This window comes from Carettochelys insculpta, chromosome 8 (assembly GCF_033958435.1).
Source record: "Carettochelys insculpta isolate YL-2023 chromosome 8, ASM3395843v1, whole genome shotgun sequence".
NCBI lineage: Eukaryota > Metazoa > Chordata > Testudines > Carettochelyidae > Carettochelys > Carettochelys insculpta.
This window is the reverse complement of record NC_134144.1, coordinates 18393764-18465852: the sequence shown is the minus strand read 5'-3', so window position 1 is coordinate 18465852 and position 72089 is coordinate 18393764.

The window sequence follows — 72089 nt, the reverse complement described above, 5'->3', positions numbered from 1 at the left end:
ATAATTCTAGGGTGCATTAACAGGTGTGTTGTGAACAAAACACGAGAAGTCATTCTCCCACTCTACTCTGCGCTGGTTAGGCCTCAGCTGGAGTATTGTGTCCAGTTCTGGGCACTGCAGTTCAGGAAGGATGTGGAGAAATTGGAGAGGGTCCAGAAGAGAGCAACGAGAATGATCAAAGTTCTAGAGAACATGACCTATGAAGAAAGGCTGAAAGAATTGGGCTTGTTTAGTTTGGAAAAGAGAAGATTGAGGGGGGACATGATAGCAGTTTTCAGGAATCTAAAAGGGTGTCATAAGGCAGAGGGAAGGAACTTGTTCTTCCTTGCCTCTGAGGATAGGACAAGAGGCAATGGACTTAAATTGCAGCAGGGGAGGTTTAGGTTGGACATTAGGAAAAAGTTCCTAACTGTCAGGGTGATCAAACACTGGAACAAATTGCCAAGGGAGGTGGTAGAATCTCCATCAATGGAGATATTTAAGAAGAGGTTAGATAGATGGCTTGCAGGGATGGTCTAGAAAGTTCTTGGTCCTGCCATGAGGCCAGGGGGCTGGACTCGATGGCTTCTTGAGGTCCCTTCCAGTCCTACTCTTCTACGATTCTATGATTCTATGGGAGTCTGCTTTGCGGGCTCTGTGCAGGCTGGGGGAAGTGGGTAGTTTCTTCTAAAATAACAGATCTAGCCAAAGAGTCTTGGTTCCAGTGACAAGTGTAGTTCAAGTCTCATGTCTAGAAATATACATATAAGCTGTGTCTACACATGCACGCTACTTTGAAGTAGCGGCACTAACTTCAAAATAGCGCCCGTCACAGCTACATGTGTTGGGCGCTATTTCGATGTTAACATTGACGTTAGGCGGTGAGACGTTGAAGCCACTAACCCCATGAGGGGATGGAAATAGTGCCCTACTTTGAAGTTGAACGTCGAAGTAGGGCACGTGTAGACGATCTGCATCCCGCAACATTGAAATAGCAGGGTCCGCTATGGTGGCCATCAGCTGAGGGGTTGAGAGACGCTCTTTCTCCAGCCCCGGTGGGGCTCTATGGTCACCATGTGCAGCAGCTCTTAGCCCAGGGCTTCTGGCTGCTGCTGCGGCAGCTGGGGATCCATGCTGCATGCACAGGGTCTGCAACCAGTTGTCGGCTCTATGGATCTTGCGTTGTTTAGTGCAACTGTGTCTGGGAGGGGCCCTTTAAGGGAGCTGCTTGCTGTTGAGTCCGCCCTGTGAGCCTGTTTGCAGCTGTGCCTGGCACCCTTATTTCACTGTGTGCTACTTTGGCGTGTAGACGTTCCCTCGCAGCGCCTATTTCGATGTGGTGCTGCACAACGTCGATGTTGAACGTCGATGTTGCCAGCCCTGGAGGATGTGTAGACTTTATTCATTGAAATAGCCTATTTCGATGTCGCTACATTGAAATAAGCTACTTCGATGTAGGCTTCACGTGTAGACGTAGCTATAAAATGCTTGTTATTTCCTACAAAAATACTGGCAGAGTTAGTTTTGAAAGCTTGAAAAAAATGAGAAGCTCCATTTCAAACTAGAACATCTGAAAAAGGTTCAAGACTAATAATCGTTTAAATTTAATAAACCCCCTGATAACTAGACTGTAATAATTATTGTAAAGTTGATAATTGCCCCATAATTGTACTTGGCACTTTTACTGGTAATCAGTTTATCATCTGTAGCCAAATGCTACAAGCTATCCAAGGAAGCAGGAGTTTGCCACCATTGCTACAAACTATATGCTTTGGCAAAAGTGTTGAAGCATGGCCACAGTTCGTAACTAAACCTTCCATCATGCAATCAAATCCACATGCTCCCTGCTTCTGTGTGGAGCCATACTGATTTCAGTAGAAATCTCTTTGGAGTAGCAGTCCACATAAACAGATCAAGGACCAGACTTAAGTATGAAAATGTCAGTTTTTATATGTGAATATGTACAAAAGGGATGTTGAGATTTTACTTCCTTTCAGCATGTCAGGGAAAGAGAAAAGCTGGAAGTTAGTCTCATCCTCTGGCTTCCAAGCATGTCTTCCAATGTATTATAATTTTATCACATATTCAACAATGATTCTAGAAAATATGGTATATTAAAATTCATCAGGAAGGTAAAGTCACTTTGACAAATTCACCACTAATATAATCCCATTAAGCTCAGCTGAGATAAACCAAGTATGGATTTGCCCCATTAGTTCTTAAAAGTCCTTTAAAAACTACATTAGATGGGCTAAATTACTTGTGCGACTCAATATGGATAAATCTACAAAGATGCACACCCTGATCAAGAGGTTAATTAGACAAGGAGGAATATCATGAGTAATGTTTCAGCATTCATTCATGAGCAGAGCGAAGTGTATCTCCTTTCTGATATAAACTCATTTGTGGGCTTATTCCCTTAAAGTTAATGGACTTACACATGGGATGAATTTGGTCCACTGTTTGAGTATAAATACTATTATTATTAGTACATTTAAACCCCTCTGGTTTTAATGAACTAATCAGGGTATTCTACTCATAAGCTTCACAATGATGAGGATCATTACGTATTGTCAAAAGAATCAGCATATAGCATTTATAATACTGAAACTTAGACAAATAACCTTAATATTGGAGGCTGATAAATTAATCAGCTCTAGGATTCACATTAAGTATGTCAAGCGGAACTGCCCTGTTCTGCCTGAGCTAATGGGTTGCTGACCAAAAGCAATGCGCAATTGAACTGAGCTTGTGAAGAATAGTCTTTCTCCTGTACCTGAAGTTTCGTCTAAAAGTGACAGAAGAGGAAAAAAGAAGGAGAAGAATTTGAAGCTGATTGTTGCGTTTTAAAAGGATACAGGCACACAGGGGAAATATCATGAATCTCACAGATCTTCTGTGATAGAGGTGATCCAAGATCCTGTTTTTAACCAAATGCCCAGATGTGAATAGACCTTCCCCACACTGATGAAAACAAGAGGGTGAGGGAGGAGGGGAGGAGGGGGGATTGAGCGATGGGAAAAAAGAAGGATTGCTTTTCTCTGGATGGGTTGAAAATGTTTATCTATAGTGCAGATTGCCTTTGACTTCATGGAACACATCATGTTTTTACTTTCATTTTTTTTTCCATGGCTGGATTTAGCTCACACCCTCCCTCCATTAGGCCTTGTACATTTGAGGCCTATAGATTATTAAACTGATTTTAGCATATATTTTCACAAATTAAAATTAAGCCCTTGTTTAAGAGTTACATTTTGATTTGTACTGTGCAATCCCATGGATGAATTACTTCACTTCACACACATATGCAATTTATTGGGAATTTAGACATAGATGCACAAGATCCTGTGTCTATTTATTTCCCCTCACTCCCAGCTTTGGTTTCAAGTTTCCTACCCCCTAGTCAGTGTACTTTAGACAGCACAAGGAAGGTGGTAGTAATTTGCTGCTGTTAGAGGCCAGCAGTAAATTGCTGGGCACCGATTAAGCAGCATACAGGAATAAATTGTGACCCTAATTGTTGAGCTGCAATTCCTTTCCCACTTTGTCTTTAACAAAAGCAGCTTGGGTGTAGAGACACATCCTAGCCCTAAATTATACTGCTTGCTCCTATGTCTGCCAGGTCGCCAATGGAATCTAAAATAGAATCATACATACACATTTCTGGATATCTTATGGTACAAGATCTAGTTATTGGCTGCACTCACTGTGTCTCAGGCTAACCAACATTACAACCAGTGGCAATTACTTTGTATTGTCTGACATTCTCTGGTTATCTATCCCTGTCAGTTGTCACATGAACAGTTGGATTATTCTTACATGTGACAACACTTAACAACTGTCTCTGGAGCAAGCTAGCCTGTCTCTTTTTGTGCCTTTCCTGATTTTTTTTTTGAAGTGTGATGTGTGAAATGCAGCATTTCAGGATAATTGGGACTGTTTAACTGTTACAGCAGAGACTGTTCCACAGTGGTCTCTTCCCATGAGAACTCCAACAGATTCATTGTTGCTGACGATCCTGACAGTAGTAAAAGTCTAGCACTGGTAAAAGGAAAGAGGAACCCCTGAGATGTCAAGGGCAGGTAAGAGTCAAGATTTCAAGCAGCAAACAATATATATAGAACTTGTCAGAATGTTGGCATCCTGTACTTTGCAGTTGCCAAAATACTGCTCCAGCCTCCCCTCCTTAACAATACTGGTGTGTCTGAGTGTCCATGACCAGATCCGGATTTGAACCGGTTCAGATGGTTAGATCTGAGGTTTGGGGTTAGGCTGTAAACTCATAAGCAACACTGAAGATGAACAGATGAATTCGACCACAGTATCTATTAACTTGCACTCAGTGCAGAAAAGCTGCAGATGGTTGATATACTGTTACCAGGCTCCAGTCAGAGGATCAAATGTTTCTAAGACAGCGAGGTGGTCTCTCTTTCTTTTCTTTGGAGACATGGTCCTGAGGGAGATTGTCTCTGATGAGTTACAACTCTGATTCACCAGGTGCCTTAATACTGGCATAAATTTAGACATCTCCAGGATGATATTTTTATACTCTTTGGCTTTAGTTCTTGGTACATCTTCCCACCCACACACTCTGGAAAAAAGGAGCTGGCTACACCAGATTTTTGTGATTGAAGATTTTCTCCACGCCAGAGAAATTCTCACCTGCAAAGTTGGGACTGGATTTGGATAACATTCCAAAATTCTGGGCATGTGACTTTGCAATCTTAGTGCTCTCTTTGTGTAATTATTAATATTTACATTATGGTGACAGCCAAATGATTCCAGTCTGAAAATGTGCCCCATTCTGCTGGGTACTATAAAACTCATGGGTAGACACAGTCTTTATTCTGGACAGTTTACAGGGTTACGTATATCTAACTTGTAGCAAATGATTGTAACAGGCAATTGGAGAGTAAAGGTGAGGGAGGTTGAGTGGACCATGTGTTTACCCAGACAGTTGTTGAACTTGATAGTTTTGAATCATCAAGCATTTCTTTACATTTAACCTTTTGATAATACAGTATTTTAAATATATTAGTAAAGAATAGCCACTTGTGCTCTACTTTTCCCGCCAATATCCTCTCTGCTATCCTGCAAGAAAAAAAAAATGACTCTGGACTCACTGCTTCTTATTTCAAATTTTTATTGATTTCATTTGATTATGTATTGTGCAGATTATCCCTGACTTCCTCTTTACCTACCCTCACTACTTTTGGATGATTTTAATATAAATTGTCTCAAATGAAAAGTCCCCCCGCCCCACAATATTTTTGTACAGGGATGCCTACTTGCCCTTTCGTCGTTGCTCTTTGTGGTCAGTCTGCAGTCATGTCCAGTGAAAGAAATAATCATCAGTCATCATCATTCATTAATTATTTATTAAATATATTAACACCTTCATATATAAATGGACAGCTGAACAAGTAGCCATGGATATAGAGGTCCTGAGAACCAATAATTCATGATAAAAAAGAAAAAACACAAAGTTAAACTATGGAAAAACATGCATAATATGAATATAATAAAATATGAATATAATAAAATGCTCAGAATGGAGCTCTGGGATCACTCTTTGTCACTGAACAAGGCCATTGTGTCAGTAGTAGCGTACAACATGGGCCTATATAAATTTTCCTTAAAATTTTGTCCTTTGTCAGTTCCAAGGAGCTGTAATAATTCATCTCTACTTTGGCTCCAGTTGCCTCAAGACCCAATTACCAGGCCAAAAAAGTGCACATTTCAACTCCCAGTTAGTTTTTAGTATCCTTCTCCAAATGAGAGTAATAGGTCACCTTTTCTCTGTGGGGCTTCCCCACACTATAGGTTGAACCTCTGCTGTCCAGCCTGTATCAGAATTGTCTTTCCATTGAACGGTAACATCCACTGTCACTGGCTTACGCAAATAGCAATCTTTATTCCTTAAATATGGTCCCTCTTTCATTTTGCATCCTAAATTACTTATTTTCTGTTTTGAACCTTCTCTTTCCTTTTTGCAAATTTCCTCCCCAGGATATTTTTTTAAATGTCAGAAACAAAAAGAAACACCTCTCTTCAGTTTATCTACCTCACAGGGTGGCTGTGAATTGTGGCTACCTTTTGTTCACTGCTTTGAGATGCATAGTAGAAAGGTATAACAGAAATGCAAACCACTGAAGGTAGGTTATTTTCTGAGGAATTTATATATTGCAGTAGGAGATAGATATTCAGCTGTAGTCTATACAGCCTATTCTGCTCATCTGCACAGTAAAATATTTAGGTTACCAAGCACAAGCAGAAAGGCTATTGAGGAAAGATGTGATCAATGAGAGTACCTATCCTATTTGATCTATTTTATTTAAGATTACTATCAGCCTATACTGTAATATTGTAGATTTGATATTCGCTTCAGGGCCAGAAAATCATCGTCACAGGATATTTCCGTCATTACCAGTGAGCCATACTACTTGGCCAGTTTATGTAGTTTTACAATCATAGATACACAGGAAGCTGGTGTCTTTCACCAAGGTGCGTATTTATTCTTTTCTTTACATAATAACACAATACAGTGCAGGTTTCCCTGCAGTCTTCAGCCCAAGATCATCCTCTGAACTGCCTTCTGAGCTCACCTTGCTTCCTGTTTCTTCCACTTACATTCTCACTGTTATCCCAGTGATTGCCACCCTGTTGCTCACAGGTCCCCAGCAGAAAAGGTATAATTGCTTCCAAATGGACTTCTGCAATGTCAGAGATCAGGGTGCTACTGATAGGTCCTGGCTCAGCAAACACTGAGGACTGTTATGGGTGAGTGATTGTGACTGAGCACTAAGTGCTGAACCACAGTTTAAAAAAAAAGGTCTCATAAAATAGCTCCAAGAGAATGAAAAATTTGGAGCAACACTGACCAAGAGTTTGAATAAGTGTTTGTTCCAAGAAATAACCAAACCTCTAATTGTCCTTAGTTTATAGGACAGAAGATGCTTTATTTTCTCTTGGTTCTTCCAGTCCAAATGAATGTTTCCAGCAATGAAAAAATGCGCACCATCTATCCGAGAACAGAATCCAGCCCAAAGTATGTTCTGGAGGAAAATGAAATGTTTGATCAACTATTGCTTCGCATTCTTCATCGGTTATACTGATATGAAGAGACAAACAGACTGCAGAGATGTGGGGGGAAGTATCTGAAGCAGGTACCTGATTTTCACCTGCACACCCTGTTGAAACAGCTAGCAGAGGAGAAGTGAGCTCACAGAAAGCTCAGTAAGGACCTGCCAGACACCCACTACACATGCAACAGATGCAGCAAGGACTGTCACTCTTGTGTGGGCCTTCACAGCCACAGTCGATGCTGCAAATGATGATCCCAAATGGAATTCCGAAGGGTGCAATCCATAGTCTACGTAGACTGAAAGATGCCTACTACCCTGTTGAAAAGGAGCACCCTCCAGCCCACCGGAAATGAATGAATGAGTAAGGGTGAAGGAGATGGGGAAGCGAGCAATAGAGTGTCGGTGATGGAGTGAGAATGGGGAGGCCACAGAGAAGGGCTGGGGAAAAAGTGTTCATTTTTTTAAGAGCTGCCAAATTTCTAACTAAACAAAATTGAAGGCTGACCCAAAATATGTTTTTCTGAAGGATTTTTAAACAGGAAATCATTGTGTATCGGCCACGCCAGAGTGATTATTACTGTTGCTGCATCTGCAGTTCATGCCCCAGATGGCACAAATCAAGATACACTAGTGTAGTCTGAAAGGAAATTCAGAAAAGAATAACATGAAGTTCTATGTAGATATATTTTGCTTAAAAATGCAGAGAAGTTCCTGATGAGCAATCTGAGAGAAAAATCAAGTGATTTCCTCTTCAAGAGAAAATCTCTCTTTCTATATCATGCATATATTTACAATATGCAGATAACTAAACACACCTCTTAATCGCAACCTGAAGGTTCGGTTGGCTGCAAATGCTCCGAAGATTCAGAATAATCTTCATGTGCCATGACAGATAAAAAGATGACAGAGGTAGAACCTCTCTAATCTGGAACTCTCTTGTCTGGCAAACTCTGTAATCTGGCATGATTATAGTTAGCAGGATGACCACTTATCATGGGTGTGGCCAAGTTTCCCATTGTCCCATAAAGTTTATTTAAAGCTATCAGTCCTGGCTCTCAGTGTTCTGTGCTGTTATTTAGTTGTAATTTACCCCTAAATGTCTTCTAAGAGCCCAGTAAGGAGTGGAAGTGTTGGCAATGGTGCTAGAAAATATTGACCTCCCATCATCCAGCAAATTCTATCAGCTGGCACCAGTCAGGCCCCAAGGGTGCTGAATGAGAGAGGTTTAACCTGTACGCCCATGAGAAATTAGGATCTCAATGGAGAAGCTCTGAAAAACGTTTGTGTAACTTAGTGTAGGACTCAACCTAGAGATGGGGAAAAAAGAATCTACTGGATAAAAACAGATACAATGTATGTTATGTGGGGTTGTGCAGACCTCCTGCTTGTCACACCTGGGAGTTCTGTGCCTATATATAATATATACTTCACTTTAATTGGAATAGGCAACGGGCCAGATGCTCTGCTGTCACACATTAGCACAGGCCCATTGACGTCAATGGAAGATGCTCAGAACATTGGCAGATCAGCCCATTTCCATTTGTTTCTCTAATTATAAGCTCCCAATCTTCAAAGTGTTGGCTGAATATGTTTCCAAAGTTGTAGTGTTACATTTAGTCACTTATTAATTCTACAGTGACTTCTAGTACATCCAATATATATCACTATGGCTCTTTTAGAAACAGTATGCAGGCTAATTTTGTCTTCTCTTTCTTCTCCACAATCCAATAGAAGAACACTGCTGTTATAATAAAAGCTGAACTTAACAATGTGTCTACTACTCTATACAAAGCTGTCAATTGTCCTTGCACTTTACATTGCATATGTAATATGACCTCAAAGTTGCTGGTAACCAGCTTCGCAGTCCTCACTTCAGAAAAGTATTGCAAGTATTGAAACACCATTTGGCAACTGATAAGAACCGATTAAAGTTATCCTTGCTTTTGTAGAATGCTATGGAGTTACACTCTGAGGCTGTGTCTACATTGGAAAATTCATCCGGAAGAAGGGAGTGCTCTTCCAGAAGATCCAGGGAGCATCTACACACAAAAGCCATTCTTCCAGAAGAAATCCAAAAGAACATGGTGTCTCTTCCAGAGACCATACTCCACTCCTGTTTCAGGTGCTGTTTCTACACATGCTGCTAATAAACAGCCTGAAATAGGCTAATGAAGTGTGGATGTAAATTTCCAGTGCCTCATTAGCATAGGGTCACATTTTTTGGAGTCCAGAAGAAGCTCTTCCACACTCCAAAACAGCCTGTAGAAACGCAGCCCCTGGGGGATCTTCTGGAAGGAAATCCTCCTTCTGGAGGCCCCTTCTTCCTGAAAATTCTTCTTGTTGCAGCAGGCCCAGCATCTCCATCCATGTCTTCTGCCACTAGGCCAGCTCTGCCTTGTCCAAGCCCAGCTGGTGCTCCACCAGTGTGTTCTAGTGGCAGCAGGCAGCTATATAGGCAGTGGTCTCCTCATACCAGACACAGAGGTGGTGTTGCCGGGCACAGCCTCACTGGGGTTCAGGCAGTAAGGCAGGTCTGGCCCGTGCTCTGGGTTTCGGAGCCCCTCTAGTCTGGGTGGGGCCAGCTGGCCCAGGAGGTGAGCCAGGACTTCCCTACCCTTGGATGCTGCAGCTGTAACAGAGGTCAGGGAAGGGAAAGGGGGAGTCAGTCAACCATAGTAGCCCAGAAGGTTGTGCCCCATGCCCATGTGCCCCACCCATGACCCAAGAGATGTGCAGGGCCCTGGGGTCAGGGCAGGGTTTCCATGCACTGTAGCCCATGCTGTGCTTGTGAAAGGCCACACCCTTGGGATGGTGGTGTCTGTGGAAGGTTCCAGTAGGCCCCACCTGGAGCCACAGCTAGAAGGGGAAGGGGGTGAACAGGCATGGGGGACTCTACAGCTGGATGGCAGATGGTCTGGGTGCACCCATGCTCCCTGTGTCCCCTGGTGCATGAATGTGGCTAGCGGTGCTGCCCAGCGCGGTGGGGGAGGGATGCCACCCGCAGGCACTTCCACTGGCCATGGCCATGACCCAGGGTGGACTGTTTGAGGCAGACCATCGTCTGTATGGCTGGAGGTCACCCCACTCCCCCAGTAAGTCACATGGTGAGCCCCTACTTGAGGGTCCCACAAACAGATCGGGGGATGTCTGGCCTGAGGTGGCATGGCTGTCAGAAGCAGAGGGGACCTCCATCACAAGGGACCGCTCGGACAATTTGTTTGGGGCACTGGCCTGGCTGGAGGGTCTCGCCTCTTCTTCACGGGACCCTGTCTCCTCCTTAATGGCTGACAGGGACTATGGGGTCATTGTATCCATGGGACTGCTGTGTGGGGAGCCCTCCTTGCCAAAGAGGAGCTCCTACAGCTCCCTGTAAAAGGGAGGCCCACGTGTACCCCTGCAGGGTTTCCGCATGAGGAGCGACACCTTCATGGAACTCTGCAGGTGCTTTGCCCTGGGTCTTCATTGCCAGGACACCCACATGCAGCTCACGGTGACTGTGCAGAAGCGGGTGGCCGTTGCCATCTGAAGACTTGCCCCCACACATAGCTACTGGGCCATAGGGCAGCAGTTCAGGGTGAGCAAGGTGACCACAGACATGACCCTTTGCCTGGTAAGACCTGCCTTGCTCACAGGCTGGCTCCTTGTGGCCACTGGTTGCTGTGCTACCTCGGCCTTGCCAGCCTCTCCTCCCCCGACATATCCTCCCCTCAGCCTGGCCCACCATCCCCTGGCACCAGGGACATGGGGATGCTGTCTCCTTTAATGGGGTTTACATATATTGCTGTGATGTCCCTGTCGGGGCTCTGGGTACTGTAGCCAATGTAGATTGCTCTTCATATGCAATGAACGATGATGCTGAAGCAGGCATACCATGGTAAGGCTGTGCCATTCCCTCTCATGCATGCACGTGGGTGCCCTGTCTATGCTGGGGGGATGGCATGGAATGGGGATGGGGATGCAGGTCCATGGTGGAGGGGGTCATGGACAGGGTGCAGTCCATGCTTCTGTGGGGATTGGGAGGGCAGCGATCCCTCCAGCGGTGGGGTGGGTGTACCCCCCGTGGCCCTTGGGTGATATGGCTGGCCAAATAGTGGGAGATGACACATCATTCAGGCAGCTGGGCTTGGGGCACCTTGTCCCGCCCCACCCAGAGAATGGGCATGTGGACAGGGAGTTTGCCTGGACAGAGGGGTCTCCAAGTGGGTGGCATGTGGGCCGTGCATGGCCAGTCCATTCCCAAGGCACTCCCCATGGAGATGCGGCTTGCAATGCTGTCTGTGGATGCGGGTTCTGGCTGTTGCCAGCAGGCTATGGTGGCGCTGCTCCTTGGGATCCCTGGCATCAGGGTGTGGCCAGCCTGCCTTGCGGGGTGGGGTCTGGGGTTTCATGTGAGCCCATGCCTGTCTTCCTGCATGGCCCCTCTGCCTGTTGGGACTGCGACATGCTGTTCATGGGGGGGTGGGATGCAGGTGTCCACCCCACAGGGAGATGTTGGGAGGTGTGGGTGCCTGACCCATGTCCCTGCTGGTGCAGTGCCATTGCCTTGGTGCACTGGGGTCTGTGGGACTTGCTGCTGCTTTAAGGGCAGCTGAGCACCGGGCTATAGAGCTCCATTGGGGGTCTGTAGAGCATCTCTGCGCTCCCTGATGCCAGCACCACGGCAGACCATTCTTTCAGAAGAGGGGCTCATGGAGCATCTACACGTGCTTTCTTCTGGAGGAATCTTCTGGACGAGAACTCTCTTCCTGGCTGTTTCTACACATGCCACTTTCAGAGAAAGTGGCATGCTAATAAAAGGCTCAAAATATGCTAATGAGGCATGGATGTAAATTCCTGGCATCTCATTAGCATAGGGTCCCATGGTTTGGAGTCCAGAAGAAGCTCTTCCGGACTCCAAAACAGCCTGTAGAGGCACAGCCCCAGGGGATCTTCCCAGAGGAAATCCTCCTTCCGGAGGCCCCTTCTCCCTGAAAACTGGGGAAGCTGAGGGTGGTGAACCCTGCAACAGCCACATCCAGGTCCCTGATGTGCACCAGTCTCCCGAGGAGCATGTGGTTGATGGCTCGGACGACCTGCAGGGAATGGAGAGTGTGTGGGCTTGTGGGTGTGATGAAGGGTGCCCCTGCCCCCTCCCTGTGCCCCATGTTTGGGTGGGGCTCTTTAAGGCCCTGCATGGCCAGTGCTTCTGGAATGCTTTCAGTTGCCCATGCAACCCTGTCCAGGGTATTTCCTGGACTGTTCTTTCAGAAGAGATTGCACAACTGTGTGGATGAAGTTCTGAAGCGGAGGCTGGAGGTAGTTCTTTCAGACCACATTTTAGGTATAGATGTGATCTTTCAGAAGACAGCTTCTGGAAGACAGTCTTTCAGAGGATCACTGTACTGTAGATGCAGCTCGAGAGACTAAACCCTTAGTGCTGATGTAAGCACCAAACTTCAGGGCCTGAAGTTTGAATATTTGGATTTTGGGTTTTCATTATAACTTAGAAATGTGAAATCCATTGTGCATTGTTATACTCACAGCATACCCACAGAGAATTTAGATAAAAATAAAGAGTCATGCTGGCAGGTTTCAACATAACACTCCTTTATTTCTTAGACATTAGAACATTAACGCAGTAAACCACAAAATTAGAGTGAGAGAAAACAGGCTGCTCCCTACGGTGGCAAAGCACAACACCTCCTACTGCCTTGCTTTATGCTTTTTCCCCCAGAATGTCAGTCTTCTCTCTGACTCAGATGACTCAAATCACATGGCTTCTCTTCAAGTAGGATCAGAAAATCAACCGCACTTAAAGTAGTAGCCTGTCATTTTTAATCAGTTTCCAACATACCATATACATGAATTAATTTGTGGAATTCTGTATTTGAAGAATTTCCTGAGCTATGCTTTGAATTGAACACCATAGTCTTTGAAATTAAAACTAAAGGAGAATGCACTGAAAGAAATGAACTTGCGAAAGGGAACATTTCTAAATCAAACACATCCAAATAAAAGGATGCAATGCTTGCGTAAAAACAAATGAGTGAAAGTATTAGTATTAAATGAGACTCGTTAGTCACAATTTTGAGAAGCATTTTTCAGGGAAATGATGAGAAAATGAGCTGTGTATGCTGAATTCAGCAGCAACACCAATGGGGAAAGTGAGCATTTTGTCATTGTCCACAACAAGGGTCAGCAACCTTTCTGAGGCAGAGCGCTGGTGATATTTTTTAAGGTCACTAATAGTCCTACTTACAACAGCTCCATTAATAAATAAGATGCCGAGCTTTACCATTTAGGTGGTGGTTGGTAGCATTAGCTGGTCTTTTGTTAATCCATAGTCAGCATGGCTTTGAGTAGGCTCCCAGCTGCATGGGGTAGGAGGAGCAGGGCTCAGCTCCCACCTTGCATGTCAATGAAAATCCCTCGTGGCCCCCATGCCAGGGATTGCTAACCCCTTGTCCACAGGATGAACTCAGACAAGGCAAACCACTAACTGGCAGATATTTCTACTTTCTTGTTTGGAGCTTGTCTGCCACTCCTCTTAATATTCAATTTTTAACACAACAGATTTCATATTGTTTTCTCAAGTAGCCTATACCGCTAAAGTATATTCCACCTAGTTTTTAACTGTGTCCTTAATTATTATATATAACATCACAACATCTTGAATTCAGAGAGATGATAATTTGCAGCTAGAGTTTCCTTAATGAATACACATATATTACAATTAATTAAGTAAAAGTCATTACCACTGGGACTGGAATTAAAGGACGTTGATATAGCACATTGCTATCTGAAATGCTCTGGATTATGGATATTCTGAACTATGAACTTTTTGATCCAAAAATATTCTCTGGATAGAAATATACATCACTGTTCTAATTGCATACAATTGAATATTTCTTTCATACCAAGTGAATGTGTTAGAGAAGTACGTGCGACATATTTGCATAAAATACTAATATTTTACTTGGAATTCTCTGTATCAATAAATAAATAAATAAATAAAAGAACTATAGCATATTAGAAGAGAACCTGCAGAGTCCAATGTGTAATATTATTGACAGTTGTGAGTAGAAAATAGAAATGGGTGGTCATTAGAGATTTTGATCATGTGTAGGGAAAAATGGGTTATGCAAAATGACAGTGCTGAGATAACAATAAGTAATATGGGATGGATCATTGTTCAGTTTCAAAGTAATAGAATGGATTTATATGTTTCTTTGTTACTAACAAAGAAGTGAAGCTAAGCCAATGGATCAACAACAATAATGTACTCAGCACAAGTTCATTGTGTGACATAGGGCATCTGCACATGAAATTGTTTCCTTGGACTCTTTTTCATGACTACCCCTAACTTAAATTCATAAATACAATCTAGAGGGCTACTGTACTACTAGTCGACCCACTGAGTAGATGAAAATTCCGTGATTGGTTCTTCTACACATGATTAGTATTCACTGGGTTTCCTTCTTATGCATAGGTAACACTGTTTCTGAAGTCCTGTTTCCCCCATTATGCCCACTCTTTCCCAACAAATGCTCAATTTAGTGTATGCAGAAAAGTCTCTTTGCGTTGCTGGGGGCATTTCATCACATTGGATGGATGGCTCTCTCAATTTATTTTGTTCAAGTTTCAAATTTATAATTCTGAGCATCTACACTTGAAAGCCAATTCTTATACTAGTATTTTCCAGAGAGATTAAGTTCAGAAGAAATTCACTAGAACATTTAGTTTGACCTGCTATATAACACAAGCAATAGACCTTTGTCCAATGACATCTTTACTGAATTGAATAACTTTGGTTTGGCTCACACATATCTTCTGATAAGGCACCAATCCTGATCTTAAGACCTCTACAGATGACAAGTTTGAGAACTCCCTTGATAGTTTGTTCCACTGATTAATCATCCTGATTGTTAAAAAAAAATCTTTTTCTTTTGTCTTATTCTGTTTATCTTTAATTACACCCATTGTCATGCTTTTACCTGATAGATGAAGGAGCCTTTTAATGACCAGTGTTTTCTCCTCTTAGTCAAATAATCTCTTGATCTTTAGTAAAAATCAAACAGACTGAGCTCCTTAAGTCGTTCACTGTGAGGCATTCCCACATCCCCTTAGCCCAGAGATCATTTTTGTGGTCCTTTGCAACCTCTTTTTGTGATTGTTATTATTTCTGTTTTTATAGCACCCAAAGTCCACAATCAGTATCACAGTTTTGGTGCACTAAGCACTAAAAAACCACCGAGCTAGTCTATACTCTGAAAAGTTTACAGTCTGATCTGAAATGAGACATAACATGTCTGATTAGAAATATGATTTTTATTGTACAACTTGATTGTTCTCAGTAGTTCCTGCTCATCTGAAAGCTGGGTTGTTTTAAATAAACAAACAAATTAAGGTACCCCACTCTGCTGAACCACCTTCTTATGACTGTTCGTCTGATTGCTTGTAGGTACCACACTGGAAGTTATCCTAATTATATTCAACCAATTGGGAACTCAGAAGTTTGAGGTAACCTCTCTGTGCAACTATGACATTATTTTTAGGCTTTGAATCTTTGCAATATGTGAGCAAGTTGTAGAACTAAGATGACAGAAATTATGCTATGACTCACACTCAATAATATATTCATTTGAATAAATTTTGATCCATTCATAGGTGGTTCTTGAGCAGAACATAAGGCAAAAATTGTGGAACAAATTATTCATTATAATCTGTTCATCCAAGCACTAGTTTGCATATTTATAAAGATCCAGATTTTGCAGAAACATATAAACATATGTTTAACTTTACACACATTGTATATAGTCCCATTTACTCCAATGTTTTCTTGGAAGGCTGGAGGTCTAAGTCATTTTACAGCTATGTTCTATCATGTCTGAACCTTGAAGTGGGGTTATATCTGCTGAAAAGGATTTAGTCCTAACGTTTAGCGCATGCAAATGCTGAAATGGCCATACTCAAGCTCTGAGGCACTAGACAGAAAAGTTAAAAATGAAATTAAATTATGAATTAAAAAAAATTCTCCTATCCAGCTAAGTCCCCTCCCTGCTTTGATTAAGGGGTTACAAGAAGTGTCATAGCCAAGATGACTGTGTAAGCACCAGATTTCTCTCTGTGCAAGGTGGTTTTCCTATTAAAACACATTCACTGAAAGCTCAAAAAGCAGAGCCACACAGTCTATTCCCCACGTTCCTTTGTTTAGTGGCTCTGCACAACAGATGGAGCTTTATGTCATGCGGCATTAGGCTACTGTTAAATTTTAATTTCAATTAATGGTCTTTACACTCTTTCTTTATGCACACCAGGGATATTTTAGGCATTCATTTCCCTTCTAATTAGCTTTTATTGCTGAATTCATTCTGGATCTCTGGAAGTCATTAGATTCTCAAACATTCACAGCTGAATTTACTTACTCACTAATAAAATTAATTAGTCCTTTACAAAGAAATAGTCAAAATTTGATCCTGCTTTGCCGATCTAGGAGAATACTTTTTGGTGGGCCTATAGTAAGTCTCTATTTTCGTTGATTTCTATGCTTACCACTAATATTAGTATTTTTAGGTTGATGTCATATCTACTGAATTAAAATTCAATCCATTTCAAACACTTTATCTTCTGTGTTATGACACATCTTCCATTAATTCTGATCTCTATTAATAAGCTAGTGTATTGTGAGTTTCCTAGGAAAACTGTGTTCACCTCATAATCATACAGAGAATAAGATGCCAGGGCACAGGTAACTTGTGGCGGGGATATAATTCAGATCACGTAGGCTAATAAATCATATTCAATATACATACACACAAATAGTTAATTTTAAAAACCAAACCCAAACAATGAGAACTAGGTAATGCAGAGAAGCAAAGAGTTGAAAACAATGTGTTCTGTGTCAATGATTCACTATAAGAAAGCATCCAATTTTGCATGTTAGTTCTGGCAATTAATTTCTTTCCTGGAAATCAAAATTCTAATCTTAGAACTTTGTGTAAACAGAGAAATTTTCTTCTGCCTAAGGGAAGGGAAAACAATGTATTGCACTGTACACCAGAATTACTACTACTGAGATGCCTTTTAATATTTGAGTAACTGCTTTTAAGAAGTACTGGGTGGCTTAGAAGCACAATAGCATTTCTTTAATTTACGGTACTTCTCTGACTAGAATAATCATTAAGATACACCCTAAGTGAAGAAGTAATAAAGTTCCCCCTTTAAATAAGGATTGTGAGACATTGTTTGTGTCACTATAATTTGGGGTCCAGCAGCACTTTAGTTGTAAAAGCCCATTTTCAAAGCATAAAATTGTATGGGGGGAAATAGTCTATAAGGATAAGCAAAAGTAAAAGAGACTCTGACAGGGTAAGATTATGGGCCACAAGGAGTTAACACCAGGCTCTGAGTGGAATTAAGTCCCACCCCTTCAGCTGAACAAAGCATGCGTGAAGTGCTGCCTCATTATAAAAGGAAGCAGCTCTGTTCAGTCTTGGAAGGATGTAGGAGAGGAAGGTTGTATAGTGGAATTGCCTGCTGAGAACCTCTCACATACCGTCTATGAAGGAGCTGAAGACCCAGAGGCTCAGACTCAGCTTCCAACAGCTAACAGAGCCGCTCCACCCTGTTGTGGAGGGTTGCTGTAGTGTCTCTGCCTATTAGGCCCCCAGCAGCACTGGAGCCAGTGCCTTTCTGCTAGACTGTGGACTGCAGGGGCTGTGAGGCCTGGAGGCCACCCCATAGGGGTTACTGCAGTGTCCAGACAATGCCTAGTCATGTCTAAACACAATGGGGTGTGCTTGCATTGTAGCAAGTGGTGGAGAGCATGGCCAATGATAAGAACCTGTTATGAACCCCTTCCAAATATGAACCATGGAACTGGGGAAGCTCCTGAAGTAGTTGCTTGACATCCACAGCCAAAACAGGCTGCACAGCCAAAGCAACAGCAGGCACAGCTGCTCCCACAGCTGGCCATGCAGATGCAGCTTCAGATGACACAGCAACCAGAATAGCTGCAACAAGTCATGCATGAGTTAGCCAGCTGGCCAGATGCAGCAGAAGCATCTGGTCCATTAGATCGCCTCCTTGTTGTGTTCCCCTAAGTGCCCTGCACCAACCCAGATGGGGCGGAGGTTGGGAATGGCCTGAAGGAAATATCCATATTTCTGATGAAGATGGGATCCAGTGACAAGCTGGAGGAATTCCTCATGACCTTTGAGCATGCCGCCACTGTTACCCAGTGGTCCTCTGAGCACTGGGCTACATTCCTTGTGCCTCACCTGTCATTCACCCCTCCAGCGGCTGGACAGCATAAAAGATCCCAAACACTGGGTTATGCAGTAGTACCTCTCCCTAAAACCCTATGACTTCTGTGTGCTCCCTGCCCCAGATAATAACCACAGCAGCACAGATTTCTCTCCCAGGCTGGGTGAAGAGGACACAGGGAGAAAGCTCCAAGGGATGGTCATCAGAAAGTGGAGGTTGTGTGACAGGGAAAGCATACCCCTCACTAGGCTAGAAGGGGTTAACATCACACTTTGGGTGGAGGAAGCCTCAGCCCCTTGACGTGTGGGCTCAGTATAAAAGGAATCAGTACAGTTCAGTCTTGGAGGGGTGTGAGAGAGGAAGGACATGTGGCAGTTGCAGGAGGTGAGGACCCAGGGGCTCAGACTAACTTCCACAGATGAAAGAGCACCAGGGAGCAACATAAGCTGAGGAACTTGGAGGTAGTTAGAGCTCTTGGAACAATGCACCACCAGCTATGGTAGGAAGCAACACAGAGTCGGCAAGTGAGTGGTACCTTCCAGACAAGTGAGCTCATTGTGTTTTGGTGGGATTTCCCACTGAGCCAGTGGTGGTCAGCTTGGCCACTGCCAGGGCCCTTGGTCAGAGACCTCCCTTCCTGAGCCAGCAGTCATAGACTCATAGAATCATAAAACAATAGAGCTGGAAGAGACTTAAAAAAAACATCAAGTCCATCCCCCTGCCCTAGGCAGGACCAAACCCATCAGATCAGCCCAACCAGGGCTTTGTCAAGGTGACACTTAAACACCTACAGGGATGGAGACTCCACTACTTCCCTGGGTAGACCATTCCAATGCTTCACCCCCCTCCTAGTGAAAAAGTTTTTTCTAATGTTCAACCTGGATCTTCCCAACCACAACCTGAGACAATTGTTCTGTGTTCTGCCATCCATGACCACTGTGAACAGCCTTTCTCCAGCCTCTTTGCAACCTCCCTTCAGTAAGTTGAAGGCTGTTATCAAGTCCCGCCTCAGTCTTCTCTTCTGCAGATTAAACAGTACCAATTCCCTCAACCTTTCTTCATAGGTCATATGCTCCAGCCCCCTAATTATTTTGGTTGCCCTCCTCTGAACCCTCTCCAGTGTGTCCACATCCTTCCTATAATTGGGGGCCCAGAACTGGACACAGTACTCCAGATGCGGCTTCACCAAAGCTGAATAAAGAGGAATAACCACTTCTCTGGATCTACTGGCAACACTCCTCTTGCTACTATGGGCTGCTAACAACCTAATATGCCATTAGCCTTCTTGGCTACAATGGCACACTGTTGACTCATGTCCAACTTCTTGTCCACTACAACTCCCAGGTCCTTTTCTGCAGAACTACTACTGAGCCAGTCAGAGTCCAGCCTGTAAGAATGCTTGGGATTCTTCCAGCCCAAGTGCAGAACTCTGCACTTGTCCTTACTGAACCTCATCAGATTCTTTGCAGCCCAGTCTTCCAATCTGTCTAAGAAACTCTGGACCCTATCCCTACCCTCCAGCATATCTACCTCTCCCCCCAGCTTAGTGTCATCCACAAACTTGCTGAAGGTGAAATCCAACCCTTCATCCAGGACATTGATAAATATGTTGAACAGAACAGGACCCAGAACTGAACCTTGGGGCACTCCATTAGAAACAGACCGCCATCCTGACATCAAGCCAACTGACAGCTGGCCCAACATTCTAGACACCTTTCTATCCATCTTACCGTCCTTTTGTCCAATCCACATTCTTTTAACTTGCTGACAAGAATATTGTGGGAGACCATATCAAAAGCTTTGCTAAAGTCAAGATAAATCACATCCATTGATTTTCCCCTATCCACAGAGCCAGTTACCTCTTTGTAGAAACTAATCAGTTTGGTCAGGCATGACTTGCCCTTCATGAATCCATGCTGACTATTCCTGACCACTTTCCCCTCCTCCAAGTGCCTCAAAATGACTTCCTTGAGGAGCCCCTCCATGATTTCTCCGGGGACTGATGTAAGACTGACCGGCCTATAGTTCTTGGGATCATCATTCTTCCCTTTTTTTAAAGATGGGCACTACATTTTCCTTTTTCCAATCATCTGGGATCTCTTCTGATCTCCAAGACTTTTCAAAGATAATGGCCAAGGGCTCGTCAGTGACATATGCCAACTCCCTCAGATGAATTAGGTCCAGGCCCATGGATTTATGTACATTTAGCATTATTAGATAACTCCTAACCTGTTCTTTCCCCACCAAAGGCTGTCCACCTTCATTCCACAGTACATCACTTATCGCATTAGTCCAGGAGCTGTCCTTGTCCATGAAGACAGAGGCAAAAAAAACATTAAATAATTCAGCTTTCCCTACATCATCTGTCACTGAGTTACTTCCATCATACAGCAGGGGTCCCACGCCCTCTCCGATCACCTTCTTCTTGCTCACATGCCTGTAGAAACTTTTCTTGTTATTTTTCACATTCCTCGCGAGTCGCAATTTCAGTTGCAGTTTCACTTTCTTGATAAGTGTCCTACATTCTCGAACTATACATTTATATCCCTCCCTAGACATCTGTCCAAGTTTCCACTTTTTGTAAGTTCCCTTTTTGTGCCTAAGTTTTCCAAGGATTTCCCCAGTAAGCCAGTCTGGTCTCCTACCATATGTATTTCTCTTGCTGCACATTGGGATGGTTTCTTTCTGTGCCTTCAATAGAGTTTCCTTAAAATACCGCCAGTTTTCCTGGACTCCTTTTCCCTTCAGGGTAGCATCCCAGGGGATTCTGCCCATCAGGTTCCTGAAGGAGTCAAAGTCTGCTTTTCTGAAGTCCAAGGTGTGTAATTTACTGCTCTCTTTCCTTCCTTTGGTCAGGATCCTGAAATCTACCATCTCATGATCACTGCTTCCCAGGTTGTCACCCACCTCTACCTTCCCTATTAGTTCCTCCCTGTTTGTAAGCAGCAGGTCGAGCTGTGTCTGGTCGGGTCCTTCACCAATTGTGCCAAGAAGTGATTCCCAACATTCTCCAGAAAGTTCCTGAACTGCTCGTGTACCGCTGTATTGGTCTCCCAACATATGTCAGTGTAATTAAAGTCCCATGTCCCTTTGCTGGAAGTTGTTACTCTGGCTAAAGCGCCATGCTGCCCTGTAGGGAAGGGCTGAATTAATGATTCTGGCTATTAAGCCAATGCCTTTTCCCTGGACCTTGATCTGTGGGGGCTGTGAGGCTTGGAGGCCACCCCATAGGGGTTACTGCAGTGTCCAGGAAACCCTTTGCCATGCCCAAACGCCACAGGTTGAGTATTCATCATGACAGAGACAGAAATTTTGCTAAAACAACAAAATGAAAATGGAAGAGTGCTGTGTGGTCTATCTATTATTTTTGCATGCTTGATTGGCTTGATTAGTGTGTGGAAATCATGAGCAGCTGATTTAAACTGTGAAAGCCATTACAATGGAAAATATTAACTGTTTATGAATGTGTTCTGTCATAAACACAACAATACACATATGAAAAGCAAATGTATATAGCATAGCAGGTGCTATACCTTGTATTATTATCAAGATATATGCAGATACATTATAATAACTTGGGCTACTATTGTTGTACATTAGAAAATTATATATTTGTTACACTGTAATTTATGTAATTTTAGAAAATTATATATTTGTTAAAGAGTAAAAATATAAAACAAACTGAAAGAGATCATTTAAAATTATAACATGCCTGGTGAAATAATAACCATCCAGATTTGTGCAATGCTAACTGAAAAATTGTAGTTTCATACAATAACCCAACTCTCATCCAAATAACCGCCTTGGTCAAAAACCTGTGTAAAATTAATGATCCTTCCATCAGGCCCAGATCATGGGAATCTGCTTCTATTGAGCAGGAAGCAGGAAGAGGAAGTTTTCTAATCAAGGATTCCTCATAGAAAATATCCTGCCACTCCTCCCATTTAAACTCAAGGGCCTTACTGACCTCAAGTGATGTTGTATCACTCAGTGAGAGAGGTATTCTGTAAAGCAGATAGGGCTCGAATCACTTGGAACATTTAGGTCACAAACAATGTCTTAAATTGCTCCTGAAATCAGCTCAGTAGTTGCTGCAGACTACAAGGTATCATGAACATAAGGTATCATGCTGTCTTCCAAGAAAGGTGGTATATTTTATTTATCACTAGGTACTTGAATGGTCCTCATCAGTACAATATAAGAGAGCTGCCAACAGAATCAATCTCTTTCCCTCTCAGCTTCTAGGAACAAATGTGAAATGGACAGACTGTTTTGTTTTTGTTTTGTTAGTGAGTGTTATAGTGTGTGTGCATATGTGTGTGTGTGCGTGTGTGTGTGGAGCTCACTGTGGAAAATCTAGTTTAAGAAAATGGTTTTTGGTTGTGGATCTATATTACCTGGTTTTACTGGTAATTTTTGCTAACTTTTTAGCATGTGAGTTTTATGATAGACTCACCAACCTCCTCCAATGGTCTATAATTCCATTGATGTGTCAAACCCATGTACAACATTAAAGTTGTGTCTAGACTACTCTCCAACTTCGAAGGGGGCATGGTAATTAGGGTGTTGGAAGATTACTAACTAAGTGCTGCAGTGCATATGCAGCACTTCATTAGGCTAAATCTCCACCCGTGGCAACTTCGAAGTGTCAAACTTTGAAGTGCCAGCTTGCATGTAGACACGGGTAGTTCAAAGTAACGCGAGCACTTTGAAGTACCTCTGGCTACACACAAGCCTGTGATTCGAAGTTTCACACTTCAAAGTTGCTGCTGGTGAGATTTAGCCTAATGAAGTGCTGCATATGCACTGCAGCACTTCATTAGTAATCTCCCATCACCCTAATTACCATGGCCCCTTCGAAGTTGGGGGCTAGTCTAGCCACAGCCTAAGTGTGATAGATGCTCTAGACGTACAGGGTGAGGCCTTAGGAAATGTAGGTTCTCTTATTTGCCTCTTTCAATTTTCATTCCTCCCTATTCTCCCCTTTCAATGATCTAAAGCTGTCATTTCAGTCTCATAGTGGTTCAAGCTAACAGGCTTTCCGCACGTGGCATTTTGATGCATAAATAAATTTGTCATCTATCCAAAGCTGGAATAGCAGAGAGACGGAATGAAAATAATTCCACATTTGGTGGAAGAAAGTGAAATCTTGATGAAGAACAACAGCTTTTAAAATGTCTGATTTTCAGTTTTCCGATGAAGAACGCTTACAAGACATATTGAATAGTAACAGAAAGAAAGCTGTGCTAGTCTATATACTATAAAAACAAAAAAGCAGTCAAGTAGCACTTTAAAGACTAACAAAATAATTTATTAGGTGATGAGCTTTCATGGGACAGACCCACTTCTTTAGACCACAGCCATACCCAAACAGACTCAATATTTAAGGCACAGAGAACCAAAAATAGAAAAAAAAAATGATCAAAGTGAGCAAATCATAGAGTAGAGGAGCAGAAGGGGCAGGGAGGTCAAGCATTAGATTATAGGGGCTCTTTTACATACTTGTCTTAATCTAATTCTTGACACCCCCTCCCCGCTTCTGCCCCTCTACTCTGATTTGCTGACCTTGATAATTTTTTTTTCTGATCTGTCAACCTTGATTACTATTTTTGGTTCCCTGTGCCTTAACTATTGAGTCTGTTTGGGTATGACTATGGTCTGAAGAAGTGGGTCGGTCCCATGAAAGCTCACCTAATAAATTATTTTGTTAGTCCTTAAAGTGCTACTTGACTGCTTTTTTGTTTTAAGACATATTGAGTTATTTCTTCATTTGAATGCTGCTCTAAAGTACAGTATGCCCTTGATACATTGAACTGATGGGGGAGAGAAGAGTCTGTTAAAACAGAAGGGGTCCGTTATATCTGAGGGTATACAGGTCAGCAGCCGCCCACACTGGAGCTGCTCAGGCTGACAGCCTCCCATGCTCTGCCCTGAGTGTGGGGGCTGCTCAGGCTGACAGACACCCACTGAGTGCTGCTGCCCCTAGCCTGCCCGTGAGCAGCAGCCTCCAATGCTGGCTGCTGTTCAGCCCCATTACAGGCACCTGCATCCAGGTGCACACAGGTTTCAGGGAGAAGACTGCCCACGCCCCACAGGCACAGCTCCTGGGGTCCCGGGCATATGGCTGCCCTGTAGGGGTGTGCCGCCTAGCAGGGTCACGCGTGACAGGCACTTCACCTCTGTGGCCAGCTACAATGGGAGGAACACAGGGGGCTCAGGAGAGAGAGCTCGCCAGCAGGCTCTTTGCTTACCACCCACCCAAAATGGGAACTCCGGTGGGAACTAAGTTGCCCTGGAGTGGGCGCACCTCTGCCTGGGACTCCAGCTGGCAGGATGCCCACCAGCTGTGTACTCTGGTCACCCCCCCATGCTGGAAGGAGGCTGAGCACTAGCCCTTGGCTGGCAGGCAGCACGCTCTGAAGGACAGCGTTTTCTGCTCACCTGGCCTGGGTGCAGTCATTTGGGGTGACTTGGAGTACGTCAGGGAATAGAGGGGGTTTCCCCAGGTCAACTCCCTGCGCCCACCATTCAGCTGTGGCTGCTTCTGTTGCTGCTGCCAGGGGTCAAGCTGACAGGCAGCAGAGAGCACATGGTTATGGTCAGCCGGTGAGCCTCAGACCCCTGCTTTCAGCACAACTGTGTGCAACAGGACCCAAAACAGTGTCTCCCACTTGCTGACTTGCTCCCGCAGCAGCCACTCACTCGGAGCCCTCCCCACCTACAGCGGGCTGCAGGTACAGCCAAAGCTGTGTGCACGAGCAAGCTGCAGCCAGAGCCACACAGTGTGTGCAACACAGCCATGGGGGCCTCAGGACCCTGCGGCTGCAGCAATCCTACCACAGCAGCTGTGGGCATCCCAGCCATGGGAGGTGGGGTGGGGTGAGTTGGAGGCAATGGCAGCTCTCCCAGCTGCGCCAGGGATCCCTTTACAGTACTGCACAGTACTGTACTGTACAATATGCTCTGTTTTCTTTGTGGGAGGATAGAGGTCCGCTATTATCGATGCCCAGTATAATGAGGGTTTACTGTAATAAGATACAAGAAACATGAGCAGCCTTTTTCCCTGAAAGTACCTGCTTCTATGAGTGCCTCACCCTTATGAACTCTTCCTTATGCAAAGTTGTTCTTTTGTAGGATTTTTTTGTTGTTGTACATGGTTTTTGTACCTAGCATGGCATATGGGTCACTTCCCTTTAAATACAGTAGACAAGTACCTGGGATTCTATCTTTGGCTTCAACTGGCTGATGTTAGCTCTGTCTCCAGTTTTCCTCTCTTGTTAAGTATTCTATACACCCATTGCATTTCTACCTTCTTATTTCTGGAGAAAGAGTACATTTTCACAAGTTCCTTAAAAGTATGTATGGGAGTGTTTGTTGTTTGCTTTCCTAATATATTTTTGAGGCACTTTGAGTTGACCAAAGGGCTACATCTACAATAGAGGGGTTTGTTGTCAAGGAAATTGGCATTTTGTCAACAAAACCCAGGGAGCTTCCACACTAAAAATGCATTCTGTCTACAAACTGTCGACAGAACTCATCACTTTTGTCGACAGCTTTCTGCCTCCCCCGATAACGTCTTTCTCCACAGAATCTGTTGACAAAAAAGCCATGTGGATTCTCCGGGGGGAAGAGGGGGCCCTCTGCCGACAAACAGGGCTTCCAGGTCACCAGGCAGGCTTGTCTGATGAGCTTTTGGTTTGCCATTCTGTTGAGACAGTGGCGGGCAATCCAGCAGCTCTCTGTCAACAGAGCAGATGGACAGAACCATCCGATTTCATGTAAGGCCATGATTTGTCAACAGAAGTTTTGTCAAAAGATATCTTCATACAGTACCTTCTGTCAACAGATCACTGTAGCGTAGACATAGCCAGGAACAATAGTACGACATTTAAATGAGTTCATTTTCCTCCATACCTCCTTTATCACTCTCCTTGCCAGCTGGCTGCCTCTTTGGTTTGTTTGCTTGACAGGAAAGAGCATGAATATCTGCTTCCTTAGAACAGCAAGCCATGGTAATGCAACTACCAACAGGAGGGCAGCTGACTTTGAATGTGCTGCTGATAAACACATAAAGCAAGCAAACTAATGTTTTAAAACATCTCTAATCTTTCTGTTTCATTAACATAATGACTGATCTAGAGAACTGTACAGTGTACAGGGTTGGAACTGATCTTAAGAAGGGGAAAAGAGAAGCAAAGATGGCTTTAAATGGAGCTTATCTTCCAGTGCAGCTTGAGGGCTGTGCCCCTACCATGGCTGCCTATGGATCTTAAAGGCCAATCTGGAAGTTAGAAATGGGAACAGATCAGCCATCTCTCCTTCAGGCACAAACCAGACGTGCTTCCATGAACTTTGGTAGGTGGTTGATTGAAAGAATGCTTACCTTTTCTTCTTCTGCAACAACAGAATGTTCCTTGGGGCAGATCCACTTGGTTTACAAATCTTTTTGCCAGCAGAGCTGCAGTGAAGAAGCCATATTACAGCTGTAGTTGGGTTCTACGTGTCTAAGCAGTTCCATCTAATTATCGACTACTGGGTGAGACTCAGGAAAGCTGGAGTGTAAAAAAACATGAATTATATAGAAGTCTTGATAAATATAAGCTCGAATATCGATGAGGGAGAGGGCTCACACACTTCTAATTACATAAAATAAGTTATATTAGCTCACTGACTGACTAGAGCGTGCCTGACAGAATTGCTGGATCTGTGGGCAGGTGGGTGTGATTCAGTGATCCCAAAAGGAGCAGGACTTCAGGCAGAAGGGGAAGGGATAGGGAATCATGCCTTTGCCTTTGACATCACCTAGACCATGACATGCCTTCAACCCAGTCAGCCCTTAGTGCTGCCCTGGAAGTCTGCCACTTTGCCCTCTCCTGTGGTGGGCCTGCCTGACTCTCTGGTTTAAAACAAGCTGTGGACTTTTGGAATCAATGGGAATTAAAACTGTATGAAACAAAAAAAATGGAATATTTTCCCTTATGAATTTTTCATCTGGAAAAAAATTGCTATTATTTTTGCATATTGGTTAAATTATTTTTTTTTCAATGTAATCATTTCCTCAATGTGTCTGAAGGAAAAAACTGCCAGTTGGAAAAACTGAAAAGCTTTCTTTTTTGATGAAAAGCTATTATAAGCCTTCATCTAGAGTTTTTGTTTTTGTGGGATCTTTGCAGATGCAGCTATAACCAATGGGCACTACAGATTTTTGAATTTGTTAGAGTGGAATTTCAAATAGCTACAAGAAAACCAGCTGGTCAAATGACTTAATAATAAGCCACCTGCTATGATTAATATACGTAATTTCTTTCTATACACACTCTGTATATCTTTTCATCATAATCCCATTTCTAATGAAGAAATTAGCACTGCAAATTTCTTCCTTTGTTCTACTATTTCAGTCAGACCAATTTGTGCATTTCTGACTTCACTCATTCCACCTCAGGTAAAACTCCCAAGAAAGTAAATGGACACCAGAGGCATTCCAGAGGGCTAATAAGTTTGATTTTTTTAAAAAGGTGATTCATTCCTTGCTTTTTTGTTTTAAAGTGTTGAGTGAACTGTTTCTTGAAATTTACAAGCACTTAGGTTTCGACTAATACATGTTTGACAGCAATTCTCTTTCAAGTACTTAAACTGTTTCTCTTAACAGTCCCATGTAGTTTTTATCACAGAAGCTAGTCCGCTGAATGTATGTGGTGTTGTTTTTGGTGGTTCTTTCAAGCCTTTTTGCTTCTGCAGCTTTCATTCAGCATTGTTTTATTGTGTCAGTGAGTAACCAGGCAGACGTGGATTGTCATCTTTTATTGCTTGTTCCTGCCAGCTGCAAAAACATGGGCTTCCTTTTTAAATCATTAAATGAATTGTTACAGGACTAGGGAATGGTATGATTTCCTCCACATAGAATTATCCAGTCAGAAAATTATAATTTCTAGGATGCATTAGCACAATATACTAGGAAACAGCTGCCTAATTTAACTTAATTTTAAGCAATACTTCATTATAGCTCGATGGTAAATTCAGCAAATTCACATTGTGTCTGCTGCTAGTTTTTTTTAAATCTTCTTTTTCCAGTGCTAGCAGTAAGTTCTGTTTTTCATCCTCCTTTCTCCTCTCAAGGTGCTGAAAAGACTTGTTTCCAGCAAAAACACAAATATACCTATCCTTAAGATCCAGCTTTAAACGCTAACACAAAGTGAGGTGGAAGCGTACAATTAAAACTCCATAGGAGAATAAGCTCCTTCACATAACCATGGAAAAACTTATTGCAAACATACTGAACAAGACCAAAACAGAAGCCTGAAAGCTGAGGCGACTTACAGATGGAGAGATTGGGGAATGTGAGTATTCCGCATACCCCCAACAGGGTGGGGCAAAGGGAAAAGTTAACCTGTGCCCTTTAAACCCCTGCCAATATGCTCCAGGCACCGCTCAGGACAGGAGGAGGGTGGGGAGGGGCAGTGTGACATTCTCTGGGCAGTGCTGAGCGCTGGCAGCCCCCACCTCTGCCTGACTCCTTGCTCCTTCCCTGTGGGGAATGAGGTGGGGCTTACAGTGGACTGGGCTTGGAGACAGGAAACTAAGATTAGGTTTAAATAACACATTTGGATTGCTGACACGTTCCTTCCCTACAATTCAGTTTATTGTCTGATACATGTCACAGGGTGATATCACCCTGCCTCAGCTATTGGTTAGTGCCCTCTGAATCACTTCAGACTTTTCCAGTCTGAACTGACCTCAGGCCTGCCAAAGGGGAGGAGGGACAAGGGACAGGGGCACAATTACACAAGGCCCTGGTCCTTCAAAGGAGACTGGAGCCCCCAGCTGCAGCTACTGCAGTGGCTGGAGCCCTGAGCCTCTTTGAACTGCTGCCTGACTGCTTCTTCATGCAGCCTTGAAGTCTGGGGAAAGGGAGAAGTGGGCAGCAGCATGGGCTGTTTCCCCTTGATCCTGTCCTTCCACCTGAGGCCCTGCTCCTTCCAGGGCATGGACCTTGTCCCTCACAACTTGCCCTGGGGCCCACAGTGGCTTTTGGCTCCAATGACTAATCTAAATTCTTTGCCATGGGCAAATTTTATCATCTTAATAGTCATCCTCTTTTCCATTATTTCCACAAGAGGGTCTTGCACGGGCTCCAGTAGGAGGAAGAAGCAGGGCCAGCATTTGCCTTCTCCATACCCTTAGCCCTGCAGCAGAGAGCTGCTAACATTTGGGTTCTGGTGCCAGCGGAAGAGGACAAAGTATGCTTTATTTATTATTTATTTTTTCCACTGAGCAAGCACAGAATTAAAAGCCCTTCATGAAATAAATGGTAGTCCAATGTGGAGTGTGATCTATAGGAAGGCCCTCTAGGTTTGGCCCCAGGACTCTGGCTGGAATATTTTGACGACACACTTAAAAGACAGTAGAAATATTGAATGATGTGTCTTCTTCCCAGCACCTACTACTGAGCCGTGTACATATTTCGATAATTAAAGCTCTTCTGGAATCCCAGTGAAACATGAGAAGAAACTTCACAGGGGAAACTTTTGTAAAAAGGTTGTTATTCCCTGCCCCCCATCAAAAGTTTAGGGTAAAATGACTTTGACACAGAAATTACAGCCCTGGTAATCTGTAAATGCTTGAAGTTAGAACATGTAATTATTGAAAATAATCAATCATTCCTGTAGCTTCTGCTCTGTGTAATTCACTGCCCACTGAGATATGGGTAGCACCTAATAAATGTAATTACAAAAAAGGTAATAAATACAGGGCAGTAGCTTGTTAGCTAATTCTACCAAGTTAGCCTCATTCACATGAAAGTTAAGTACATTTTTGTTTCTGATTGCAGCATGCCTCCATAACTTTAAGGAAGCTGCTATTGTAAACTAATCTTCCTCTCAAACAATAGTGAGTCTAATTAAGACCTCACCAATTCCCATGTAATTCAGGAATAACTCTGCTGAAGTCAGAAGAATGAATTATTGACATGAAACTGTGTATGCTGAGAATCAGACCAATTATGTGACAACACTTGATTGATTATTTCAGATTATGTGTCAGGAGCAGTGTGGACTGAATGCATGAATCCTCCTCCCGTTCTAGGATGGGCAAGTGGGAGCAAATCTGGATGCAAGATCTTTGCATTAAGTTCTTTCTCCTCATGCACAAGCAGATTTTTTTTAACTGAGAACTTGCATGACAGCCATAGCTCAAAAATTCAAAGATCAGAAGCAGGTCAAGGGGCAGCGCAGCTCATGTGGTGCTGGCTTCTAGGAAGATGGAAGAGACCTTCTTCATAAAGATGATCCTGGGTTCTGTGGCTTGATAAAATGGGTAATTATTGGAGATACACATCTCCTAGAACTGGAAGAGACCTTAGGAGGTCATCTAGTCCAGTTCCCTGCTGTCTTGGCAGGACCAAGCACCATCCCTGATGTCTCTTTGCCTCAATCCCTAAATGGCCTCCTGGAGGATTGCACTCACACCCATGGGTTTAGCAGGCCAATGCTCAAAATGCTGACTTATCCCTTCCCCCAACAGTTCAGTGTAAGCTGTATGGTTGTTCAGCAGCTCAGGAGTGTTTCAGATGCTGCTCAGCTGATTAGCTGAGCACCCACAGATAGATTTTGTTTCTGCTGGTGGTGCATGAATCAGTGCACATAAAATTATTCTGCAAATGGATAGAAAAAAAATTGATATGAATAGAAAGGATTAGCAGGAACGTTAATTAACACCCCGCTCTTTCTCTAGAGCAGAAACAACAAGCAGATGAATAGAGCTTTTCCTGTCCTTTTCAGGTTTCTTCCCTCCAGGTAAGAAACAATCTGAGCTTGAGTAAATGCTTCAGGATTTGATTCAGTGTACTTAAAATATTCAATTTTATCACTTCCTCAAAGCAATATACTGTAAAACCAGCCTCTCAAGTGATCACAATTAACTACTTAGTGAATGCCATCCTCTAACAAAGATAAACACAGAATTTTACAGATGATACTTTGGCCTACTTTGGGATGGTCTCTTTAAACCATAGATAGCCTGCTGGTTAGAACAGTTACAGAATGAAATGGACATGAAAAAAAAAGAAAAGTGGGCTTCGTGGTTAGTGGTTGGAAAAGGAGCAATAAAACCATTCTATTTTGCTATAAGGAAAAGGAAGAAAAATCACTACATACAAAGAGTGAGATTTAAATCAATTTTGTAACGTGTGACTTACACAAATATTATTTCTGCTATCTCAGAGACTTGCCTTTTTTTAGAGAACAATTTCACTTGACTCAAGTTTGCATTGTCTGTCCCAGACTGTTGAAATGTTGTTTAGTAAATGCTTCATTCATTTAAGGAAGAGATGGGAAAACAAAAAATTGCGGTCTACAGGCTTACTTTTGATCTGGGCTTCAGTGAGCTCAGGGTTTCCCTTGCAGTATGGCAAGCCAGCACTCCCTATTTAGCCCTGTGGGTTGTCTTTAAGCCTTGGCAACTTTTGTTCCTTCCCCACCATCCCTTTCCCCCGCCACCCACAAGCTTGCAGTACTGGAATGCAAGCCAGTGAGGTTTTTTCCTCAGTCATGTGTGGCCCCTGACTGATTTTTCTCTGGGCAGTGGCTGCTGATAAGAAAAATGGTTCTCTGCCCCGATTTAAAATGATGATGACTCCAACTGGATAATCATTTTCAAAGAGTAGTTATTAATGTTTCACAGTCATGCTGGAAGGGCGTAACAAGTGGGTTCTGTGGGGATCTGTTTTGGGACTGATTCTCTTCAATATCTTCATCAACATTTTAGATATTGGCATAGAGAGTATGCTTATTAAGTTGCAGATGATGCCAAGCTGGGAGGGGTTGCAACTGCTTTGAAGGACACAGTCATAATTCAAAATGATCTGGACAAACTGGAGAAATGGTCTGAGGTAAACAGAATGAAGTTTAATGAGAACAAATGCAAAGTACTCCAGTTAGGAAGGAACAATCAGCCTCATACATATAGAATGGGAAATAACTGTCTAAGAACGTGAAATGCAGAGAGGGATTTAGGGGTCATAGCGGACCACAAGCTAAATATGAGTCAACAGTGTGATGCTGTTGCAAATAAAGCCAACAAGTTTCTGGGATACATTAACAGGAGTGTAGTGAGAAAGACATGAGAGGTGATTTTTCCACCCTACTCTGCGCTGATTAGGCTCCATTTGGAATATTGTGTCCAGTTCTGGGCACCACATTTCAAGAAAGATATGGAGAAATTGGAGAAGATCCAGAGAAGAGCAACAAGAATTATTAAAGATTGAGAGAACATGAGCTACCAGGGAAGACTGAAAAAAACTGGCTTGTTTAATTTAGAAAAGAGAAAACTTAGAGGGGGCGAGATAGCAGTTTTCAAGTACCTTAAAGAGGGTTACAAGAAGGAGGAGGAAAAATTGTTCTCCTTGGGCTCTGAGGATAGGACAAGGAGCAATGGGCTCAAAAAGCAGCATGGGAGGTTTAGATTACAAATGAGAAAAAACTTCTTAACTGTCAGGGTGGGTAAACATTGAAATAAATTACTGGAGACTTTTAAGAGCAGATTAGATAGATACCTATCAGAGATGGTCTAGATGGTGCTTGGTTCTGCTGAGAGGGCAGGAAACTGGACTTGATGACCTCTTGAGGTCCCTTCCAGTTCTAGTATTCTATAATTCTAATAAGATCAGTTTTACCTACAAGGAAAGTAGCACTGCATTGCTGTCAATGTAGCAACTGATTGAGTAACATCTAAAGCAACACCCAAACTAGCTTACAAAGACAAAGAAAATATTTAAACAAGTCTAATTACCTACTGTACTATTGAATACAGTAGAACTGGGCCCACGGATGTGAAATGGGGCAAAGAGGCCTTTTGGGCGAGGTCTGGCAATTCAAAACAGCCCATGGCATCTGGCTGTCCCTACCATAGCAGCAATGGTGTCCATTTAAATCACTGCCAGAGCACCTCGAAGCATCCTCTGGGAGGTTTTGAGAGCTGACAGGGGACTTGTGGGGGAGGGAACATGGAGTGCTCTAGGTGCCATTGAGGGTTGGCTGCCCCCACCCCCACAACTTCCACCTCAGGCCCCACCCTTTCTAGGAGCCAGCCCTCCCCCCACAACCCCCATATTGCCCAGGGGCCCAGCAACTCTATTGACCCCCTGAACAGAACTCTTGGTATATACTATTAGCTTCTGGTTGATGCCCCGCAATACTTTTCTCCAAGAACCAGGCTCGTTGATCTGCATGACTTAATCTTCATCTCTCTCTCTCTCTCTCTCAGAGCTTTTGAATGGCAAACACAATGATGAAGATTAAAATATAGCCTGAAGTCAGATACCCGATGCAATGGATGAATCTTCTATTCCATTTTAAATTACTTAAATAATGTTAAATGCAAACATTTCTGTATGGACAAACATTAATTTATCTAGAAAAAATGCTTCATGCTTAATTCAAAAGTTAACGTTCAAAAGGATATTTAATTTAAGATTTCCTTTGCCATTTTATGACACATCTATCAGGAAGCTGCATTAGCAGGCCACAGTTGAGAAGCACTGAGTTTTTGTTTTTATTCCAGGCAGCTACAATAAAAATAAATTGCATAATTCAAAAGCAGATTCGCATTACAGTAGATTCTTTATAGTTGCAGCAGTTTGTTGACGGCTAGCAAGCCAGCAACGCAGGAAAGCAGTGAAGCACAACAGCCCTGAGTCATTAGCTTGTTAGTAATCTGACACTTGCATAGACTGATACAGTTGTCTGAAAGATAGAGGATTTATTCTTAATGGAAAAGACACTAATCAGATATGGTGTGTACAAAAACACAAGATCTGATTCCTGACTGACATGTTGAAGTTCATTTTAAAAATAACCTTTTTTTTTATTTTTAACCACATTCAATTGCTGAAAATATATGAACTTGTTATGTTTCATAGTAAAAAAAAATGCTTCTCCCAAATATTAATAGTTAACATTAATTCCATAGGCATTTGTAAAACATTAGCTCAGGAGCAAATAAGGACATATGCACAGAAACATATTGGTTTAATAGGCTGATAACCCGAACATATATTCATTTCTCCTTCAAATTCTCCAGCCAATAGTGTGCTCCATAGTGCCCCAGATGATTTCTACCACTTACAGATGATGATATTGTACCTAAAATTTAGCTGATTCAAAAATATTACCTTAGCAAAGGGGTAAAAGTTGAATTTACTATTAGTAGTAGAGAGTTTGTAGAAAGAGATCCCTTTTCATCAAATACACTTAATTTTTAATTCACAAAGTTATTTTAACTATGTTCACGTCCGAAACAAATGTGTTTGGCTCAAATATCCCTACCATAATTCCACTGAACTAAAATGATACCAAGGAAGAATCTGGCTCATTATGTCCGTCATTCCAGAGATGCAGATAAAGGTCAGTGTTAAAATACAATAATGAGCTGGAGACCTGATTCAATTTACATTGAAATCAATGGGAATGTTTCTGAAATAATGTCCAAAATTAATTGTTACTTGTGCCCATTTGATCAGCAGAGCTGATGGTTATTCAGGAATCCTGTGTAGGGTAGTGATATTGGTATGAAAAGAAATTGTGACAATAAATGTGCAAAAATTACCTTGAATTATCTTCTCATATTCTGAAGGCTCATTTATGGATACTTGCTTTATTGCTCAGGAAATGAAAACTGATGTAAAACAGAAATTTGTAGGAATAAAGAAGAAAGAACTAATACCACAGAGGAAGAAAGTAACCATATCTAATTTCTGTTGTTTTTGTATTTTTTCCCCTTATTTCATTTTTCTATCCTTTAGCTTCTTAAATCTCTGTGTGCACAGAGGAAGTGTCAGTCTTTGACTCCAATAACCTGTAGCTATAGAAGTGGTGAAAAGGTCAGCAAGGACCTCAACTAAAAGACATTTGTGTTGCTTGATGGAAGTTTATTCCAATTCTTTTGGTTAGAAAACATGGAAACTTCTGCAGTGGAAGATTTTTTTTTTCAAATGCAGTTTGAAGAAATAAAAATGATCAAAACCCTTTACCTAGCTCCCTGTCACCCCATAAAAATTTCAGTCTGATATTTCAAAGCTTAGAAAAGTTACTGCAAATATATTTCAGCATAAAAGAGTGAATTCAAACCTTTACATACTACACAAATAACCTGTAATCCTATAGCACCTTAGACTACACTTATACTGTGCCCTAAACTTGAAATAAGATACACATCTTGCAGTATGTAAATTGTGTTTCCTAAATTTGAGTTAATTGCTGAATAGGCTATTTTGGGATTTGACATGTTGAAATACTGTGATATTTTGAGGCATTGCTTACTTCTTCTGCAACAGAATATAGAGGTATATTTCAAAACAATGGGCACAATTCATAGATGCACTGTAGACATAGCCTTAATGCTCTGTCTACACTACAGCAAGCTTTCCAAAGGCAATCTTCCAGAAGGCATATTTTGGAAGACTGGGTTTCTAAAGAGCACTCATACACCCAAAAGTGGATCAACTTTCTGATCTGTCCTTTCAAAAGAGCGAGGCACTCTTTAGAAAGGGAGTGTCCACAGAAGCATAGGAGCCCTTTCGAAAGAACAAGCCAGGAAATGCTGCAGATGGGGTCCCGCCACCAGACACTCCCTTTAAGGGTGCCTCCCAAACACTCTCACCCTGCACACACCGAGGGCTGCTCTGCAAACACAGCACTGAAGATTCTGTGCCCAGAGCTAAGCCAGGATCCTGCAGACCTCTATGGATCCCATCCAGCTGCCCTACTGGGACACCACTGACGACCTTATTAGACTGCTGGCCATGGTCATAATCACAGTCTTCTGCTTCCTCCACAGGCTGACACCTCCCCTCCTACCCCAGTCCTGCAGGCCCTCCCCATGGGGTACTGTCTGCGTTCCATCCCCCATGCCATCTGGCACTTGTGACTCTACCTCACCAGTGCTGAGTGGTGGGACCAGGTGCTGATGCAAGAGTGGGATGATGAGTGATGGCTCCAGAACCTCCAGATGAGGAAGGTTACATTCCTGGAGCTATGCCACTGGCTGGCCCCCACCCATTAGCACTAGGACACACATATCCAGACTTTGCTGCCTCGGGAGAAAAGATTAGCGATCACCATATGGAAGATGGCCACCTAGACAGCCACCGCTCAGTTGACCACCAGTTTGGGGTGGGCAAGCCACTGTCGGGGCCATACTCTTGGAGGTAAGTGATGGTGAGGTCACACACTCACCATGGTGGGGGGAAGGGGGCTTCCAGGCAAGGGTGACCATCAGGGCCAAGGGCCCTGGAGAGGACAGGGGAGGGGACAGGGATGGGCCTGAGGGCAAGCGCTAGAGATAAGGGGCTTCCTGACACACACTCTCAGTGTGCATGCCCTGCATTCCATGCAGGTCCCCCAAGCAATCAATATCATCCTCCTGTGGAGGGACATCCAAGCTGGGGATCTCAATGCTGCCACGGAGGTATTTGCTGGCTTGGGTTTCCTCAACTGCTCTGGGGCGCTGTGTGGGACCAATATCCTGATCTGGGCCCCAGGCCACAGGATGGGGTGGTATATCAATAGAAAGGTATACCACTCCATGGTCCTCTAGGCCCTCATGGCTGCTTCATGGATGTCTTCATGCGATGGTTAGGGCAAGCCCACAACACCTGGAATTTCCGCAACTCCTGGTTGGGCCACAGAATGCAGGAGGAGACCTATGTCTCCCCATGGGACCTCCGCATGGGGGACACCACCATGCCACCCTGCCTTGTGGCCGATGCTGCTTACCCCTTGCACCTGTAGCTCATGCAGCCCTACACGGGACAAACCAATCTCACCCAGAAGGGGTTCAATGAGTGTTTGAACCAGGCCTGGGGCACAGTGGAGTGGGCCTTTGGCTGCTTGAAGGGGCACTTTTGGTGCCTCCTCATGAGACTGGTGGTCAGCCTCTAGAATGTGCCTGTGGTGTGGGTGTGTGCTGCACTCTCCACAATATTGTGGAGAGGAAGCATGAGCGATTCATGCAGGGGTGGGCCACCATGGCTGTGGCCACATATAAGCAGCTGGCTCATGCCCTTTGCTGTCAGGTACCCCAATGACTCTCCCCGAGGCACCCTTCACCAGACCTCTCCACACATGCCCCTTCACTGCCCACGCACATACACCTTCTCCGTCCCCACCTATCACACAGAACATGGCGGTGTTTGTAAATAAAACTGTTAACATTCAAAGTGAACCATCTTTAAACTATGACACAAATGAGGGGGGCTATATGCAGGAGTGAATGGGGGGAACTATGAACAGTGTGGTGGAGGGGGTGGGGGCACCTGAACCTGAAGGTAGGAGAGGCTGGGGGCCTCAGTTTTCTGCAGGGGTGGGGGGCCGTAACCCACGATGGCTGTGGGAGCCCCTACTGCACTGGGTCCGGAGTCCCCGGTGAGGCTGGGTTGGGGCCTGTGGGATGCCTCACTGGTCTCTGTCTGGCCTCACCGAGCAGGTGTGCTGCTGGAGGCTCATGGAGTTCCTGCAGCTCGTGGAGTTCTCAGCTTCCTGTCATGGGGTTTCTGCACCTTTAAACGCAGCTGGACATGCTGACCATAGAACACCAGTTGTGTTGGCGTAGGCATCTCCACATGCCAGCTGGCCGGCACCATGGAGGACTGCTCTTTCAAAAGAGCAGCCTGCAGAGCATCTACTCGACTTCTAAGGGGTTCCTCCTGAAACCGGAAGGGAAGAGCAATTTTGAAAGTCAAGCTGCATTCTTTCAAATTCATTTTTGAAAGGACGCTTTTTGTGTGTAGATGCTCTGTGGGATCTTTTGAAAGGGGCCCTCCTTTTGAAAACTATTTCCAAAGAACTTGCTAATGTAGATGTGGCCTAAGATGCTACCAAACTGCTTGTTATTTGCAAACCCACAGATTAATATGGTAACCCTTCTGAGACTATTTACATATTACAGCAGTCCTGCAATTTCACATTTTGAATTGCTTTTAAATTCTTGAGTTACTAGTATCCAGTCCTGCAGACTTGTTACTCTTTATTTAAAATAAAAAGTTCTTAAAATTCACTCACTAATGCGTCAATCTGGAACAGTTCCTCAAATTTGTCTCCTTAAAAGAATGAATAATAAACTGAATTTATGAATAATAAACTGAATTTCTCCCCTTTAATAGCTTGATACTTAATGCAAAAGGGAAGGACTTAAGAAAAAGAAGGGATGGACACAACAACTATCTCGGTTTTACAAGAAAATCTACACGTTTGGCCATGGACACACATTGAAGGCCTGATGTCAGACTAGAGTAGTTAACTCCTGCTGTGGTAATGTCTTGTTTTAAACTAAACCTAATCTGCTAGCTTGGTTAACATTCTATCCTAGAGAATTTGCTCAATATGCTCTGAAGTGTGATGGACACCATGTAGAAGTTTTCTCTACAAGATTGTCTAAGCTTTGGAAAGCAATTGGCATTGATCAATTCACACTTGTGCACTCAGTATGAAGCAAGAACAGAAACCAGTTCCAAACGTACCAGTAGTTTATTAATTATTATTATTAAGGAACAGTGACACATCCTATAGTACAGGCAATGTGAAGTAAAATGCCTGCAAGTAATCAAAAAGTCATTTCAAAAGAGTTATAAGCATGAGACATCATTAAATGTACACTTGAACCTAGTTTCTATAGCATTTTACAATTTATGCTTTTTTAGAATTACAAATAATATAAGTAACTCCTTTGAAAGAAACACATCTTGACTAGTTTTAATTAGCAGCTGGGATCCACTGATTCTGCTCTTCAAGAATGAGGATTGATTAGTCTTTCATTAGTAGCTCCATGGAGTAAAAAGTACGTCTCAGCTGTGCTTTCTAAAGAGACTTTGGAGAATCTGTTGCACCTCAAAACACTGAAATAGTGAGGAAGACTAACTCTCGGACAGCAAAATCAAGTTATACATACAGTGGTTGATCTTATTAAGAACAGGATGTTTAGGATACTTAACCTGTCTTAACTAAAGGATGGTTATCCGTTCACTTTTGGAGTTTGCATGTGTTTGTGCATGACTGCATGTCCAAATCACATACACAGTCAACCAGACTGAGTTACTAGATCTGCACATGCAGTTGTGACAACTGGTTGCAATTTCAGCAGTTATTCATATTCTTTACACACATAATGGCATGAACATAAGAACGGTCATACTGGGTCAGACCAATGGTCCCTCTAGCTCAGTGTCCTGTCCTCTGACAGTGGCTGCTTCAGAAGGCATGAACATCACAGAGCAATTTACTGAGTGATCTGTCTCCTGTTGTCCAATTCCAGCTCTGTTAGGTTGCATCTACACTACAAGATAAAATTGAATTTCAAGGCATTCACTTGATATTAAAATATCACTGTCTTCAGTTAATACTATTATCTGGATTTATTGAGCCATAATACTTATTATAAAATAGCAATATTAGGGGACAGGTATAGCATCAAATTCAAATTTAAAATCTTGAATCAAGGCTCGTGTGGAAGCACCATATCCTTAATTTTAATTTATTAGTCTCCAGAAGTGTCCAGTATGTATCCAACAAAGCTATGTGGTGACCCTCCCTCCATATACGGCCACTTCATTGTGTGCTGCTCTCCATCCAGGTGTGAAGGAAGAAGGTCACAGGAAGCCCACAAAGTTTTCATTGAATTTGAATTAGAAATTAAACTGGAATTCAACACTAAATATAAAGGGCGCCCTTTATGAAAAAACTTCCTTTGCCCATCACATCACGCCGCATTGGTAGCCATTGCACCACATTGGTAGCAATTATCGTTAGTCCTCTACTGCAATCATGAGCACTCAGGGTAGGATCTGCCTAGCACTTCTCAGGCTCACAAGAGAGCTCCAGCTTGGACCCACTGTGAGATTGTGGATCTTCTTGCGATTCAAGGAGATGAATCAGTGGCAAAGAGACTTCGGGTGGCTAAGAGAAAAGCGGCTATCTATGAGCAGATGTTGTGTGAAATGACCACCCGAGGTTACTCCCAGGACTCTATGCAAAAATTGCACAACAGCCACTGCGGTTGCCAAAATGATGTGTGCTAGGAGTTGGAGCATTTGGAGATCCATGCGTGGGAATGCCACAGCAGGAAATGGTGTGATCTCCAGTTCATTTTTCGTGTGGTTACTGGTGGTCTGAATTCTGGGACAGTGCTTGGAATTCTGGGATTCAAACATGAAACACCCACAAGCAACTGGGGCTAAGGTGCTGTGGGATAGGTACCCACAATGCTGTTATGCTGTCAGCTCATGCTATCAAACTTGCATGGAGCAATGGGGACATGGAGATAACACTTAAAAAAGTAGGTCATATTTTGAGACACTTTGTAGAAACAATTTGAATTCATAATATCAAAAATAATCAAATTTATTAGAAATCAAATTTATCTCATAGTGTAGATGCAGCCTCAGTCAGAAGATTAGGGACGCCCACTGCAAGGGAGTGTGTCCCTGATCCTCTAGGCTAAGGGCCATTAATGAATTATCTCCTACTTTTTTCAAACTCTGTTCATACTTTTGGCCTTCATAACCCCTCCTGACATCATCATGTTGACTGTAGATTGTGTGAGTACCTTCTTTTGTTTGTTTTAAACCTACTGCCTATTTCATTGGGTGTCCCCTGGTTCTCCTGTTATACAAAAGGGGATAATAACACTTCTTACCACTTCTTTGTCTGCACCATTTATAATTTTATTGACATTTAACATATATATACCTCCTTAGTCATTTCTTTTCCAAACTGAGCAGTTCCATGGTTTTTAATCTTTCTTCACATGGAAGCTGTTCCTTACCTGGTCATTTATTTTTCTTCCTCTGCTCTCTTTTTCCAGTTCCATGTCTTTTTTGGTATGGGGTGACCAGAACCACACGTTGTATTCAGGATGAGACGGTACCAGGGATTTAAAAAGCAACATCATGTTTTCTCTCTCATCATCAATGTCATTCTCAAGCATCTCTAACATTCTTTTAGCTTTCTTGACTTCCTCTGCACATTGAGCAAATGCTTGCAGGAAATACCTGTAATTCTTCCAAGATCAGCCTTGATGGTAATAGCCCATTTAGATTCCATAATCTGGATATATAGGAGGGATTGTTTCCTGATGTGCATTAATTTGCATTTATCAACAATGAATTCATATATATTGCTCACTAAACCAGTTTTATGAGATCCCCCCTAACTCACCATCTACTTTGGACATAACTATCTTGAGTAAATGTGAACTATCTACAAACTCTGCCTCCTTATGACCCCACTATTTTCCTCTCTCCACTTAAAATTGACAATTTATTTCTACACCTGATTACCTATTGGTTAGCCAGTTATTGGTCCATGAGAAGATCTTACAGCTCTTTAGTTTGCTTAAGAGCCTTCAGTGAATAACTTTTCTCAAAACCTTCCTGAAGGGCCAAGCACGGCATATGCACTGGATCGCCTTGGTCCACATTTATTTACCTCTTAAAATCGTTCTAACTGGTGGGTGAGGAATGATTTTTTCCCCTCTACAAAAGAGGCAACTTCACCCCCAACATACTGTGTTGATCTATGTGTCTGATATTTCTGTTCCTTACCACCATACAGTGTAGAAAAAGGGACATTTTGTAATTTATTCATGTTGTACTAGTAGCATCACGTAATTCTGTGACCTCTTGCTTGAAGTGAGCATGTTGTGCAAAACTAATAGTAATAGGGGTTAATAGCGAAAGATTTAGAGGCTAAATGCAAATAGGTGCTCTAAAATTCAGCCATCTATCCTAAATATTGCTAAATTATCTCAATCTGCTTTTTAGTCTTCATATTGTAGTACCCAGAGGCACTGAGACCTCATACCAGGATGAGTGAAGTCACTGCGGTGCAGCCTCAGCTGCAAGTGAACTGGCTGTTAGCTCATGTGGTAGAGCACAGGATTCTAGCCCCCTACAATCACAGGTGCAATCCCGTGAGTTGTGTCTATCAGCCTTACAAATGAGGGCTTGTCCAGCATGAACTGGTGGAAGGTCTCAGAAGCTTAGGATGTGTTTCCTCAGCCCAGAGGAGCATGTAGTAGGCAAAGGGATTGAGACCACATACTAGGGTGAATGAAGCCTCTGTTCTACAGCCTTGGCTGAACACCAGCTGGCCTTCAGCACATGTGGTAGAGCACAGTGCTTTAGCCCCTACAATAACAGGTTCAATGCCTGGTGCTCGCAACCCAGGTTTGTTGGTGTTACAACATTTTGCTTGATGACTTAATATTAGAAATTATTGATGATTTAATATTAGAAAGCAAACATGAAGGACTGCTTGCATGAAGTTCTTGAAATCTCTCCTCTACTAATTCTCACCAGATCTTTAGGCTATCTTTCTTGCACCATTTTGGAAGTTCTGCTTCTGATCCCAGTCAGAAAATGTGAAACGTTTTCATTAGCCATTAGCCAGAGCACCTAATTTACCTCCTATTAAGGACAGCAAGACAGAGACTTAAAGGTATTAGCTAGTGTAGTAGAAAAAGAGTCTGAGGTGTAAGCCCTGAGCAACTGAAGTAGTAGTCAGGCCTGTTGATATAAAGAAAAGTTGGAAAAAGTCAGGTCATGAGCAAAAGTCAGATGCTGGTATAAAACATGCTGAGCTCAAGAATTCACAAAACCTGGCAAGCACAAGTTGGTATTGCAAGCACATGCACATTTCTATGAAATCCTAGGCACTCTGATGCAAACTCAGTCCAGAAGGGTGCTACCAGAACACCCTGCTACTGACCTTGGTACATACATACTCCCCAAAGATAAAAGGTCAGGATGACAGTGTAATGGATAGAGATGATTTGATCAAAACAGTGTGTGCAAAGCAAAGAATGATAACTAACTGCATCAGAGGGAAAATACGTGACATGTTTGCATCAGGGAATAGAGTGATTTCAGATGGAGTTTCTTTATTCAGCCAAGGTGGGATTGGAAAATCCTGCCATTCACTGAGCTGAATCCATTGTCACAGGTGCCCAGGTATTAAACACAATTATAGCACAGATAGGGCAGTAATGCCATGCTTCATCGACCATAAACCCGGTACCTTTGCTATAAGCTGAATGAGGTGGTCTTATTGGGCATTTTGATCTGTTTGCTGGGCCATCTATCTGCACAGGACAGAACTGTAAGAAGAATACGCTCCTGCAGCTAAAGACTACAGTTGTCAACCTAAAACTCACATTGTCATAGCTACGAAAGGTCCTGTGGCACCTTATAGACTAACAGAAAAGTTTTGAGCATAAGCTTGTGTGAGCACAGACTCACTTCATCAGATGCACAGGGTTGCATCATCAGATCCATCTGATGAAGTGAGTCTGTGCTCATGAAAGCTCATGCTCAAAACATTTCTGTTAGTCTATAAGGTGCCACAAGACCCTTCATTGCTGTTACAGATCCAGACTAACACGGCTACCCCGCCGATAGTTGTCATAGCTGTTCTTCTAAAAAGATTTAAAACAAGACAAAACAACCCAAACCCTCCTTGGAAAGACCAAGAGATGTGCTACCAGACTATATGTACCTGTTCTCCATGTGGGAATAGAGAGAGTACTTCTTGTCTTTGTAAAAAGTATTAAAGGTTAAGAATTTACATTATTTCACGATCTTGCAAAAGACCAGACAGAGGCTCATTTCTGTATAAGGCTATTACACTGTGGTGCAAAATTGATGTCCATCAAAGGTTCAGCATGTCATACATGTGAGTACTGAATGTACAAGGTGTGACAGTGTGAGATATCTTTGACATCAGCTATCATTTGGTTTTGGCAGGTAGATATCTCTTTATTCTTTGCAGGGTAGAAATATGTCAGCATTTAAGAAGGAAACATATAGTTTAAGGGGGAAAAAATCTTTCTGCATGTCTGCCTAGACTAAAACTGTCACTTCTGAAACGAATTGCCTTACAGGATATGGGTAATGACTTGTCACCTCCATCAGTTTGCTCTTCTGCCCTTTCATTATTTTACTTTTCAGGCTTGCCTTGCAATAGGAATGTAGCACTGTCAGCTCCTGAGTTGCTCAGGTAGAGGCCCCAAAGACTCAAACATAGATTCCCATACCCAGAGAAAATCATGTTGACAAATCTGTATCTCAGACATAATAATTTTGGAATCCCCTGCTTCCTTTCATAAAGAGTTTCTCGTGGCCTCATTCTTCACCACCCCTCCCTGGGATATGTCATGGAAAATTCCCATACTCCCTTTTGGGCAATATCATTAAGACAGTCTTTCTAATTTAGCTATCAAAGCTAAACCTATTTATTTAAACCATTAAAGTATTTCAAACTTATCCACATTCCTGTCTAAAAGACTCAAGTCACTAAATAATCTTTTACACTAAAATAAGATTATAGTTTGGTTTTCTATGATATTTCTTTCTTTAAGGAAGAGGGGAAAGGAGGACTCCCCATGATGCCTGAGTATATCATGCAGTAGTAAGATACATTTTGCAAACTTTGTGGTGTTCCAATAAAGCGGGCACATCCTATTTCCTTTAATTCAAAAAACTGTTCCAACTGGATTTTAAAAACTCTGATCACTTTTCATTGGGCTGCTAGAATATTTGTATAGTTAAAAAACAGTTTTTCATATCTAAATTATTAGGAAAAAAAAGACTGTAAAATCTGCCCATGAGGGGCAGGAGTGAGTATTTCCCAGTAACATAACATAGTTCTTTCACCCCTTCAGGCATCCTCAGTCTGCATTCATTACAAGGAACTTTTGTGTTGCATGTATCTGCTGGTTCTTAATTTAGGAGAACAAGTTCACTTATTCTTGGTTTCATCTCATGACATAACCCATAACAACATCATTACAAAATCAATTGCTTTTCGGGGGGCCCTACAGCCACTGTGCCAATTCTTCTGCTCCAGTAACAAAGAGGAAGCTGTGCTAGTCTATACATTATCAAAACAAAAAGCAGTCAAGCAGCACTTTAAAGACCAGCAAAATAGTTTATTAGGTGAGCTTTCATGGGACAGACCCACTTCTTCAGACCATAGCCAGACCAGAACACACTCAATATTTAAGGCACAGAGAACCAAAAACAGTAAGCAAGGAGGACAAATCAGAAAAAGATAATCAAGGTGAGCAAATCAGAGAGTGGAGGGGTGGGGGGAAGGTCAAGAATTAGATTGAGCCAAGTATGCAGACAAGCCCCTATAATGACTCAGAAAGTTCCCATCACGATTTAAATCATGTGTTAATGTGCCGAATTTGAATATAAAAGCCAGCTCAGATGTTTCTCTTTCCAAAACGGTGCGATAATTCCTTTTCAGTAACACACATACCTTTAGGTCATTGACAGAATGCCCCATTCCATTAAAATGTTGACTAACTGGTTTGTGGATGTGGAGTGTTTTGATGTCTGTTTTGTGCCCATTGACCCTTTGTCTAAGGGAGTTAGAAGTCTGTCCAATATACAAAGCACCTGGGCATTGTTGGCACATGATGGCATATATGATGTTAGTAGAGGAGCATGAGAAAGTGCCCGTGATTGTGTGAGTAACCTGGTTAGGTCCAGTGATGGTATTTCCAGAGAAGATATGTGGACAAAGCTGGCAGCGGGCTTTGTTGCAGGGAAAGGTTCCAGGACTGGTATTCCTGCGGTATAGACTGTGGCTGTTAGTGAGGATCCTCATGAGGTTGGGAGGTTGTCTGTAGGAGAAAACAGGCGGGCCTTCTGGAGTGTAGCATCCTGATTAAGGATGGGTTGTAGGTCTTTAATAATTCATTGCAGTGGTCTGAGTTGGGGGCTGTAGGTGATGACCAGTGGTGTTCTGTTCTTGGCTTTTTTGGGCCTATCTTGGCGTAGCTGGTCTCTGGGTATTCGTCTGGCCCTGTCGATTTGTTTTTTTACTTCTCCTGGTGGGTAATTCAGGTTTACGAATATTTGGTAAAGTTCTTGTAGTTTTTGGTCTCTGCAAGAACTTTACCAAATATTCATAAACCTGAATTACCCACCAGGAGAAGTAAAAAAATAAATCGACAGGGCCAGACAAATACCCAGAGACCAGCTACGCCAAGATAGGCCCAAAAAAGCCAAGAACAGAACACCACTGGTCATCACCTACAGCCCCCAACTCAGACCACTGCAATGAATTATTAAAGACCTACAACCTATCCTTAATCAGAATGCTACACTCCAGAAGGCCCTGGGTGACATGCCTGTTCTCTCCTACAGACAACCTCCCAACCTCATGAGGATCCTCACTAACAGCCACAGTCTATACCGCAGGAATACCAGTCCTGGAACCTTTCCCTGCAACAAAGCCCGCTGCCAGCTTTGTCCACATATCTTCTCTGGAAATACCATCACTGGACCTAACCAGGTTACTCACACAATCACGGGCACTTTCTCATGCTCCTCTACTAACATCATATATGTCATCATGTGCCAACAATGCCCAGGTGCTTTGTATATTGGACAGACTTCTAACTCCCTTAGACAAAGGGTCAATGGGCACAAAACAGACATCAAAACACTCCACATCCACAAACCAGTTAGTCAACATTTTAATGGAATGGGGCATTCTGTCAATGACCTAAAGGTATGTGTGTTACTGAAAAGGAATTATCGCACCGTTTTGGAAAGAGAAACATCTGAGCTGGCTTTTATATTCAAATTCGGCACATTAACACATGATTTAAATCGTGATGGGAACTTTCTGAGTCATTATAGGGGCTTGTCTGCATACTTGGCTCAATCTAATTCTTGTCCTTCCCCCCCACTCCTCCACTCTCTGATTTGCTCACCTTGATTATCTTTTTCTGATTTGTCCTCCTTGCTTACTGTTTTTGGTTCTCTGTGCCTTAAATATTGAGTCTGTTCTGGTCTGGCTATGGTCTGAAGAAGTGGGTCTGTCCCACGGAAGCTCACCTAATAAACTATTTTGCTGGTCTTTAAAGTGCTACTTGACTGCTTTTTGTTCTGCTTCAGGTTCTCCTAGAATTCTTTGCAGCAATTGGATTTTCAAATAGCATCAGGCAACTTCCTTTTTGAAGCTGACTTGACCACTGTGATGTATTCAATGGACTGTACCAGACAATGTACACACAGGTCACCACAAATTCCTTTTGTTTCAAAATGCCAGTTAGGCAACAGAGGTTAACATCAGGACCTCACTCCAGTGCACTACTTTACTCTGGCTGACCATCAAATACTAGATTAGCCTCAAGGTTCTGGTCATAATCTTGAGAAGTCCTCAGTGGTCTGGCTTGCCTTGCTGCAAATATGATGAATCAGTTACCCTTTGTGGGAGTTTTAGAATTTACCATACTTGCAAAATTAGGGACTTTTTAAACAGATGATTTATCACTTTGGAAGACCTTTCAAGGAGAAACTACGACCATAAATGTCATATTCTTCAATGCTAAATAGACCCATCTCATCACTTTTGATAACCAACAATAACAAAAATACTGTCATCATACAATTTTTCCCTCCTTCAGAGTAGAAAAAGGAGGAAACTAAAGACCAGCATGAATTAGACTCCATAACAAACCCCTTTGGTTAAGTAAAATACTCTCAGACAACAGTGATTGGCATGACACAAACGTTGTAGGGTAGTTATTTAATTTGGTGCCATGGTATGTAGCGCTACATGCTTTGGGAATAGCATGGCCATCTGTCCTATTTTGGGAGCCAGGAAGGTGTCCTGACTTATTTTAATCAAAAGGGCTGATTGCCCCATATTCACAGCCCCTGCTGAGCTGGATAGCATGTGTAGCACACAGTCACCAGCCACATGTTCAGACAGTAGCAGGAGAAAGAGCTAAGGCAGAGTATGTGGGGGTGCTCGTGGGTAGAGTATGTCCCCCAGTCCTCTTTCAGATTTTAATAGGACCCGGTGCCCAGAGCAGCCACCTCTCCAGGAAGGAAGACACCACCCTCCTATAGGGCTGCAGCCCCATTCCTGGCTCCCAGAGGTGTGAGGCAGCCACGGAGGTCCCCTGTGGGGTGGCAGCCCTGCTCTGGTGCCCCTTGGCATGGAGCAGCCAGGGATCTGCACTTGCTTGGCAGCCAAAGCTGGGGAGCTGTCTCCCTGCTCCCCCCTAGATGTCCTGTATTTGGCATAGGGAAATATGGCCACCCTACTTTGGAACATCAGAAAAAGTAATGTTTTAATATTTGTGGAATTAAAACAACAACCACTGAAGCTGAAGTAAATTTTATATTTTGAGAAAGAAGGTCTGCAATAGACTGTGAATCAAATTTTTCCTTTTGATTCACCATAAATATTCTCTATAGTGATGAATGACATCCAAAACTCAGACAAATATTCATTTTCACCTTGACAAAAAGAGAATGATTTCTAGCACCATATCTCAATGGAAATTTCTAAATTTTACCTGTTACTGTAGTATGATAATTCTAAATCCAAAGTAATTCAGAGCTTTTGAAGAGTTGGCACTAACAACAGCAGTTTGTCATCAATTTCCCAATTAATCTGTGTGTATAGTTGCTGCACTGTGTGCTTTACTCAATGTCATTCTGGTTGAAACCCGATTTGATGATTCATAGCAAACATTTATAAATTAGACAGCACTATTTAGACTATTTGACAAGCTACTCTTTGAGTCTAATTTGTATCTGTGTAAAGTTAAACTCTTCTGGTTACCTTTTCCTTCCGGCCAAAGAGATCCTGTTCCAAGAATAGCTGTAATTAAAGATTCAAGCAGTACATTTGGAATGATTCACAATGCATCAATTTTGTTATAAACCACTTTTGGTGGGTGAAAGTGATTGTTCTACTCAAAAAATGAAACTATGAAACACGTCAGTTAAAAATGACTAATGATAAATCATGTGTAATTAACAGAGCCTGTATGCTAATAGCAATGAAGTGACATGTAAAAATATTTTATTTCTGTAAAAGAATGCATAATAAAAAGCTTAATTAAATATTATGGTTAAATAAAGGTGAGTGAAGGAAGGCCTTATGCTCATGAATTTTATGGCTAGAAGGATAATAATTATTATCAGCTCTGACAGCTGATACAATTTCCCCAAAATAATTCCTAGAACATCGCTTTTAGGAAAAAAAATATTAATATTGACTTAAAAATCATTAGTGATGGAGAATCCAGCACAGCTCTTGATAAATATTTCCCATGGTTATCCCTTAAATTCAGACTGGATATAAGGTGTATATTTTTGTCTAGTTTCAATGTCCAGCCATGAGGTTGTGTGTTATTGTTCTGTACTAGAGTGAAGAGCTGTTTATTAAAAAAATTGTAGGTATTCAGTCTGTAATCTAGTCATCCTTCACCTTCTCTTGAACCTAAATATACAGATCCTGAAAACCATCGTTATAAACCATGTTTTCTAATGTTTTATTCATTCTTGTAGCTCTTCGCTGAATACCCTACAATTTCTCAACATCTTTCTTGAATTCTGGGCACCAGAACTGACTTCCAGTAGCAGACACCCCAGTGTTAAATACCTCCATAAAATAACATCTCTATTTTTATTCAAGATCTTCCTGTTTATGCACCATTAGCTCTTTGGCCATTATCTCACACCAGGAACACATGTTCAGGTAATTATCAATATGGCACTCAAAACTTTTTCAGAGTTAATGCTTCCTGCATAGTCCACTCCCACCATTCTGTATATATGGCCTACGTTCTTTGTTTCCAGATGTATGAAATTATATTTTTCTGTATTAAAACATTGATTACTTGCACCCAGTTTATTAAGACATCCAGATAACTAAGATGATTGGTCACCAATTTTGTTATTGTACCACAAGTTTTTGTGTTGTCCATATATGCAGTAATTATATGTTTTATTATAGTGCCAATAACCAGTCCTGAGAGAGGTAGCAGAATCTCCTTACCGAGAGATTCTTAATTCTGGGCTTGACATAGTCATGGCTGGGATGATTTAGTTGGGGTTGATCCTGCTTTAGTCAGGGGTCTGGACTCAATGACCTCCTAACATCCCTTCCAGCCCTAGAATTCTATGATTCTGTGACTATTAATGTTGATTTTCAATAGGTGTGGGTCCCCTCCATGATTCTTCCAGGGACTGAGGTAAGGCTGACCATTCTATAGTTCCCTGGATTGTCCTTCTTTCCTTTTCTAAAGATGGGCACTACATTTGCCTTTTTCCAATTATCCAGGATCTCTCCCAAATAAAGGATAGTGTGGAAGTGCCATGTCTTTAATTCACATGTTTTAGCATCCAGAAGTGTCCCTTTGTATTTCACAAAGCCATGCAATGAACCTCCATGTATGGCCACTTCCTTCTCTGCTGCTCTCCATCCAGGTGCACAAGAAGGTGGTCACAGGAAGCCCATGAATTTTTGATTGGATTAGAATTTGAATTCAGCAGTGCCCAGGCCTGCAAATATAAAGGTGCCCCTTATGGAAAAACAAACAAACAAAAAAAAAAACCACCTTTTGCCCATTGCATCACAATGGTAGCTATCACACCACATTGGTAGCTATTGCATCGTTAGCCAACTACTGCAATCACGAGCACACAGGTTACTGACCTCAAAAAGCAGCAGCGGCATTATCTTGAACCATCACTGAACTTTGTGATTGAAGGCAAAATTGCTCTACAGACAGTGTGGTTGCCAAAACTATGTATGCTATAAGTTGAAGCATTTGGGAATCCATGCTTGTACTGGTGGAGAAAACACTGCAAGAAATGGCACGATCTCCAGTTCATTTTTGCATGGTTACTGGGTGATCTGAATTCTGGAACAGTGCTTTGCATTCGGGGATTCAAATATGAAACACCCACAAGCAACCGGTGCTAAAGCAGTGTGGGATAGATACCCACAATGCACTACTCACACTGTCAAACTTGCATTGGGCAATGTGCATGTGGAAACTTCACACAGAAAAATGGTGGGTCAAATGTCAAGAAGCTTTGTGGACACTTAAGTTCCGATTCAAAAATCAAATTTATAATCAAATTTATTAAAAATCAATTTTATCTCATGGTGTAGATGCAGCCTTAGTCTTTCCCATGTCTGATCAAGGTTAAACGAAAGCTACTAAGAGCTGCCCATTTCCAATATCCTCCTGGACCCCTCCAATTTGTTTTTCAGAACAAATTGAATGCTCTTAGGATTAAATTTTGATTCGGCCCAGCTTTCTCAGAGGAGTAACTAAAAGAAGGATGAGAAGGAGGAGAAAATACCAGAGAGGAGGTTGAGGAGAAAACAAAATAAGCAGTGTTCTGTTTTTGCCTTCTAAGAGGCAGAAGGGAAAGAATTCAAGTAGGCTATATATTGGCATATATCTCATTTCAGACACCTTGAGCCCACAGTGATGTGTGATGTAGATAGATAGATACAACACACAATTTATTCAATTATGCTAGTGCCTGAAAAATGTAGAGTTATGAGAGCTTTGTGAGGCTTCAAAGACATGAGGCAGTCCTTAAAAATGAGCAGTTTCTTTATCTCTTAATATTTTGCCTTTGAATTGCTCTAATTTCCCCATAAGTAAGAGTCTCTTTCATGAGTTGCTACCTTGGCATGGTGAGAGAGCTTGTGTGTCCTGATGACCCGATGAGCTATGCTGGCTGGAGTTTATCTCCTGGTATGGCCACCCATGCTGCACAGGTCTGAAGGCAGGGGCCAGAAGAAATGCAACTCAACCTGCTGCCTTGCAGGAAGGTATTGGTTCACCAAAGGCTAATGGAGACAACCAAAGATAACTGATGGAAGGCAAGGGGAAACCACCACTGTATCATTCCCATGTACAGTATGGCCCAAAAATCACTGTTTATCTTCTGAGGAAGAAATTAGGACTTGAACATCTAGTAACGACAGAGAATTTAGATGGTAAACAGGGTAGGGGTAGGCAGTGAAAAAAATTATGGGATAGTATTATTTCCTGGTTATGGTGCAGAAGCACTGTAAAAATGGTAGAAAGCATTCAGAATAGACAGGGTGGAGGGCCATGATCGCCTACGCCAGTTAGCATGACACTTGAAGGAAGGAGGAGTTGGCTAGAGTGAACTAGAATAAGCTACATCTGAGTGAAAAAAAAATTAACATAGTGAAACATAAAAGTTTCAAGTGCTGAAGAAAAACAGTGGTAGAGAGGGAAAAACAAAAGAAAACAAGAAAAAGTTCAGGTACCTTAGATATGTAAATAAGCTCCTGGAACTTTAACTTTCCACTGGTGTTGCAGACTATTTTCTCTGTACAAGTTGGCTTCCAGGGACCCACAATGCCCTTTTCCCACTATAGCAACCCCCAAAATTCTACTTCATGCCACCAGAACAAGGGATAGTCTTAAAGGACCCAAAATTATGACAATCTGATTACAGTAAAACTATCCATGCTTAATGAATTACTTTTGAAAAGGTACAAAGTTGTAGAAATTCAACTGTTACTTATTCTCCACCACACCCCCCAGCGTGGTCCTTAGTTCTTGGAACTCCAATTTTGCATGTCACACCTTGTGGCACCTTGGACTTAAATTTTCAAAACTGTTGAGCTCCCACAATTCCATTTGAAGCCACAGAGTTGTGGGCATTCAGTGTCTCTGAAAACTAGTATGTCAAAAGTTGAGTATCTGAACTTGAGGAAATTCGGATTTTGTCCAAGGGGCCTCTAATATGTCAGTTATTCTCCTTTCCCTACTTTTCCTAACTGCACCACAAGTTTAACTTTCAACCAACTGTTCAAATTGAGTAATTTTCATTAAGGAGCTTAGGGCATGTCTACACAGCAGCCTTATTTTGAAATAAGCTATTCCAGAACAGTTTATTTTGAATTAATGGTACTAGACACAAAGGTCATTTCTACACAGGCCACTTTCTCCAAAAGTGGCATGGTAATACATAGCCCGAAATATGCTAATGAGGCATGAATGCAAATTCCCCACGCCTCATTAGCATACGGTCACATCATTTGGAGTCCGGAAGACCGTTCTTCTGGACTCCAAAACGCCGTGTAGAAGCACGGCCCCGGAGGAGCTTCCAGAAGGAAGTCCTTCTTCTGGACGCCCCTTCTTCCCAAAAATTTTCAGGAAGAGGGGGCATCCGGAAGAAGGACTTCCTTCCAGAAGCTCCCCCGGGGCCGCGCTTCTACACGGTGTTTTGGAGTCCAGAAGAACGGTCTTCCAGACTCCAAATGACATGACTGTATGCTAATGAGGCATGGGGAATTTGCATCCATGCCTCATTAGCATATTTCGGGCCATGTATTACCATGCCACTTTCGGAGAAGTGGCCTGTGTAGAAACGGCCAAAGGCTATATCTTCACTGGCATTCCTCTTTTAGCATGCAAATGAGGTAAATCAAAAATGCAAATGAGGTGCAGATTTACAAACCTGTCACCTAATTCACATATTCTTTTGAAAGAAGAAAAGCAGTGTAGACATGGCTTTTTTGAAAATAAACCGTTTTCAAAATAAAAACAACAATTAGGAATAAGAGTTCCCTCAAAAACAGGGTTTATTTTCAAAATAGCTGTGTCTAAATAGCTTTCATACTTGTGAAAGGAGGATATGCAAATGAGGTGCCAAATATGTAAATCTGTGCCTCATTTGCATTTTTGATTTCCCTCTTTTGCAAGCCTCTTTTGAAAGAGGCATATTAGTGTTGATGTAGCTAAAGTGTACTTAGAAATAGCACTCAGCTATTTTGAAATACAGTATCTACACCCAAAAAGCCTATTTCAAATAGATTTATTAGACATGCTATGGGTTGCTTCCAAATAGGCTCTATTCCCTGTCTACACAGTATGTATTTTGAAATACCCATTTCATAATTAGCACTATTCCTCATAGAATGAGGTATACCAATTTTGAAATAAGCCAAACACTATTTCAAAATTATTTTGAAGTAATGGTTGCATCATGTAGATGCTAGCATAGTTCTTTTGAGAAAAGGGTTATTATTTTGAAAAAAAATTGCTGTGTTGATGTACCCTAAGATGGTCAGGGGTCTGTTTTCCCAGGAAACTAAAGACTTGTGGTATATTTCTAAGTTAAAGGATTGCTCTTTAAAAATATTTTTTATGAGCTAAAGACAAAAATCACACTTGAGCAGGGATAATGTATGTTGAAGTGATGAATATTCACCCTTCTTCCAAACACACATTACTCTGGGAAACTGATTTCTAAAAATTCTAACTTTATGACTTTCCATTTACACCGACGTATTGTCTCTAATAAGAACATGACTGATGCAAGATTTTCTGTTCTTTCCTTAATTTATTGAATTATTCATAGTTCTGAATATTTTCTTTCAAAGCTTCCAGGTGTCTATGGTAGCGGTTAACTCATTTGTACAGTTTACTCAGCTTGTTTATGCAAGTGACTCACATTTTATCTTGCAAGATGCCAGTGGGTTTCAATAGGCCAATATCTATCAACATTTTCACCAGCTTATGTTTTATGCTGCATTTTCTTTCTCGTGCTCCTCTGCAAAGAATACATTTGCAAGATCTTTGGGTTGTCATTCAATATGTCTGGAAAATGTGTCATTTGTCTAATGGCTTTCCTGAGTTTTGTTTGTTTCTAATACCCTTTCCACACCCTATAAGACAATTATAAGTCAATATAAAATTACGAAATAAGCAAGACATTGTAAATTGATAAACTGACAAATTATAAATGTATAAATTCACACGTGTAAAATCTGAATGCCTGAATGGACACCTTAAAATAGCTTGAGTTTTCAGAAACTTGTCACCACTTGCCCTTTGAAAATTAGGCCCCTTTAAGGTGTAGTATGTTGAGTGGCCCAAATCACTCATCACTTTAGAAAACTGTGGTAAAAAAGCCTACACTGTTTGGAATTATAATTATTATAAATGGTCGGATGATGAGGGATCAGTGGTTAGCTGGCAACGAATCCAGCCTGGGTCTAATATTACACAGTATAGTTCAACTAAAATCTGGTGAATAACTGATTATTTAGGCTACATTTACACTAAAGTTAGCTTGACCAAGCTACATTGCTGAGGAGTAGAAAAATCCAAGCCCCTGAGGAATGTAGTTAAGCTGTTCTAACCCCGCTGGAGAGACCACTGTGTCAGCTGAAGAATTCTGTAAACATAGCTACTACTTATCAGAGAAGTGGATTAACTACATTGACAGTAAACTCCTCCCTGTCACTGCAGTCTTTCTAGTCATATTAAGTTAATTTAGCTTTAAACCTGAAGAGTCTGATATACTGGGCACAGCATGTGAAAATGCTAGTTTGTATGGTAGATAAAAATGTTAAATGGCAGCTGAGAGGCTCCATCTTAAATAGAGTCATGACAATGTCAGATACACATTTTAAAAATCTCTACAAACTGAATTTAAATGATCTAACATCTCGCTCCTTCTGATTGTTCAGTGTTTAATGTACAGCTAAGCACATAGCACACTACGCCTGTTGTATTTGTTAAAGGAGGGAGACAAAAGAAAATTGCACAGTATCAGTATATATTTGAAGAGAGGAAAATGCTCTGGCCAAATACTCTGTGTATGTGTGTGCACATATCTGTACACATAACAAATATGTGCTGCTTATAGACAAAGTAACAATGTTACTCCTGCTTTACAGAACTTCAAAACAAGTTTTCATTTGCAGTATGAGTGGTAGCATTGCCATCATTGATTTTTTATTAATTAAATAGTAATTGTTTTGCTCCTAGGATAAAATTTAAATTTTTAAGATTCATATTAATAGTAGATCATGAATGCTTTCCACTCTCTTGCATTGATCTTTGCACTACTTTTTCTTCTTTGGCTTCCTTCCTTTACTCGTTTATTTTTGTAAAAACACACTTAAATATGACGGAAAGTTATGACCATTTATCCAATTTGCAAGTATTGTATAAAATGGTTATACATGTTGGCAACATCTACAAAAGAAGACTGTCAATAGAAATCACGGATGGAAGGGATTTCAGGGCAAAACTTCTGTAGACACACTGCTCCTACACATAAAAGCAGATCAAAAGAGCAAGCTACTCTGTTGACAGAGGACAACCAGACTGCCTGGCCCCTCAGGAAATTTGCAGATGACACTAAGCTAGGGAGTTAGGTAATACATTGGACGGTAGAGACAGGGTACAGAGTGATCTAGGCAAATTGGAGGATTAGGCCCCCTCATATTTGTTTCCCAAGGATCCTGCCCATTATTTATTTCAGGGAGTTGAAGCCTTCTCTTCTGAAACCAAGGGTCTGTATTTTACTGCTCACCTTTCTTCCTTTTGTCAGGATCCTGAAATCCACCATCTCATGGTTGCTGTAGCCCAAGTTGCCACCCACTTCTATTTCTCCTACTAGTTCCTCCCAGTCTGTGAGCAGCAGGTCAAGCTGTGCATGGCCCCTGGGCAGTTTCTTTAGCTCTTATACCAGGAAGTTATCGTCAACGTTCTTCAAAAACGTCTGGATTGTCTGTGTGCTTCTGTATTGTTCTCTCAACAAATAGCTGGGTGATTAAACTCTCCCATGAGAACCAAGGCCTGTGATTTGGAAGCTTCTTAGTTGTCTGAAGAAATCCTCATCTACCTTATCTACCTGATCTAGTGGCCTATGGCAGACACCAACCACAACATCACCTTTGTTGCCTCTGCATGTATGCTTAACCCAAAGGCTTGTCTACACTAGCTCTCTATTTCGAAGGGAGCATGGTAAGCAGGGTGTTGGGAGATTATTAATGAAGTGTCGCACTGCATATGCAGCACTTAATTAAGTTAATTCTGCCCTGCGTCAACTCTCAAATGTTAAGCTTTGAAGTGCCGGCTCGCATGTAGCTGCGGCTAACCCTCCAGTACTTCAAAGTGCCTGGGCAACTTTGAAGTCCATTAACTCCTTAAAATTTTGAGGAGTAAAGGGACTTCTAAGTTGCCCAGGCACTTGGAAGTACTGGCAGGTTAGCCACAGCTACACGCAAGCTGGCACTTCGAAGTTTAACACTTCGGAGTTGCCACGGGAGAGAATTATCTTAATGATGTGCTGCATATGTAGTGCAGCACTTCATTAATAATCTCCCGACACCCTTCTTACCATACTCCCTTCAAAGTAGGGAGCTAGTGTAGACAAGCCCAAAGACTCTCAACCAGATTTTCTTCCTCTATACACTGGAGCTCTGAGTAATCATATTAGTTTCTCACATACAGCGCAACTCCTCCTCCTTTCTTCCCCCTACCTGTCCTTCCTGAACAGTTTATACCCTTCCATGACTGTGCTCCTGTTATGAGAGTCATCCCACCAACTCCCTGTTATTCCAGTCACCTCATACTCCTTTGACTGTGCCAGGGCCTCCAATTCTTCCTGTTTCCCAGGCTTCTTGCATTTGTGTATGAACACCTTTGATAATAAGTTGATTTGCCCACCTTCTCCTTGTGAATCAGGGGAGAGGTATAAGACTGAACAAGGAGAGGTATAACACTGCCAGCGGATGTGCCAAGTTTTGTAGACAAACTGTCAACAAAGCTCATTTTGCGTGTAGGTGCTCCGTGGGTTTTTTTTCTGACAAAAGCCCAGTTTTGCCAGGAAAAGCCTCTTCTGTAGGTGAGATGTACCTTCTGGATTTTCAAGCAGCTGACCTGCTTCTCCTTTTTCCTTCATACTTTCTAGTAATTATGCTAATAGGAACATATGAGTTGTTATCATACTTCTAATATACAGTCTGTCAAGTCTGATATTCTGCTTCCAGTTGTGGCATGCTGTACACCTGCTTCAGAGGAAGTCAAAATCTTGGGGTAATGCACCAGTAGTGTATAAATAGGCATTTGAGAATGACAACATATTCAATAACAGAACATTTAAAAGTTTCGAAGATCAGATTTCCAATATCGTCACATTGTGTAGAATATGTGAGGCCCTCCAGAACTCATTCTACATCCTACACTGACAATGAGTAATGACTAGGAAATATTATGAGTTCATTCTTATGATAATTGCAATGAGAATGGTGAGTGGTTGTAGCCAGACAGAATCCCCCCGCTCGACTCCATCTTGGCCCTCTTACGTGCCTCTGAGCACAAAGCACAAGGAAACAGCACAGTCTTAGAATGTCTAAAAACACAGGTGTGCTGTCTCATCATGACCCTGGACGAAAGAACACAGATAAGAGGGCTAACGGTCCAGCTGATGACCACAGGGCCTCAAACTGCCCTTGGCTGGTACTGATAATTGATACACCCACACTTGGTCCCAGAAGAGGAACCTCCCGCTCGTTTGAAAAGAATGTCCTGTTTTAATGATTTAGTTATCTCTGGCTTACAAGTGTAAATTAAATTGCAACTGCCTTGTAAGAACTGGCACCACAAAGATGAACCAGCACAATTGGTACCTTTAAATAAGGAAGAAAGTGCATAACCCAAGGGGTATAAAGAAGGGTCCTGCAAACCACTCCAACTGAGCTCCAATTACCTACACCAGCTGATCAGGTAAGGCCTTTGCCTCCTGAGGTCCCAGGGGACGACCTCCTAGCACTGTTCTTCCCGAGGGATTCAGTGAACAACGTTGACTACACCAGAGTCAAAGGATGCAGGGGTGAAAATTATACCTGCAATGTATTTTGTGTACATTGAATAGTAAGAGCTCTTTAGGCTGAGGTGTCTGGTCCTCAAATGGGTCACTTTTCACTTGTAATCTAATTGGCATGTCATATGTATCATCCCACTAGTAGTTAAAAAGATAGAGCAATAACCTTGTAACCATTAAGATTCTTGTTTCTGCTTTCAATAAATAGCAACCATTTAAGCTTTCAGCCTGACTCCTTCCAGTTACTGTAACTCACCCAAACACAAACAAACAGCCTCAGCCATTTGGCTGTATCAGCCTGGTCAGTGGTAAGGTGCAGTAAAACCTGAGTGCTGAGTTGTGTCGCCTCCATGGGGACAGACTCCTGGGGCACCCGTCAGCCTCCCTGGCTGCCCACTGCAAAGGAACAGTCTGTCCTAGCAGTTAGATACTCAGGTGAAATAAGCTGTCTGCACCAACCTTTGGGGCACCTGTCAGCCATTCTGGCTGCCTACTGCAAAGGGACTGCTGCTTCTAGCAGTTAAAGATTCAGATATAACTAGGCTCACAGACCACTCATTACCTGGCCATCGGCTAACAGTGGTACAACAAATGTAATCCATCTTCCTTAAAACTGTATTCTGATTATGTTGTGGTACTACTCAAATACCTTAGATATGTAGACAGAGGCCATTATATTAAGAAAGAATAGGTAATAAAAGACTATATGTAAATTGCAATATTTTCCTAGGAAAATAATCCTACAGCGAAAACAAAAATTTCTCTAGTTGGCCCTAAACCTCAAATCCCTGTTTTTCTTCAACCTTGTATGTTCTAATATTATTTAAATTAAAAACTATAAAGGTAAACTATTTTAAATCATGCATTGATGAAAAATAAGATGACAAAGCATGAGTAATACAAATAATTCAGCTGAACTATGTGTGTGATTAAGGTGGAGGGATGTGTTGAATTTAATAAACCAAACAAACCAGTTTAGAAAAGTAAATTCCCCTATATCAAGGTCTCCACAGAGACTGCTATTGGCCATCTGCCTCTCTTAGTACACTCAGATGAGGCATCGATAACACAAATCAAACATTAGCTCTAAAGGAAACAAACTAGGATTCTCTTGAGTTATAGTTTCACCCAGTCTTCATGCTGGACCTCATGCTTCTAGACATCTCTCCTCTGTCTGATTCAAAGAGGGATATGAATCACTGTCAGATGAGTGCTGTAATAATTCATTCTCTCCCTCTTTGACATATGAACATTGAAATATTTCTAGAACAGTTAGAATAGAAAAGATGGAAAACAAACTACACCAGAAGAGCTGTAGCCTAGTTATGATGCTTACAGGGGGAGAGATCTGAGTTCAAATTCCTGTTCTGAAATGGATTCAAACATGAGTCACCCTCTAACGAGAGGACTAAGGTTTACAAAGGCAGACATTCCCAGTCTGTCACCTTTGAAGATAGTCCTGGGAAACCAAACTATTGGTCCAAATTCACTAGTAGTTCTGGCTGAACAAAACAGCTTTTTCAGCAAATAAAATTCATACAGAAATCTTCACCCAGCTCGTCAATGACCTGAAGGCTTCCTTGCTGAAGGCTTCCCCCAAACTCCGGCTACACATTGGCCTTTTCTTGGACCTCTTGCCATCACATCCATTTAGGGGAAGCCACAGAAGACAGCTGCACTCTTGTAGCACTCTTGCCCAAGTGCCCTTTCCTAACCATTTAGAGAAATTGTCTGTGCCCTTCCTAGCTGGTTTTGATAAATAACCTCAGCCATGTGCCCTTTTCAGAAAGGGGGATGAGTCTGAGGCTGTGCCTACACCAAGAGATATATTTGAATTAAAGCCAGTTAGCTCAATATTACCATGTGACTGTCTTCACTGTAAATTGCATTAGCTTGATTTAGGGAGCACTAATATTGATAGAATATCGCCAGTATCTGCTGGGTGTAGCATCAAGCTCGAATTTAAAAGTTCAATGAAAGGCCAATGTGGAAGTGCCATGTGTTAAAATTGAATTTATTAGCCTCCAGAGGTGTTCTGTATGTAACCCACAATGGCCCTCAGTGCTCCGCTCTGGCCACTGCTCTCCTGGTGAACAGGATTTTGGCAACAGGAACACCATGAATTTCAAATCAGGAGCAGGAAGCCTGTGGCTGTGGGTTCGTGTTTGTATGAGAGCCTGAGAAATCTCTTTCTTTCTTTGCTATTTGGGCTGTGAGCACATCTGCCCATTACAAATAGCCACGGCACAGAGTTTGTGGTTCTGTCTTTACCCTTGGTATTTTTTTTTCTGTGCTGCCTGATGCCAGCTGCTGCCCTGATGCAGCACATGGCAGCAAGGCTTTTGCAGGGTCATGCTTGCATAAAAGGCCAAGAAACTTCTTCGCCATGGTTTACATTTGTGTGCAATCTCCCCTCCTCCACAGGTGCTGCGCAGTCAGGGTCTTTCCCACACTCAACCATAACACATGGGTAGCCCCCCACCCAATAAAAGGACATGCCTGTCATTATCTGCGTCTACACGTGCACGCTACTTCGAAGTAACGGCACCAACTTCGACGTTAGGCGGCAAGACGTCGAAGTCGCTAACCTCATGAGGAGATAGGAATAGCGCCCTACTTCGACGTTCAACGTCGAAGTAGGGACCGTGTAGACGATCCGCGTCCCGCAACGTCGAAATTGCTGGGTCCTCCATGGCGGCCATCAGCTGGGGGGTTGAGAGATGCTCTCTCTCCAGCCCCTGCGGGGCTCTATGGTCACCGTGGGCAGCAGCCCTTAGCCCAGGGCTTCTGGCTGCTTCTGCGGCAGCTGGGGATCTATGCTGCAGGCACAGGATCTGCAACCAGTTGTCAGCTCTGTGTATCTTGTGTTGTTTAGTGCAACTGTGTCTGGGAGGGGCCCTTTAAGGGAGCGGCTGGCTGTTGAGTCCGCCCTGTGACCCTGTCTGCAGCTGTGCCTGGCATCCCTATTTCGATGTGTGCTACTTTGACGTGTAGACGTTCCCTCGCTGCGCCTATTTCGATGTTGGGCTGAGCAACGTCGAAGTTGAACATCGACGTTGCCGGCCCTGGAGGACGTGTAGACGTTATTCATCGAAATAGACTATTTCGATGTTGGCTGCACGTGTAGACGTAGCCATTCAGTGCTAACCAGGCTGCAAGGTAGCATCACATCCTGACTTGTGCACGATTAGGACCCCAAGGGCGGGAAAGAAATTTTGGGGTTTACAGCCACTAGCGGGTAGTCTTCTACGGTGGCTAAGATTTTCAGTGGCTTCCTGCTACATGGAGAGACCACCTCACCTGGCCTCCTCACCAAAAATGTGTTTGGGGCCTTTCAGACACCGGGGCATGTAGCCAGACAAAGTCTCCCCCTTACAAGCCAGCTTGCTCGCTGCCCGCCCCCCCACTGAGGAGCACACAGAGCACGGAAACGGCTGCTGACAGCACAGTCTTTGATGCCTCTGATTGAGGCCCAGATGTGTTAGCTTATCGTGACCCTGAGAAACAGAAAGTACAGATAGAAGGCTAACAGGCCAAACTGTCAACAAGAGCTGGGGGGATCCTCAGGAAATTACCCCAGCCGGCACTGATGGATTTGATGCACACACATATACCATCCCAGAAGAGGAAGTCTCCGCCCACAAAAAATAATGTCCTGTACTCCTAAATTGCTTATCTCCTGTCTTACAAGTGCAAATTAAGTAAGAATTGCCCTTGTAACAAACTGGCGCCACAAAAGACAGACCAGTACGATCTGGCACCATAGATAAGAAAGAGAATACGTAACCTAAAAGGGGTATAAAAGGTGGGCCCAGCAGAACTCTAACTCTGAGTGCATTCCACCAGCTACCTGCTGGTCGGGTCAGGTGGTTGCCTCCCGAGGTCCGCAACTGGGGACGCCCAACCTCGTATTTGTCTTTCCGCGGACTTGAGTGACCGATCCGGCTTGACTACGCTGGTATCGAGAGACACAGAGAGGGTAAGATATACCCATGCTAGGTCTCCTTTCTTTTTGTGCACAGCTAAAGAATTAGAGCTCTGTAACTAGATGTTGTTGTATCAAGATATCATTGTGTTAGATGGTAACAGATATCTTTGCATTGGATTGTAACATAACTTGTTAACACCTGTACTTTGCTAGCATATAAGAAGTAGACAATAGCCTTTTGTAACCACACACTTATAACTGTAGCTTAAATAAACTTGTAACTAGTTAAGATTTAAGCCTGACTGCTGTTAACCCTTTTGTCACTCCAACACAGCCGGCACAACAAAAAGAACCTTAACAGTTTGGTTACCACAGCCTGGCTGTAGGTGAGAGTGCTAGGAGCTCCCCAATCTAACAGTAAAAAACTGGGTTGTTTAGGACCCAGGGGAATACCTCACCGCAAATTACCTGGCCACCGGCTAATAGGGTGGTGGGGGAAGTCTCTCCCAGCAGCTAAGCTATTCGGGGGGTACTACTTCAACTGCCCCTGCTGCCCTAACTATACATGCGGGGGGAAGTCTCCTAGGTGGCTAACATTCGGGGGGACAACTTCAACTGCCCCCCCCAGTGAAACCTCCTCACACTCCAACAATGATCCAGGAGACTTGCTGCCACCAGCAGGGGAGCAGGGGGAGTCTTCCCATGAGGCTAAGATTATCAGTGGCAGGGGAATATTTCAACCGGCTCTACAGCCACAGACGACTGCTCAACTCTGCCAAAAATATTTTTGGGGACTTGCTGCCCATTGAAGACACCTGCTGCTTTCTGCAAAATCTTTGATATTTCATTTATATAATCATTTTCCTATCCTCTTTCTTCATGCTTTGAGCCCCCCAAAACACAGGTGGAGGGCCAGTTGAGATTCCTGTTTCCGTGATGAGTTCAGTGTATGCGATTTCACTGCCATCCCCCATATTAGCAATTTCTGTGTAGTGAAGAGGGAAGACAAAAATCTTGTTTCCTAGCTTTTTCTATCCTTTCTTCTAACTTTCCACCTCTTATGCAAGGAAGAGTGGGTGGAGGGTCAAATGAGAACACAGACTGTTCACAGAAGCTGTATAATGAACTGGGAAGTCAAATACCCTCCCCTTAGCAGCTCCCTTATTTCAAAAACTTTACTATCAAATCTTTCTTCAAACTTTTCATTGTCCCTGTGTTATTTGCAGGGATCAGATGCAATCACATATGGAGAAAACAGACAGTGGATGGCCAGTTGAGAAGACACACAGTTGCTGATTTTTAAGTAATCCTTGATAATTCAGTTACAGATGAAAGATTTCCATTAACTTTGCCATCTTTGTTGATGCACTACTTTTCCTTCTGCCTGAGTGGAAAAACGGATGCTTGCTTACTATGGGAGGGGAATGAAGACAATGCAACGTAGGAAGATGATGCTGTAGCCTAGCTTATAGAAGTAGTAATTGTAGTGAGATTAGGGTAGTTTGTTTAAGGCTTTGCACTCATACATCCACATGTCAAGAACCTATTATAGAAGCTAACCAAGGCCCAGGGAAGGCCTACCTTGCCTCCTCTCAGCAGTAATGCAAGCAGCCGACCGGTAAGCCCTGGCACCAGTGGCTTTTTGCAGAATTTTTATTTTTTCCTATTACTCATGTATTGTCATCTTATTTTTCCATCAATGCATGATTTAAAATAGATCAAACTAGTAATGTTGAGTTATTTGTGTCAGTCTTCACGACCTGCATCATTTTCCACTATCAGCTGGTGTTCAAACTTTCCCCATCTACCTGTGACTGAAAAGGTGTGATAGTCTTTCCCTAATTTGAGTAAAGGTCATGTAACGGTGTTTTCCCTGATCTTCACCAGAATCTGCCCCAAAAGACTGATACATAGGGCACAGTCAGAGGGAACAACCCCAATTTAAGGTCACCCAGTAACTTAGGGTATTTTGAGGAATTGGAGCTTTATTTAGCATCCGTGTTTAAGCATTGTGGGATAAAATGGGTATAAGAACCCCTTGCTGCATGTTGGTAGTGCAGAATCATACCTATCACCTTGCCAGAGCTCCACTCTATTATCTCGACTATCTCTATTATCTTCTGCTACCACTATGTTTAGAACAGCCTTTGTATTCCACCCACTGCAATAACACCTCCCTCACTGATCAAAAGGAGCAGGCCTTGGCTTTTGGCAGTTGTGAGTAGTCAGGAAATATTGTACTCTGCTTATGTAGCTTGAGTTTGGACCATAAATGCAGTTAATTCAATGCATTGTATTAGTTGTTATAAGATTGTTACCTAAAATCTGTCTATAGTCAAATCCTAACAGTATTTGACATCTTTCAGTTTGTATCTGCCAATTGCTGCTTTAATACCATCATGCTGCTAAAATAAACAAACCATAAGTGCTGCTAAAAGCACTGCCTGTGTAAACACTAGCATTCCTGAAAAATCACCTCAAGCCTGAAACCAGGGAAAGGTGTGAACCTTTAATCTTTAAATTTTAAGTCAGATTGGCAAACCTTCCCAAATCCCTAATTCCCATAAAAATTCCCAGAGGGTAACACTGTCAAAGACCAGTGAACATACCCAGAATGCTATGGGGATAAGGGAACTGTGAGACAGGTTCCCACAATGCACTACTGCAACATTCCATGTTTGTCTATTGAGTATGGCAGGAATAAGTTGACTGGAATAAGTTGACTTTGTGAGGAGCATGTGGGAAACAGAGGATAGTCAACATCAAATTTATAAATTCCAGAGATACAAAATCAATATTAATAAGTTTTACTTTATCTCATAGTGTCAATACAGTTTGTGTGGAGAACATTTGGAGCTACCCATCAGGGTGGCCACAAGTGGGCATGTAGGGAAGAAAGAATCCATGTTAGCAGAAAATAGCTGCCTTCCCTGTCCTATCCAGGGCACAAACATGAACAGATATTTTAGTTTGGTGCTTGGGCTGGAAAAAAAAAGAGTTCATGTTTCTGATTTTTTTTCCTTGCAGAATGTATTTTCCACAGTTGACGTGAAGCTTTGTTATTTTTTTAAAACATATTTCACAAGTATTTTGCTTCTACCCTATAAAAACACATGCATCTCTGTGTAATGTGTTTCCTAAACCACAATTGAAAACATATATGGTGTAAAACAGTTCATTTAACTGATTATGTTTTGCAGAATTTACCCGTTTTGTGTATGGATTGCAGTCCTGTGTCTACGTATCTTATTTTGTATTTGATTACTTTATAGATATGCTGCTGTAGAAACTACAATTGTTTCTGCTTAAGGTTTACCTTGTATTTGTTTTGTTATAAATTTGTATTCTCTGAAGGCTTGCTTCCAGTAAATGCAAAATCCATCTTCTGAAAGGTTTATACAAAAGGAAACAAAGTTTGTAATATTTACAGATGGATTTTTAATATGAGTGCTCTTGCAATCAGCAATGATTTGTGTTCAATTGTAAAATAAAACTACTTAATACATTGAATGGAAAGAAGTTCATAAAGCACTGACTTGTATTGAATTAGTCACCTCCATAAATCATGGGTGTTGATTATTGAATTTTTAAAAAGAGTTTTATTGATTGTTAAGAAGAAAATGTATTTAAAAAGGTGCCCCAGCAGTGTAATTCTGCTTATTATGAAACACCAAATAGCTAAAGGACATTAAAATCGTATTTGAACAAAGATCTCTTTTTAAACAAATTAGCCTTAGGACTCTCTAGTAGGTCCGTGTATCTGGAAGGTAATTGAAAACCAACCCTCTAATAATGCTAACTATTCTTAAATTGCTTGCTGTGTGGTGCTCTCTAGAAATGTTGCACACTTATGAAAGAGTCAGAGTGTTGCAAGAAGCATTGCAGGATTGGAGACATGACTGACAACTGAGGCTCCTTTACTAATAAGCATTGAACATGTGGGAGTGTGGGTTATCACAATTCTGTACAAGCATCACCTTGGGAAAACGCTAAGAAGTTACTGGGATTAACAAGTAAATTGATGTGCTGAAATGCTATTTTCAGTTGCTGTAAATTGTGTATTTCTATTACTGGAATAGATTCTACTCATTTTTTCATAATCAATAAATATAAATCGGTTACTTGGAAAGAGAGCGCTTACAAGCATAAAGATACAGCAAAAGTAGAACCATGGCTGAGGGAATGGGCAATCCTGTTAAACTTTCTAAATCTGACATTTCTGGAGAGTTTTGAGAGTTTCCTGAGATGCATGTTGCAGCTATTCACTGTCTTTGTATGGCTGTATAGGTGGAGATGGAGCTTAAGTGAATAATCGACCTCCTAGCAAGACAATTAACAATAGGTAGGTAAGGAAGTAGCACATGGAGAAAAGTAGGAAGAAATAACTCCAATGGGTATATTACGCGTAACATTGTAAGAAGCACAGATGGACACAAAAGATAAAGTGCAGTTAAATGATGAAGTTGGGGAATAATTTTAAAAAGAGAGCCTGAACTACAGAAGAAACTTTAAGACAACTGTTAAACATGCAATGCAAGAGCTTAAGAAGCAGAGGGAAGGGCCTCTGTGTTGAAGCAGGGCAAGAACAGGTCTTTAATATAAGGTTAGAAGTAGAGACAGTTGAATGTCCTTACACTTAAGGTGAAAACTTGCTCAATGGAAAAAAATGACAAAACTCTCACTCACTTCGATGGGGCCAGAATTTCACCTATAGCACAAACAAAAGCAGCAGGCTGTGTGGAAGTCCAGACATTCAGACTGAAGCTGCCATAGAAGAAAAAAAATCAAAACAAGATTCTAAGTGGGGAGGGGAAAAATGTGCCCCAAAACATGACAATAGGTTGACATGGGAAAGCCTCAGCTAATGGGTGTCAGTGCAGGAGCTACATATGGGCTATATTGTCAAGCATGGAATTTGAAGTAAGTTTGCTTTTTTCTCCATATTCCACAGCAGTCAAATATAATTCTTGTTGGGGTCGGGGGTGACGCTTCCTCAATTTATGAATAAATGTCTCACTACAGTGGTTTTTTTAACTAGTTATACAAATTCTAACTGAATACGCTGAGGCTGTGTCTAGACCAGCCCCCCCACCCCCCGCTTTGAAGGGGACATGGTGATTAGGGGGTTGAGAGATTACTAATGAAATGCTGTGGTGCATATGAAGCACTTAAATAGGCTAAATCTGCCCCGTGGCTACTTCAAAGTGCCTGCACTACTTTAAGTCCCTTTACTCCTCAAAATTTTGAGCAGTAAAAGGGACTTCGAAGTAGTGTGGTCAATTTCAAGTACCCACGGCTACATGCAAGCCAGCACTTTGAAGTCTGACACTTCAAAGTAGCCATGTGGGAGATTTAGCCTAATGAAGTGCTGCATATGCACGACGGGACTTCATTAGTAATCTCCCAACACCCTAATTAACTTGTCCCCCTCAAAGTTGGGGGCTAATCTAGAGATTAATTATTTTTCTCCTCCTTCCCATTACAAGATGTACCACTTATTTATGTCCCCAGTAAAAGAGTCTTTAAAATTAATACAGGTTGAGCCTCACCGGTGTCAAATGAGAGAATTTGCTGAACCATGGAAGGTCAACATTGTCTAGTGGAATTACCATTTGCACTGCTTAGGGGGCTTTTAAACTTTTAGGGGTAAATTTGAGCTAAATAATAGCATAGAACACTGAGAGTCAGGACTGGTGGCTGTAAGCAAACCATGGGACAAACTCAGCCACACCCGTGATAAGTGAGTGGACATCCAACTAACTAAAAAGCAAGCCAGACCACAGAGGTTCAAACTGTATATAAATGTTATGGGAGTATGAAATATGGTTGCATTTCACAGTTCTCTGCACTTTCATTGGCTAACAAACACTTCCGTGCTAAAAACAGAGGATAAAGAAAATTTCAGTAAGACCAGGCTGTTGAAGTGCTAGGTGTATTGTTGAATGGAAGTCTCCAAATAAAAACAGTAAATAAGAGAAGCTGATAGAATGGTGGTCTTTAATCTCAATGCTGCTATGAATTCCTTTGTGCCAATACAAAACAATATGTGTGCTTAGTTTCCTTATTCTTTCAAAAGAAGTAAAATGTAGAAGCGAATGGTTTTAGAGCGTCCGTTGTCGTTATTGTTGTAGCCAATACATGGAATTGCTCTGTCAGTCACTGCTTTCAGGGTCCTTTGAAGGTTCTATTTACTTTTTTTCCTCTTTGAAAGAGGAAAAGAAAGCCTGTATGACCAAAGAGTTAACTGTCTTTTTTAAAAGCATTTGGATAAGATAATCAGAAAACCTGTAGATTAATGTGAGCAAAGACGCTTAGGAAAAAAATGAGGGAGAGAATGCTACTTGAAGCAATATCCTGTTTGTTCTTTTATTTACATCTACACAAACACTAGAGGACAACACTTGTCCATTTGTGATAGTCAACTGACTCAATTTGATTTGCAAGACATGAAAATCATATTCTAAATGAAGAATTTAACGCCCGTAAACCAGTCAGCTGAATGAAAATGTCCATTTTCTTAAATTCTCTCCCCCATTTTCCAAAAAGTAAAAATGCTGTACTATTAAAACTTCTGTTTAATCCAGCAGGCATTTGTGTCTCAAAGAATATAAGAATAATTATTGAAAGCTGTTTGGTTTCAATGATTTTATAACTATCCAGCAATGCCTAGATGCCTACCTGATTAGTTTCTCTCAGCTATGTCTACACTACAGCGATCTGTTGCCAGATGTTACTGTCAGAAGATATCTTCCAATAAAACTTCTGTCTACAGATTGCAGCCAGAGCGAAGCTGATTGAAAAAGCAATCCACTCTATCAACAACGAGCAGCCAGCTTGCTTGCCTGCCCTCTCAACAGAATGGCCAACTGGAAGCACAGCAGACAGGCGTGCCCAGTGACCCAGAAGCCCTGGTCTGTCTACAGAGAACCCCTGGAGTGTCCATATGGATTTGTTTGTTGAAAAATTCTGTTGACAAAGGCATTCTGCCTTGTGGGAGAGACGCAGAAGGCTGTTGACAAAAGCACTGTCCTCTGTCAATTTACTGTCGACAGAATATATTTGTTACATGGACACTCCATGAGTTTTGTTGACAAAACTCTCTAGTGTAGACATAGCTTCTCAGTGTAAGGAAGGTAGGGGGTTGATGACTGGCTAACTTTTAGAAATGCTTGATGCCATTGGGAGCTGCAGGTGCTCAGCACTTGGTAAGAGTTTGATTTTTTACAATAAACTATATGATGAAAGCAAGTTCTGAATACAGATCCAAACAACAGGATATATACTCAATTCTACTGTGCTCAGTGAAGCTGTCCATATTGACACAATCTGTCCCATGCTTTTTGTCTCTGTCAAATCCCCAGTGTGTTTGGGTATTATTCTTCAAGCTTTTCAGCTTACACACAGCTCTTCTTCATCTCCTGAAGTCCTGCATCAAGACCCAGGAAGGCATTAAGTTATCAGCCCCACACCTCCACCCCACATAACCAGGAGCTTGGTCGAAGCCAGGCCTCCTGTGGATTAACAAAAGACCAACTAATGTTACCAACCACAACCTAAGCGGTAAAGCTCTGCATGTTAACTTATGTATTCATGAAAGTGTCATAAGTAGAACTATCAGTGACTTTAAAAAGCATCACCGGCACACAGACCACATATAGAGGTTAAACGGTCATATTTCAACACTCAGCTTTGGAAAGGTTGCTGACCCCTGTGTAGTGTCGTGGCTTGTTTATTTATACATGTAAATGCATTTCCATTGTTCCTGGCCTCACCTTGCTTGGTTTTCATTACAACACATGTAAAGATCAAAACAGAATTCATTCACCTAGGGCAGGCTGGGTTTACATGCTAGTACCAAGCATGTCCTAAAAAACACATTTCCAACACACATCTATAATTCTTTGTGTACCACCCAAGTGTACATCATGCACTAATGTTAATGATCTTCATGCTACCAGGTGTACAGGATACTTTACATGACACCTGTAGATACAGGCTGAGACAAAAGAAGGTGTCAAAGAGTGCTGAGAGTCAAGCGGTGATGTGCTCTCTGCACATTACCATTGGGTGGTCCCCTTGTTCGCACTGAGAAACCAGAGAGTGCAAAGAGTTGGACTGGAAGCATTATTGCCTTTTTGCATGGATTTTAATGAAATCCCACTTGTTCAACTAAACCTACCTGAGGCTTCACTCTCTGCTAATGAAACAGCCTTCCACAAATGTCAATTCCTTAAACATTTTTCCTTTCACTATCCCTGCCCATAGAAACTGCCTCTTGCAGAAACCAGGTTAAAAGTTTACCCGTCTGTGATGGTTTATAGAGTTTTGTTTTGTCACATTATGAGATAAGGGGAACAACAAACTTAGCCACTTGTAAACATATTGCAAAGGAAACAAAATAGTGAGAGCAGACCCTCAGTTGGAGTAAAGCATTGTAACAGCTCCAAAGAATGGCCCTTTAATCTCAAAAAAGTGACCATCTGATTTGCTCATAACTTTAGAGATACCATTATTTCCTAGTGACATTTATTTCTGAAAAATTCGCAGAATCAGTTGTGGCTTTTTTTCCTCTGTTTAGAAAAGATGGGCCGAAATCAGTTAGTGTTACAACAGGGCCCAGAGTTGCTACATTACATAAGGCAAGATTTACATATGGTGTCTTGTTAGTATTTATTTAAAAATAGATCTTGCCCTCCTCTCACGCAAAAATCCCATGTCAATGTAAGTAGACTCCTGTAACTTATGTTTGTCTTAGAGCTGTTTCTTATTCTTTCATTTCCTTGCAAATTGTGCACTGCTTTAGAGAAGTAAGAGGAGATAACACGTGATATCTAATACATCATTATACCTACTTTCCAAGGAGCCAGCAACACCTTAGATGTTTTCAAATGGCTTATTCAGATTCTACCTCACCATTTTTGCTCTTTGCAGTACAAAGATGATTTAAGTCCATTTCTGACATTAAGGATTTATTTTACAGGACACAGCAGTTCTAAAAGCTTCCTCAGTGAGAAACACTAGACCTTTGTTAGACCACACTCAACCACAAAACCCTCTGCTATTGGAAAGAGGTTCAATTTAATTGACTCCCTTGTGTTCTGATGTGATTTTTGTTTTCTTCCTTTTGTGTTTTTTAAAAAACTTTTCTTGCTATGAAAGTACACTTGAAAGATGATAAGGAAGTGTCTGTTTCTTCAAGATGAGTCACACTGCATTACCAACAAAGTCTAGTAAATAATTCAAATCATTAGACAGCAGTAGAATAGGGGGGAAAATGACAGCATGTCACAGACAATGATGGCTAAGTTGTTTAAGTCATCCGTAGGCATGTTCTCATCAGCTCACTATTAATTTCCTGTCAGGAAATCTC